The sequence below is a fragment of the Lacerta agilis genome, chromosome 8 (genome assembly GCF_009819535.1).
Source record: "Lacerta agilis isolate rLacAgi1 chromosome 8, rLacAgi1.pri, whole genome shotgun sequence".
Classification (NCBI taxonomy): Eukaryota; Metazoa; Chordata; class Lepidosauria; order Squamata; family Lacertidae; genus Lacerta; species Lacerta agilis.
Window position 1 is genome coordinate 58,691,677 of NC_046319.1, and position 71,897 is coordinate 58,763,573.

General features: G+C 44.0%; 2 protein-coding genes and 1 long non-coding RNA gene across 4 annotated transcripts in view; 1 reads left to right on the forward strand and 2 right to left on the reverse strand.

Moving 5' to 3' along the window:
• Positions 1–19,054: 19,054 nt before the first annotated feature.
• LOC117052214 lies at positions 19,055–31,933 on the reverse strand. The gene is made up of 3 exons (XR_004427231.1): positions 31,660–31,933; positions 22,503–22,612; positions 19,055–19,294 (listed from the first exon to the last, which is right to left on the reverse strand). It is a non-coding gene; the product is annotated as an uncharacterized LOC117052214 (long non-coding RNA).
• A 144-nt stretch (positions 31,934–32,077) lies between these two features.
• Positions 32,078–58,376, forward strand: PSMB2 (proteasome 20S subunit beta 2). Its single transcript, XM_033157722.1, has 6 exons — positions 32,078–32,283; positions 35,700–35,822; positions 37,290–37,360; positions 53,757–53,919; positions 56,714–56,763; positions 58,152–58,376. Exons 1-6 carry the CDS (start codon positions 32,193–32,195, stop codon positions 58,257–58,259), a joined length of 606 nt encoding a protein of 201 aa, XP_033013613.1. The 5' UTR covers positions 32,078–32,192; the 3' UTR covers positions 58,260–58,376.
• An 11,791-nt stretch (positions 58,377–70,167) lies between these two features.
• TFAP2E (transcription factor AP-2 epsilon) overlaps positions 70,168–71,897 on the reverse strand; it is a 79,413-nt gene continuing 77,683 nt past the window's right edge. For both annotated transcript variants that reach the window (XM_033157723.1, XM_033157724.1), the window contains exon 7: positions 70,168–70,782. In XM_033157723.1, the coding sequence (XP_033013614.1) occupies positions 70,494–70,782 (289 nt within the window). In that variant the 3' untranslated portion in view covers positions 70,168–70,493. The remainder of the gene's footprint in view (positions 70,783–71,897) is intronic.

Sequence of the window (71,897 nt, forward strand, 5' to 3'; positions counted from 1 at the left end):
CCTCACCATTCCTAATCACACTGACTCTCAAGACATTAAAACCCCCCACCTTTTTAGCACATCACATACTTTATCCCAGGAATCCTGTAAAGTAGGTTAGTGTCTGTTCTGAGTAGAACTTACTTAGATACAAGCCTTTAGATATATTGGATTGCACTGTAAATTAATTTATTCATTGGAATATAATGCAGCTTAAAGTTCTTTCTCCAAGTGCTGCATAGGGTGGTCACAGAGCACCAGAACAACAACAACAACAACAACAACAACAAACAACAACAACAACAACAACAATAATTTGAAAGACTGTCAGAGGACAGGCCTCAATTTGGAGGGCTACCTTGTCGGAGTCCAATTTCAGGATAGAAACCCAGAAGAAGGGATACTTGCGGGGGTCTTGAACATAGAAGCTGCCTCACTGGTCCATCTGGCTCAATATTTATTGTCTGCACCAGTGGCTCCCAAACTCTCCCCCCCCCCAGGCCATGTGAAAATTGGTGAGGGTCTTGGTGAACCAGGTTTAACCTCCAACCCATCCAGGTAAGGTTGGGAACAACTCCTGCCTGAAACCCTGGAGACCTGCTGCTGCCTGTCAGTGTGGGCAATATTGAGGCGGATGGGCCAATGGCCTAAGTGTAAGGCAGCTTCCTGTGTTCCTCTGTTCAGGCCCATGATGAAAGTGTAAAGGGTAAGCTCTCTTGGCAGCATGGGGCTCTTGAGCTCTTCTGCAGGAGGTGTGCTTGGCTCGCCTGTCACTCCAGCTGGCAGCCGGAGGTCACAAGCGATAGGGTTTAGTTCAGCCCCAAGAAAATCCTGTTTATTTGTCCTGCCGTGGAGGAACTCTTTGTCTCTTGGTAATGCCACAGCTGGTGCTCCTGGCGCATACCAGCTCCAGTTTACTCAGATCTGGGGCTCTGGAGGGGTTCCCGGCCTTTTGGCTCGATCTTCCCACATGAAGGAAGCTTACTTTGCTGACGCTTGGCGAAAACCCATCTGGGCCTGCTTGGATATCACTATGGGAATGAGGTCTACATTTGTGGGGGTTTATAGAAATATACAGGCTCTGGCAAAGGTGGTGAACGTGGCAAGAGGCAGCCTTCATAGACCGTCCAGCTTGACCCTCGATGCAGGTAAAGGTAAAGGGACCCCTGACCATTAAGTCCAGTCATGGACGACTCTGGGGTTGCGGCCCTCATCTCGCTTTACTGACCAAGGGAGCTGGCATACAGCTTCTGGGTCAAGTGGCCAGCATGACTAAGCCGCTTCTGGCGAACCAGAGCAGCGCACGGAAACCCCATTTACCTTCCTGCCGGAGCGGTACCTGTTTATCTACTTGCACTTCGTGCTTTCGAACTGCTAGGTTGGCAAGAGCAGGGACCGAGCAACGGAAGCTCACCCCGTCGCAGGGATTCGAACCGCTGACCTTCTGATCGGCAAGCCCTAGGCTCTGTGGTTTAGACCACAGCAACACCCGTGTCCCATCTTAATGCAGTTGGTAGACGTCAAATCCAAGCAAGAGTATTGCAGCATCTCAAGAGGGTGTGCACAGAGAAGGTGTTCATGTTTCACTTTGTATAATGCTCATCTCTTAACTCTTATCCCACCTAGTCCCTACCCACCCCAGAAATTAAAGCACTCCAGGTATGAGCTAGGTAAGCTGGGAGGAGAGGAGGCCAGCTGAACTGAGCACTGAGTTTTCATTCTTTCTGCCTCTAGAGAACTTTCATGTTAACCCACCTGCCAAGGAATATTGAAATCCTGCCATGGAACTCCAGCATGTTGCAGTTATTTCTGGGGGGCATATTTTTAGGGTGCACACACAGTTCATGGTGCAGTGCACAGATCAAGTCTCTTCACTACTGAACTTGAAAAGTGACTTACACAATCCTCTCCTGTAGTTGCGCATTGCAGGAGGAAATCAGTAATGCAGAGCATACTGTTGTTGTTGTTGTTGTTTAGTCATTTAGTCGTGTCCGACTCTTCGTGACCCCAGGCACTCCTGTCTTCCACTGCTTCCCACAGTTTGGTCAGGCTCATGTTGGTAGCTTCAAGAACACTGTCCAACCATCTCATCCTCTGTCGTCCCCTTCTCCTTGTGCCCTCCACCTTTCCCAACATCAGGGTCTTTTCCAGGAAGTCTTCTCTTCTCATGAGGTGGCCAAAGTACTGGAGCCTCAACTTCAGAGCATACTATCTTTCAAGAAACTTGTTACTGTTCCACCGTTACTTATCTTCCAATGAGGATTCCCCCAAAGGTTTCCAAGGAATCCCGTGAGTCATATAGTATCAATTCAATCCAAAGCATAAGCGATTTCAGGTTGTATCCACATTGTTAATCCTATGTAGAGTAGATCCATTTTAAAAAATGGATATGACTAACTTGGACCCATTCATTTCAATGGATCAACTCTTACACTCTACTATGAGTCAGTTGGATACAACTGCTAATTTGAATCTGCTGGACTAATGTGCAGATCAGAATATAATTCTGCTTCAAATTTTGCACTTCTTAGAATTTTACAATACAATTTTACAATACAAGTTGGATAAAAATGTACCAAAAGTTGTTTTTTCAATCATGTATAAAATATAATTAGAAATGCATGGATTGAGTTAAAAATACATGTTGTAATGCCTGCTTTGTGAGAAAATATGTAATGAGATATAGATTTAAATACAGATTTTTGTGATAATAATAATAATAATAATAATAATAATAATAATAATAAGCAGATAAGTGTGGAAAAGTGATGGGGCAGAATTATGAAGACATGTGAAATTGATATGGAAAAGAAATAATCTGACCCACGCTTCTCAACTTTAGGAACATCCAAGGGTCAGTTGGCTTGCTCCTAAAGATGGGGGAGAAATCAGGTCAATTCACATTTAAAGACTGTGGTGTTTGCCCATTCCTGGGGAATATATGAATGTGCAGGAGTGAGTAAAGGGTTAATTGGCTGACCCTAGGCTGACCAATGGAAAGCCGGAGGAGGAGCTTAGGGGTTTTGAAACCCAGCATAGAAGGGGGGAGTTAGGCAGTTGGTGTGAGGCAGTTGGTTAAGGGCACTGAGACGGTTGGTTGGTGATTGTGAGGGTTGTTGGTGAGGTAGAGTGGTGAGCGTAGGATCAAGACAGGGTTGAGATAAGAATAAATATATACCAATGTAACTAATACCTTACTTTTGTTGGTGTTTAAAATAAACACCGTTTTTTTGTTCAAATCAAAACCCTGACTGTGACAGGGGGGCGGATCCTGGTTGGTGGCAACGAAGCGCTGTGGTGGCACAGGGATCAATAGATTGTGAAAGGTCCAGGGACCCTGTGTGATCGCCACAAAGACAAACAAACCTAATTTACAACTCGCAAAACAACATGTGAACCAAAACACCACCATCCTTCAAGATTCGTACATTTCTGAATTTTGCAGTGCAGCTATCCAGCCAAGTAATGCATAGAAAAATGCACATACTAGGGTAAAACATGCCTTAAAATGCATATATTGGCAAGACCAACATAAAAAACCCACTACATTGGGGTGGGGGAATGTAAGATGGGTGCCATGCCTTGCTTTGACTTCTGTTGGCCCCGCTTTTAATAGCTTATCATGCAATGGGATGATGAGAGCTGTGTCAGTGAGATAAATAAGCATCCTAAGAGCCTCTACTGCAGCTGGTCCTCAGCCTGGAAGCTATTTGGCTGTAGGGAGGATGGTGGAGAATTGAGTGTCCAGAGAGCAATGAAAGCGATTGACTAGAGGCTCCAAGCTGGGCCTCTGGTTATGTGGTGTCACTAGGGATAGACCGGTTTTATCACAAAAAAGGTGGTGGTGGCTGAGAGTAGGAATGGAGGGGTAAGTCAGATTCAATGCACATTTAAAGGTGTACTTACTTGATTTGCATGAGATCCAAAACACAGCCATCCTCTGAAATTTGCACTTCTCTGAATTTTGCAATGCAATTCTTCAGCCAAGTAATGTGTAGAAAAATATTGGGGGAAATTGCTTTGCATGAATGTCTATATTAGGCAAAACTGAATACAAAAAAATGTGTCTATTGGGAGTAATTTGTATCGAAATGCTGATTCATCTTCAAGAATGGAAATGTGGAGAACTGAATTTAAGACTGGAAAAATGAGAAACTGAAATGGGCAGATTTCCCCATCCCCTGTCTGAAAGAGCCTGGTTACATGAGTCCTGCTATACCTATTTTGCTGGAGGGAGTGGTCAGAATTAGAGTGGTGTTGGACATAGGACTAAAGTGTTGTTACTATTGGGGTATTGGGGTTTTTAGGGAAATGCAGTTGGTGGGGGATTTGGAGTTGACTGTAGCAGCAGGTCAATTAGTTAAGAGCTGGAGGGAATGAAAGGAAACAGAGAAAGAACTGAGGGTTTCAGTGTTGAGTAAATATGTTTGGATGCCAGGTCTACCCACAACAGGTCTAGTCATTGAGTAATAACAGGGGCCTAGAATTCAGGTTTCCCAGAAGGCTGCAAACACACTATGCCTTTAAATCACATTCCCTTGAATAATCCTGGGCACAGAGCTACTATTCTCAGCAACCCTTAAACTCCAGTGGCAGAATTATTTGAGGGGAAGAATGTGCTTTGAATGTGATTTAAAGGCATAGTATGAACACAGCCTTAGTCACCAGATCTACGAGAAGTGGAGTCTGATATCTGATGCCTGTTACATATGTTTGTTCATTTGTAGTATATGCCTCACCAGAAAAATTCCCATGGATGCCGATGACTGTTGCCTTCAAGTCCTGCACAGGTTATTGACTGTGAGTAATCCTCACTGTTCTGTTATGGCGAATTTATTACAAAGCCTGGCCAAAAAAAACGGGGTGTGTGTGTTATTCAATGCTAGTCCTACTCAGGAGAAGACCATTGATGTTAATGAACTTGACCGAGTTAGGTTCATTCATTTTAATGGGTCTACTCTGAGTAGGACTTAATATATCATTGGGTTCTTTATTGCTGGATTGGCTATGCATTGCTTACCATGTAACATGTACTATTATGTACTGTTGATTATGATGAAATGTATTTATATACAGGTAGGTAGTGGTGGTTTTTTGTATTTTACTGATATTATTTTACATATTTACACGATGCTGTTTATTATTTACTATGTTGTGACCTTTGGATGAAGGACTACTAATTTCTTAAAATAAATGCATAAACCTTAGAAGAGATGTTCTGGATCAAAGCAAAGCTCATCTAGTGCAGCATCGTGTTCTCAGAGTGGCCAAACAGATGCCTGCTGGAAGCCTTACAAGCAAGGCACATTAGCCCTCTGCCGCTCATGTTCTTCAGCATATTGACTCTGATTCTGGAGATAGTCAATGAATGGATTGGACAATGTGGCAAAATACACACCCAACCTCTAGACCACTATCTGGAAAGCAGTTAAAACTGTAGAATCCCTCCCCCAAGAGGTGACTAACCTGAAAGGCTTTAGTTACAGGTGGGTAGCCATGTTGGTCTGTCATAGTCAAAACAAAATAGAACATTCTTTCCAGTAGCCCCTTAGAGACCAACTGAGTTTGTTCATGGTATGAGCTTTCGTGTGCATGCACACTTCTTCAGATAAACTGTAGAATCCCTCCCCCAAGAGGTGACTAACATGAAAGGCTTTAACCACGATAGCTGTGTTGTACCTCCACTTTTGGAGGACGTATGCCTCTAAATACCAGTTGCTGGACATCACACCTGGGGAAGAGGGCTGTTGCAGTCATGTCCCACTTTTCCACAGGCATTTGGTTGGCCACTGTGAGAAGAGGATGCTCAACTAGATGGGACCTTGGCTTGATCCACCAGGCTGTTGTTATGTTCTTAAGCATCCATAGCTGGTCAATGTGGAGACCAAGATTCCGGGCAAGATAGGTCATGTTGGTCTGTTCCAGTGAGGTTCTTGTGTAAAGGAAGGCAAGAGTGAGGAGAGAGGCTGTTGCATTCATGCCCTGTTTGCAGGTTTCCCATAGGGGCATCTATCTGGCTACTGTGTGAACAGGGTGCTGGACGAGATGGGCCTTTGGCCTGATCCAGCAGGCCTCTTCTTATATTCTTAAAATATAGTATAGTGGGCCCTGCAAATGAAGCACTTGGTCATCTCTAATCTATTTCTGAAAGAAGGGTGCAACATGAGAAGGGAGACCAGCCAAGGGTACACTTGAATATCGACAGCAACCAAAGGTATCACGCCCTCCTGCTCAGCGTCCAACGTAGAAAGGCGTGCATAGAAAACACCTCACTGTGCATTCTGGCAACACTGCATAGTGTGCCACGATGCAGAGCCCCCGAGGCCAGGGTGGTTCCAGGAGGTGTAAACATCTCGGTGCCCTGCAATGCTGTGAATTCCTGCCGAGTTTTGTTCGCAGGAGCAGCACACGGCCCGGTTGCCCTGCTCCGAATTAATTATCCGCTGACACGATTTCGCTTCTCTCCCTCTTTGTGTTATTTTAATTAACGGAGCCCTCCTCCGAGCAAGCCAGCTGTCATGTAAATTGTAAAACTGTCAGCATGTACAGGAACTTAACGGGGATTAAAAAAAAAAAAAATTAAACACCATTCCACAAAGGGGGTGTGCCACTTTCTCTCTCCTCTTCAGCACATTTGTAAACTTTAAATAAAGTGTGGAAAAACTGGTCAGGTGGAGGCAGGTTGAAGAGGGAAATGAAAATGGCTTTTTCATTTTAGGTCCCCTGGCCTCCATGGCTAATTCCAGAGGAAGGACATCAGGTCTGCAGCTGAGCAGATGCTTCATGTGTGCAGAAGATATCTTGATCAGCCCCTGGCATCTTCAGTTAAGAGGATTCAGTAACACAGGGACGGAGAACCTTTGGCGCTCCAGATGTTGTTGCACTACAACATCCTGGACTACTGGCCATTCTGGCTGCGGCTGATGGGAGCTGGGAGTCCCAACAACATCTAGGAGGTTACAGGTTCCCCATCCCGGAAGTCTACAGGAAGTTCCTCCTCTGAATACATGAGGCCTCTTGGGACGGTGACCCAGGTTCAAGGACATTATCACCAGAGAGCTCTGAGAGCTGGGCCTCCCAGACAATTATTACCCAGCTAAGTCCTCAAATTATCCAGAGCCTTAGCCTGGAACGAGGGGTTGTAAATAATATGGAACTTCTGCTAAAAAGAGCAGCCTTGCCTCTCCCTCTCCCAGTAGCAGCTGGCAAAGTAGCAGGGGGTGTATTTTCTTACCAATTTGGAAGTCCTTGCTGGTAACTGAAGGGGGGGGGGTAAGGCAGTGGAGAGGTTGATGCAGTGCAGGCACAGCATTGGGAGCATTGGACTGGCTGCTACTGCCCTCTCCCCTTCAACCCAGTGATAGCTAGTCCTACAAAATGCAATGAGACATCACCATGCTTCAAATGTGCTTTTCTCCCCATGTTAGGAAATGTGATGTCATGCATCCCATACTTTTCATAAGTCCAGATATTACGAGGAAGAAGCAAATGCTAGCTGTTCCTTTTAGCAACTGCTCTGCAACAACTAGTTCCAGCTTTCTTCTGTCGTGTATTTTGTATACCAGTTAATCCAGGCTTATTAAATTATGTTTAAGGGAATGGGTAGAATGGGAAAAACAAAGAGCAACTACAAAGTTTGCCCTCTTACATCTATTTCTTGTGGCTAAAGATGGACACCTCACCAGCATGCCAGTAATGTATTAACATAAGGTCCGTATCCTCATCAATCAGGATCTTTTGGAATAAAATGCTTAGGATGCTGTCAGCAGACTTTTTTTGAGGGACGGGGGACGGGACCCAAAGCATTTACAATAACCCAGGAGATGGCAGTTGATATACACTTAAGCAGGCTTCCGGCCATTTGACAATTTGCCCTGAGCCCCCTCCCACCATTTCCCTGTGCTTTTACTATTATTGTCTAGATAATAAACACTAGTTAGTTTGTTAAGGACCTAGAGCCAAAGCATGCACAATAGGGTTTCTAGCCGACATCTTAGGGCAAGAGAGGCCTCTCATAAAAAAGCCTTGCTAAGGAAGTCCCTTCATATATAAAACACAAATTAAAAACACCTTATAAACTGCTGCTCCTTTGTAAACCTTCCAAGTTTGTTTAGCTCACGCTGTGCGAGGGGCTAGTTTTGAGGTTTCCCTCTCAACTGAAAATGTGGACTAAAGATGCCTATGGGAAAAGCCTCTCGTCCTGTTTCCCTCCAGCCTTGCCATCCAGTTGCAGTTTCATCAAACAGTGAGTGCCATTTGGGGTTGCTGCTACTTTCCTGCACCCTGAAGGGTCTGGAAAGGCTGCATTCCACCACCTCGCTCCTTCAGCTGTGCAATATGCTTCTGAATACCAGTTGCTGGGGTACAAGAGTGTGAGAGTGTTGTTGTGCTTACATTCTGCTTGTGAGCTTCCCAGAGACATTTGGTTGCCCACTGTGAGAAACGATGTTGGTCTAGAGGGGCTTTCGGCCTGATCTAGCCTGGCTTTTCTTATGATCCTCCACAACTTTGTTTCCTGCAAACTTAGGGATAAGTGGATCTGTGGGACAGGCCCTCTGGCCTTCTGCTGTAATGGCACTCATTCTTTTTTCTTGCTTACTTCATTCTGCTCTGATTTTTATTTTTATTTCAAAAAATCAGTTCTGTCCAGAGTCTCCCCACCTGCAGGAAACCTGCAGCACCAATTCTGCAGAGGGGAATGGAGGAAGGCACTCAAGGAGGAGAAAAGAACGGCAAGGCACATGAGCAGAAGGGCATTAATCACCTCTTTGCAATGAGAGGCTCACTGAACACAGGTTGCCTGAGGGGCCTTTCTGCTCCTGTACTTCTGACTGCTCCAGTCTGCAGCGCTGCGAAGCAAGCAGGACCCAAATGCATGGGTGGAGAGTTAAGCTATAAAGACGCAGAGACAGGTTTCTGCTCCCGGATTTGGGTTTCCAGTAGGAATTTGGGGGGGGGGGAGAAAAATTGGGTTCATTTCTCATCGAAAGGCATACTTGTCTAATTCACACTTTCCAAAGCAATATGCAAACCAAAATGCAGCAATCCTTAGAAATTCACACTTTTCTGAATTTTGTCATGCAGTTCTCCAGCTACGTAATATGTACAAAAAAATGCACGTGCTGGGATAAAGTGTGCCTAAAAATGCATATATTAGTGAAAATAGCATATGAAATGTGTTATGTTAGGAAAATTGGTTGCAATTATCATCCATAATGGCTGAACACGTCATGTTGCACTGCACAGCAGCCCACTAGGTTTTTTTCATTTGTGGGAAGGGAATTATGGTGTCATAGTTTCCAAAAGTATCCCTGGCTGCCAGGAACAACTACCCTATATGGTGAACCACTGAACATCTTAGAGAAGAACCTTCCAGCACTGGATTGACTGGCCACTGAATCTTCCTGGATAGGAAGTAGGGATGGGAAAGAAATTGCCAGTATATTCAGTTGGCATTTAAAGGCAAAATTACCTAACTTGCATGTTCCGAAAAAAATATGCGAACCAAAACATACATCTCTTAATTTTGAAATGCAGTTCTATGCAGCACAAGCTGTTGGTGTCTGTCTGTCTTGAGAGACAATGGAGTGTGCCTCCAGAGGTGAAGAAGAAGAAGAGTTTGGATTTGATATCCCACTTTCTCACTACCCGAAGGAGTCTCAAAGCGGCTAACATTCTCTTTTCCCTTCCTCCCCCACAACAAACACTCTGTGAGGTGAGTGGGGCTGAGAGACTTCAGAGAAGTGTGACTAGCCCAAGGTCACCCAGCAGCTGCATGTGGAGGAGCGGAGACGCGAACCCAGGTACCCAGATTACGAGTCTACCACTCTTAACCACTACACCACGCTGAAGTGAAACTGCTGCAATAGCAGCACCAAAGTGACCTCCCCCGGGGCACAAGCCTTTGGTTCCGACATATTCTTTGATCCTGACTTTCATCATGCCCCTTCACCCTGCCATCTGGATTGCCCTTCGGTCCTGACTGATCCTTCGGCCTAGAATGCTGGCTTCCCCAACAAGCTCCCAGTTCCCAACTTCTTGCTTACCTCAGTCTGCTGCTAGTGACCCAACCCTGACACTCACAAAGTTGAATTTCAGAGCAAACAAACAACAGCAAAAGCAACAATCAGATGCTGAATGTACATGCGAAGTGTTATTTCAATTCTTTCAGGCTCAAGTCATTTTGCAGTTAAATATAAAGTTCAAAATACTGGGTAGACGGATAGAGGAATATACCAGTAGTGTTTGGTGCTCAAGGAATATGACGTGAAGAAAAAGGATTGTATTGAATGTTAGAAGCGGCAGCAGCGGCAGCAGCAGCAGAGCAACAAACAAATTTCTGGAAACAAACTGTCTGCCACCAAGCATCCTTGCAGGAAGTCTCATCTTGTTCTGTTCCCAGGGCTTCCCCCTTCAATTCTTGCTTTGTCCTGCATCTGCCACTCTTGCTTTAGAAGCATTTTTAAAAACAAAAAACAAAACAAAAACTAAGACATATGAGTCCCATTAACTTGGTGCTTCTACCATTTCTGAGTGCTTCCAAGGAAAACATTGTTTGACTTCTACAGATGGCAGAAATTTGTAGCCCTAGATCTCTGTTACCGGGGCTTCAAAAGCATCAGCTACCAAAGGCCCCTCTGTGCCCATTGCGCTGAGGAGAACTGAGAGCCAGTAGCATCCAGTGTGGCAGGGCAGAGATACGGAGACATCCCCTGGACACCGTTGTCACTGCAGCTTACCTGGAAGGTGTGGGGTCGCAGTGAGGTCAGGGATGCTCAAATGCAGCAGTGGGAGTGCCTGGCTGCCTCTGCCGTCACATCTGTGCAGCCCTGATGTCATCACTGCTCTTCCCGATCCATCCACATCCAGGTAGGCTGCAACAACAGCGACTTCACTGCTTTTCCACACCACACTCGCTGCTCCTGGTGAGAGCCAAACTACATGAGCATTAGAATCATGAGGCACAAAATCATGTGGGATCAAATCCACCTGACACCACAGAATCTTACAATTTTTAGTTTTGGAATGGAACTTGGTGGTCTTCTAATCTACTGCATCCCTGACAGGTCGCTGCCTAACCTCTGCTTAAGCACCTGCTGCAGATGTTGCTGTGTTGCCAGTAGGAATGGGAGCGAAATCTGATTCAGTTCACATTTAAAGCTGAATCTAGCAAACTGACATTTTCAACAGCAGCAGCAGCAGCAGCAGCAAACTGTATGAGAAATGAAACAGCCATCCTTCAAAACTCACACATATTTACAAATGTTGTGATGCAGTTCTCCAACTAAATGTTTATAAAAATGAATATATTAAGGGGAAATGTGCATAAAAGTGGATACATAACTGAAAGTACCAAAGAGAAATGCAACTGCAAAAGCGTGGGATAAAAATTAGTGCTTATTTGTTTACTTTGGATGCAGATCAATTCTGGACTCCTGATGTCCCCTAGAGCTGCAGTGGTATACTCTAGCTATCTGTCATTTGTTCACTAGTTCCCTCAGTTCTAAAGTGGTATGCTCCAGGACAGGGGTCAGCAACCTTTTTCAGCCGTGGGCCGATCCACCGTCCCTCAGACCATGTGGTGGGCCAGACTATATTTCTTTTTTTGGGGGGGTAAACTAATTCCTATGCCCCACAAATAAACCAGAGATGCATTTTAAATAAAAGGACACATTCTACTCATGTAAAAACATGCTGATTCCCGGACCGTCCGCGGGCCGGATTGAGAAGGCGATTGGGCCGCATCCGGCCGACGGGCCTTAGGTTGCCTATCCCTGCTCCAGGAGAACCCTAGTCTGTTGACAGAGCTTGACTACTGCAGGTCTTGCTGGACTGCACCACTGTAGACTGCCGGTGAGGGACACATGTTCAGTGAGTTTTCTCTGTTTTATTGAACTTGCCTTTCTTTACAAAATACTTGAGGTGGCTTGCAGAATTTGACACCAACAACCCAAATACAAAAAGGCTTCTAAAACAGACACATTTTAAAGTGCAAATCTCCCAACAGCAAAATGTCGCATGGAAGGGGTTTGAACTGGGGGTGGGGTTGCAGCTCCAGTTTAGCCACATTTGCTATGACGGCCTACCTTACAGGGGAGTTGTAAAAGAATGACTGAGGAAGGTAATCCCTTTGAGCTTTTAGGGAAACTATTGCATAGGATTCCTGTTTTCCAAGCTGCTCATGTGAGAGTCGAGATTCTGGATCCCTCTGTGCCAGGCCTATTACAGAGCGAGCAGAAATAAAGGTGTTTTGATTTGAAGGTCATAAGTTACAGAGCCAGACTATGAGATTGAGCGAGAGGCAGAGAGAGAAGCAAATTCCAAGGGATCTGTTTATTATTGTATTAATTAAACTGGAGAGGAGCAGTGGGCAAAGCGAATGCTGGACCATTTAAGTTACACCTCCTGTCTTCCCCTTCCTCATTCTGTGGTGGCAAACAGCAGAAGGTATTAATGACCCCCCCCCCCACTACCACCACACAAAAAAATGCTTCTGAAGAAATAAGGAAATGTGACCACGAAGTGATTGACAAATAAAGGGTCCTTCGCCTCTCATTTAAATATGTTCCTAGTATGTGTAGCCTATGTTAATTTATACATTGCCTAAACAGCCGGTGGCCATTGTCTGTAAAACCGCATCTGATCAGGGCAACAGGGCAGTTAATGTACTGGCTGGTCAGTGAAGCGATCTTTTAGCTTCCTTCTACTGGCTCTGCAGCCTGAAATGGAACAGCTGAACTGGAAAGGAACAGCCGGGGGCGTCAACTGAAGTTCATTCTGTCAGCCTGCAATAGGGCGAGCCTCAGTGCTCCAGAAAGCAGCCCCACATTTATACACCTTTCTGATCCAATGTGAATCTCGTGTTTTGCAGAACTGGGGCAATCCTAGCAAGACCTCAAAGAGGAAGAGAATGGATTTGCTCGGGTTTTTTTTAGGGGGAGCGATTGGAATCTTTTTGCATCCTTTGCACCCGTCTAACAATGGGGGAACAGGACCACCAATCAGTTCATGGCTTGCCTGCAGAAGGTCGCAGGTTCAGCCCCAGTAAAAATGATCGGGTAGCACAGGGGTCGGCAATGTGATGCCTGTGGGCACCAGTGTGCCTGCCAGGATCTCCTATGGCACCTATGAAAGCTCTTGGGAGCTATCGTCTAAAAAACCCCCCACAATGCATCAGAGAGTGTTTGCTGTTCTTGCTCACTTCCTGTTTGCACTGGCTTGGCTTCTCCCATACCAACAGTGGCCAATGTACATTGGGCAGAGTGGGCAGGAGACCACGTCCACACCATTTAGCAGTACTTTCTCTTTTACAGTCGAGATGTGGCAGCTATTAAACCACGCTGTATGGCGACTGATTTGCATTATGTCATGCCCCCCCGGCAGCCATTTTGTGACCAGTGCCCCCGGTACTTTCTCAACATTCCAAAAAGGCTGACTGGTCCAAAAGGGTTGGCAGCCTCTGATTGTGGGGACAGCCTCACTTTGCCTGGGTCCTGGAGAGCAGCTGCCAGTCAGAGCAGACAATACTGGGCCAGATGGACAAATGGGATGCAGCAAAGTGTGTTCCTATGGAGGTGCATTTGGATAAACCAAACTATGAAGTGCCCTTTTAGGGTGGGCGATGGCCATGGTTTTAAAAAAAGATGCATACCTAATACAGTTCACATGTTTTTGTAACTTCAGTCATTTCTCTTCTACTTGACTCCATCCCCCACAGCTGAAGATTGCAAATCCCAGCATGCTCATCCCAACTGCCTTTCCAAGCGACCTACTGGGGCATCCCTTGATTCCATGTTAATGCCCAGGAGCTAGGGTAGGGAACTTCAGGCTTAGGGCCAAAATGTGGCCCTCCAGGCTTCTCTATGTGGCCCTTGGAACTCTCCTCAGGCTTCCCCTGAACCCTTGTTCAGTCTAAACAGATGAGGTAGCTGGTCACCAAAGGAGAAAAACTTTTTCTGGTGACTTCCTATTTTTGGAATGCCTTTTCTAGTCAGGCTTACCTGGCACCCATATTAAAATCTATTCAACTGCTAAAGACCTTTTTATTTCCACAAGCCTTTTAGCATCATACCTTAGTCCCTGGTACAAATAATTTTAGCTACATTTTACCTGTTGTTTCATAAGGATTTTAAGCTGCTTAACTTTTTAACTTTTTATACTTGTGCCTGGCATTGCTAGGAAAATCTAAGAAACCAGTGTAGTTTTGAAAGGCTCAGTTGGCTGTTTTGATTCAAAATGGTGTCCAGTTATCTCCAATAGGTGTCCGAATGCACAGCAAACAGCAATGGGTTTGGGTTGGGATTGCTGTTGTTGTTAAAACATGAAGTGCTGGCTTGCATACCACAGTAAAAATACCAGGGTTGCCAGCACAAAACAGCTGCCATGGGTGGTTAAAAAAAAACATATGGGGATGGTATTCCATGCTGGTGACTACTGTTACACAAAGAGCACTGGCAAACAGACACACAAACAACTTATATACAGTAGTATATCCAAAATATACAGTGAATTTATGAGGAGAAATGCACATTAACATGCTGATGAATTTTTGTGAGGCCTTTAAAAATGGAAAGAAAAAGGGCAGAATGATGCAGAAATTTGGTGAACTTAAGACTGGAAAAATTAGAAACAGAGAGAAACCAGAACCGATAGGTTTGTCCATTCATACTATGCTCTACTACTTTCCCACAAATATATGCCCATCTCCCAGTCCCCTGAATAGACCCATGGGATGAAGATGAAAACAGTGCAATGAACAGGAACACTGCCCTGCCACAGTGACAGAAGCCTAAGATGAATGTTCTGTCTGTCAAAAGGACAAGTTGATTTGTCCAGTCTAGGCCTTCTACACACACACACACAAAATACAAAGTCTTGCTTTCCAGCACATCTGTCTTTTCCTGTTCCCTTTAAGAGGACATGTCTTGTTGTGGTGGCAATGAAACTTGTCTTGAAGGCCTTAGGCTGAAAGGCTGCGGGGGCCCTAATGTCACATGTGCTGGCAAGGGGGAGTCCCAAGTTATCCTCAGGAGACACTGAAGTCAAACTTAAAGCATCCTTTCCCTTCACAAACCCCTGGAGGTGGATTGGATCCAGCTGCTTGCCATAGCAAAGCACTTTTTCCTTCCATCAGGGTTCATTTGTAGCCGTGACCTGGTCTGGTCACTGAAGCAATGTTTTAATGTAGCGAGGCCTCTAATTAGCAGGATTTTGAAGCTAATTAAGACGATCTTTCCAATCTCATTTAGATCTCTCTGTTAGGGCAACGTACGTCGCTTTTGGTGAGCTACTGTGAAGTAGCCGTTCGCTGAAAGAAACGCAAGGCGCAAGAGTCTGTAATGACTCAAGAAGGGAGATCAAATCAAGGCACAGATTAGCAAGATGCAGGCTTCTGCTTGCTTACACATCCAATGCCATCTGCACCTTCAGTAGAACCGAAATGAAAAAATCCACACAAATCTGACGTCCCACATAATGTCCAAATCCAAATCGGACTTTTCTCATTTGGAACCCTTTCCAAATGTTCGCCTTTTGGAGATGTTTGTCTGTCAACGCTTAGAGGTTGCTGATTAATTTTAATGACACAAAGTGCCTCTTCGACAAATCCAAGATCTAGTAATTGATACAGCCGAACTTTTATGTCCCCACCTTTCCAGTTATTTACTTTTGTTATTTTATGAATACATTTTGTTTATTGTATTTATTGTTTATTTATAGCCTTTCCCACCCTGCTCTGTAGACAAAAAGGCTCCCAGAGCAGCTTACAAAAATTGTTTCTAATGTAATACCTGCCCTTAGGCTAAGGACACAAAAGGAAAAGGGAATGCAATGGGAAAGGGGGGGGAGGGGAGGGAGTTCTTAAAGTTGCACATTCAGAAGCCTAAATTAGCTAACATAAAAAAAAAAAAATTAACCTTCCACTTTAAAGCTAAATGTGGAATAGCAAAAGAAGCAGCAGATAAAACCAGTAACAAATACTGGGAACCACACATAAGGCATTCAAACACCAGACAGCTCAAAGGGCTGCTGAGACAAAAAAGGCCTTCAGCCAATGTGGAAACAACCATGAAGGAGGGAGTCAGAATCATACAGAATTATAAGGCAGGGCTGTGATGTTTGTCTGACAGATCCATTCCTGAATCCAGGCCAGCATTTCAGAATGCCCTGGGTTAATCACCAAAAGGTCCACCCCAGGACTTGCTGGCAGGGCAAGGCCAGTTGTGGAAGGAAGAACAGCAATCTGCTTGAGGCTGAATACTGTATATATAAGAATTCCTGGATACCAAGATACAAGTTTGGAGCAAGTAGTCTTTGGTGAGAGAACCCCAGCAGAGATTTAAAGTCACAAAATATGCCGGCAAAGCATGGCTATATAGGCTGTAAGACCTTTAAAATATGTCCTTCCAAGTGAGTTCCAAAATTTTCCTCTTCCCCAAGCATGGGAAAAGACCACATGTTTGGCAAGTTAAAATTTATTTATTTACAAACTCATCCAAGGTAAGGTTCATGTGCTTTTCCATACATCACTCAGAAAAATTGCACAGGCAGTACAACTTACCTTAGCACATTGTATTGTGAGTGGAACAGTGTTTGTATAAGGTATGTTTACATTGCAATGTAGCCGAAGCAAAATTCCAAGTATGTTGGAAAATATACTTGGCCAATAATTTATTCCTTCCTAAATTATTCCTTAGTTACAAAGTGGTTACAAAGTTTCTAAATTATTGATATTGGAATTCAAGAGTAGCTAGTGAGAGTCATGTGGCTGAGCAGCCAGTCCAACCTCTTCACACACAGAGCATCTCAGGTATACCACCGTACAACAATAGGCTTGATTACCTATTTTCTTCCAAGGTGAGGGGATGTGACATAGTTAAGCATAGCAGGACAGCTCACTTTATGGTATTAACACCTTCCTGTATGGATTAGACTTAAGCAAATTAAGTTATATGAGGCTGGATATCCCACAGTTTTTTCATCATGTGGTTTATAAATCATTTATTATATAAACTATATATTTTGGAAGTGTTTGTTTGCTATGCATTGGGACACCTCTTAGGATACCATAACTACATGTTGCATGGTTCTTGATTTCAAAGAGCAGAGTTTTGTCTATGTTTGGATACAATCAAATGCTATCTTGAATCAGGATGGCAGGCTCAACCTTTCAAAACCGCACTGGTTTTAACCACTGATTTCCAAACAGGGTTTCTTAAAATTCCAAAGTAATGCCAGATACAAGGCTGCTAAGCTGGTCCTTTAAACATCTTGGTCCCAAGGTCTGTGGGGCTTTTAAAAGTAAGAACAAGCAAAGCAGAATGAGAAACTGCCTTATACTGAGTCAGGCTATTGGCCCATGTAGCCCAGTATTGTCTGCACTGACTGGCAGCAGCTCTCAAGGAGTTCAGATGGGTTTCTCCCCAGCCTTGCCTGGAGATGCCAGGGATTGAACCTGGAACCTTTTGCATGCAAAGCAGGTACTCTACCACTGAGCTACAGCCCTTCCCCAGTACTTCAAACTGAGGAGTCGTGTGCTCCAGAAACAATGTCCTTTCTGGTCAAAGCACCATATTTTGTACCAGATGAAGTTTTGGGACACTTTTTGAAGGCAGTCCCATATAATTCAACCTTGCTGTAAAGGTAATCCAGCCAGTGTGGTGTAGTGGTTAAGAGCGATAGACTCGTAATCTGGGGAACCGGGTTCGCGTCTCCGCTCCTCCACATGCAGCTGCTGGGTGACCTTGGGCTAGTCACACTTCTTTGAAGCCTCTCAGCCCCACTCACCTCACAGAGTGTTTGTTGTGGGGGAGGAAGGGAAAGGAGAATGTTAGCCGCTTTGAGACTCCTTCGGGTAGTAAGAGCGGGATATCAAATCCAAACTCTTCTTCTTCTTATGTCCCATAGTATATTTAGAGGAGAGATATGAAGGAACACCTACAAATTGGACACTTGTCAGTCATGCATTTAGCCTGTGTGTCACCATCTGGCATTCAAATAATGGAAGTAAAACATTCAGCTGGACACACCCACATGTAGCTTTTTGGATACCAACCGTGGTTCGTGGGGAAATTCTACCCAATAAAAAGCTTGCTCAGTTGTTGCTGAGTATCAGTATGATAGCAATATGGAGTAACTTTTGCTACAAAAGGCTAGCCTCCCTGGGTCTTCTTAGACATCACTCCAGATTACACCGAGAGTGATATGATCAGTCGTAATAATACTGCTGCTTTGTCCCTAATTAGCTCCTCTCTAGTTACGTACCCTGGAGAAATCTTTTAAATAGTGAAGCCTCGTCTGCTGTTTAATCTGAGGGATTCATTTGTGCTTCTGAATGTTAGGTACAGAGTTTTTGTTGCCAGATTCTTTCTAGCCCCTTACTTTGGAGAAGGAAAAAGAGGGGTGGACTTTTCTCTAAGCAAACATGTCTCTTCCTTTGCAGCTAATGTAAGGCAGGAAAAACTAGGAAACTTTTCATCGAGAAGCAAAAATGATGTTCCATTTCTTTTCAGTTCCCAGATACTTAACAATGGTGTATAACGTTACTGCGGTGTTTTTGACGACATGAACAAAAAAATACGATATATATCTGTCAAAGATGCTAGAAAGCTTTTGAAAAACAATTATATGTCATTACTGTTTTAAAAACTCATTTTCCAGTCAAAACAACAGAAAACAAGCTATTTGAACTATTTTATTTATTCATTTATTTCAAGAGTTTATATACGGCTTAATTACAAAAATCTCCAATAGGTGGGAAAAGAGCCTTTTCTTGTAGGCCACAGAAAAACATACTCACTTGCTTCTTGACACGCTGCTCAAAAGTCATCCGTTTCAATGCCCTTATGAGAAAAGGCAGTGTGGTGCAGTGGTTAGAGTATTGGGCTAGGACCTGGGGGGGATGAGGTTCAAGCCCCAACTTAGCCACAAAATTCACTGGATGACCTTGGGCCAGGCATTGTGTCTCAGCCTAAACCTACCTCACAGGGTTGTTGTGAGGCTAAATTGGGGAGCAGGGGAACAATGGAGCTCCTTGGAGGAAAGGTGGGGTGTGAGTGCAATAAAATAAATAAATAAATGCTCCTAAGAAACCAGCCCTAAACCGCAAAACTAAACACTTGCAACCAGATCCAGGAGTTTTAACTTTGCGAAGAATTAGGGGAAAGAGGAGGGGTGCCTGGTGGAAAGTAAACAGGAGCTGCACAGTTTCCATATCCTCTTAGAGGATAATGTCTCATCTCCAGGTGCTGTAAGATCGTCTTCCTCCAAGTTAGGATCCCACTGGCTGCAAATGGCCAAACTTGCGAAAATGGTAAGCCTTAAAGAAAGGAGACAGAAAACAGAGGTTTTATAAGTTTTCTCACAAAACGTTCCGTAAAGTAGCATTTTAAGCAAGATTCTCTGGAGGCTGGCTAATTCCCCAATGAGTTCCCAGAGTTACTTCCTCGTCCGGAAGTCTGTTCCTTACATTCCTTACAATTAGGGATGCGGGAGAAATTCAATTCGGTTTGCATTTAAAAGCGAGGCTACTCAATTCAAACTTTCCGAAACAAGAACCGAAACATAGCCCTCCTTCAAAACTCAACACTTCTTTTAATTTTACAGTGCAGTTCTCCAGTGTTTACAAAAATGTGTGTGTGTATGCGTAACAATGAATATATTGCTGAAAACAATGTACGAAAATGTGTTATAGTAAGGGAAATTGCTTGCAAAATAGGTACATTCATTACAACTACATACAAAAATATATTTTTAGGGGAATTCACACTAAGACGCTGATTAATTTTCATGGGTTTTTTTATTGCAAATTGCTGCAGAAATGTGGAGAACTGAATTTAAGAATGACAAAGAGAGAAACGGAGAGAACAAAAATGGAAAGGTCCATCCCTCCCTCCCTTTTGTTGTTTATTTAATGTGGAGGCTTCTTCCTTTCAAGAATGGGCAACTGCAAGGCAGCTCCCACTCTACCGTTTTTTAAGGGACTTGGGCCAGGCAACCGTTCAAACAGAAGACTCCTGCAGAGAGTGAGCCATCCTCTCTACCCAGCTCTACTTCTCTTTCAAATCAGAACCAGTGAAGGCGGTGAAGGTCCTGTGTGAGTGCCTGGAGGCAGTTGGAAGATGGATGGCGGCTAACAGATTGAGGTTGAATCCTGACAAGACAGAAGTACTGTTTTGGGGGGACAGGGGGCGGGCGGGTGTGGGGGACTCCCTGGTCCTGAAAGGGGTAACTGTGCCCCTGAAGGACCAGGTGCGCAGCCTGGGAGTCAATTTGGACTCACAGCTGTTCATGGAGGTGCAGGTTAATTCTGTGTCCAGGGCGGCTGTCTACCAGGCTGAGACCCTACCTGCCCACAGACTGTCTCGCCAGAGTGGTGCATGCTCCCGGACACTGAGATCCAACGCCGAGGGCCTTCTGGCGGTTCCCTCACCACGAGAAGCAAAGCTACAGGGAACCAGGCAGAGGGCCTTCTCGGTAGTGGCACCCGTCCTGTGGAATGCCCTCCCATCAGAGGTTAAAGAGATAAGCAACTACTTGACATTCAGAAAATACCTGAAGGCAGCCCTGTTTAGGGAAGTTTTTAATCTGTGACATTTTAATGTATTTTAATATTTGTTGGAAGCGGCCCAGAGTGGCTTGGGGGACCTAGCCAGATGGGCGGGGTACAAATAATAAAATCATCAGCATCATCATCACAATCCTCTGGCAACCTCCAGCCAACCTGAGTTTTCAATCTGGATGGGTGAATCTGCACCAATTGCAGCTTCTCAGCTTCCCAATCTTAAATTCAGTTCTCTACATTTCCACATCAGTCTGCGCGTTGTCTTAATGGAAATTCATCAGCATTTTAATACAACCTTCTCTTAGTATTATTTTGTTTACGTACTCCATAAAATTTATACACAGCTTGATTGTAAAATAAAAACACCTCAAAGCAGCTTACAAAAACTATGTACATGTTTATATATATGCAATTTTGCCTAAAATGCACTTTTTTTTGCAAACCAGTTCCCCCTAATACGGCTCTTCTTTGTTGTTTTCACAAATGTTTGTGTTTTTATGCACAATTTACCCTAAAATATGCATATCTGTACACAGTTCTTGGTTGGAGAACTGCACCGAAAAATTTAAAGCAGTGCAAATTGCAAAACATGGCTGTGTCACAGTTCATGTATTGTTTCGGAGAGAGCAATTTATGTAGATCTGTCTTTAAATGAGCAGTGAATTTAATTTCTGCCTCATCCCTGCAGAGACACACAAGGTAGAAGTAAGTCCCATGGCATTAAATGGGGCATATACACTAGAGTTTAGGATTCCAACCTTAAATATGTTATTAGTGCTGAGTGCAAAAATTCACTGTGCCCCTGAAAAATGGAGTCTACAGGAAACAACATTCACCACCATTCTAATCATTGGGTGGTTGTGGTGGAATATATAACCCATTGATGGAAGAACGGCTAGTATTTGACTTCATATTTTGGATACTTTGAAGTGAGTCTGGATTTCTACCCTCCCTCCTTTGCTCATTAAGCTCATGCATTTTATTTGCGAATACAAAAAAAGGAAAACAAAACAGGTAAACCCACAATGAAACTCAATGCATCAAAAGGTTTGGAAATCCAACACAATTTTCCAACATTGCAGCAAGTTGATTAGCTGAAATAGTTAATGTGAAATTATATCAGCCTCTGCTCCCAGCCCCCTACCCGGACTGCCATCTCAGGGAGGGGTAAAAAAAAAACCCCTAGAATAATAATTAAAAGATGCCTAGAAACGCTCTTCGAAGAGCATAAATTCTGAAGATGAAAGTAAATGATTAAAATAATTAAATACTTCAAGTTGACAAGCAGAAGCAAAATCTTGCCAACGGACATTTGTCGGTAATTAGTTAATTAATCCTAACACAAATTATAAGCCATAACAAACCAGTCAGGCTGAACGCAGCCGGCTGTTCAGAATTAAACTTAGGGGGTGGAGGGGTGGGAGTAAAGGAAGTGTGGAAGAGAGGGAAAAAGAAAGGAGGGGAAAGTTTTCAACTTTCCTCTGAATGGAAATGGGAATTCCAAAAAGAAAGAAAGAAAGAAAAGGAACGTTTAAAGCAGGAGATGGAGAAAAGATCTATGATCAGCAGAAGGATTCCCAGTTAAAACTCCCCTTTGCTTCCAAGGTTACTAGTCCCTAGAGTTTTGTTTCCTTGGGTCTAAACATGTGTGATGGAAGCTCCATGGCCCATTTAAGTGAGAAGTTGCCTGTATTGCATGGGAGCCATTGCTAAAACTGAGGACATGCATCTCTCCCCACCCCACAGAAAGGACACTGCTGGGAGACACCCCTGCCTGAGAGCCGGGAGAGCTGCTGGCAGACAATGCTAGGCAACACTGGACTTGAACATAAGAGGAACCCTACTCAATCAGACCAAGGTTATCTAGTCCAGCATCTAGTCCAGCTTCAAAGCATAGTGGCCATGCTTCACTTCCACTGCGAGGGGCAGTCTGCTTCTGAGCACCAGTTGCTGGGAATCACACCTGACGGGGAGCACTGATACACCCAGCTCCTTCTTGTGGGCTTCTCATGTGGTAGACCACTGCGAAAACACGATGGCCTGATTCAGGAGACTCTTTGAACAAGCAATTTCCTGAAATACATAATATGAGATGCACACATTAAAAACCTGTTTATTGATTCCAGGAACCACCATGCAATATCTGGTAAAAAATCAGTGCAATTTTGAAAGGATCAGACTGCCCCCTCGATTGAAAATGATGTCCAGTTGTATCCAAACATAAATGAAAACCTCATCCTTGATCTAAGGAATCATCATGCAAAATTTGGAGAAGATATAGGTATCTTAAACAAAGGCTCCTGCCACTCGCCTGCCACCAAACAAAAAAACCAGGACAATTTGCAAAGTTTAAAAAATCCCCCCAGGACCCTAATTTTACTACCCCCCCCCCAAAAGAGGACATGTACGGGAAAATCCAGACATATGGCAGCCCTATCTGAAGAGGATAATGCAACATAGTGATCCAGCAACCAAAGAACTGCCTCTCCTCATATCACCTGGACACTGAAATCATCATCTAAGGCCCTTCTTTATGTGCCTCCTCTATGAGAAGTGCAGAGGGTGGCAATGTGAGAACAGGCCTTTTCTGTGGTGGCTCCCCGCTTGTGGAATACCCTCCCCAGGTAAGCTGTCTGGCACCTTCATTATATATCTTTAGGCATCAGGCAAAAATATTTCTCTTCTCCCAGGCCTTTTAAACCTGGGGGGTGGGGGGTATTGGTTTTGTTTGTTACTACATTACTGTATGTATTTTTGTGTTTTTATATTGTGAACAGCCCTGTGGTCCTCAGATGAAGGGCAGTTAAGAATTATTTTTTTTAAGCCTTTCCATAGTATAGTATATTTTTTCAGGCGCTTTTTCTATTTCAAAACAATAATACATAACAACAGAACCCAAAGTAGATGTGGTTTGGCTAGGAGAATATCCTCTGCCCCTGGGTCCCAGTGTTGGCCTGAGGGGGACTGATTCAAGTGGATGCACAAGTCACCCCGCTACATTGATTGTATTCCATGTGTGTCTGTGAAGGCAGCCCAGATCTCCAGATGCAAGTCCTCCTGCCATCTTGCCAGAATACTGCGTGTTCAAAAAGGGACAGTGTAGTTCCTTAGCCCATTGCTGGATGGAGAGTGTGGACTTCTCTTTCCAGTGCCGCAGTAATTTGCCATTTTCCCCACCATAGTAAAGCCACAGTTTGTGGCCAGGTGGGCGATTCCAAAATTTTAAATTATATATTTTTAAAGGGTAAAGGGGGAGAGGCCAATGATTCACCATACCAAGGGAGAATGAGGGATATCTGGAAATGGCTTGGGAGACAGCAGTCACGAAAAGTGCACGACTCTTTTGTCAACATCTTGAGATTGGTTCTCACGTTTCTGCATTGTGCAAAAAAATGTATTTACAGTGGTGCCTCCAATTGCGGATGGGATCTGTTCCGGAGCTCCGGTCGGATCCTGAGGTTTCTGCAACCAGAGGAACTGCTTCTGTGCGTGCAGGAGTGGCAAAAACCCGAAAATATACTTCCAGGTTTGCCGATTATGTATCCCGAAGCTTACGTAAGTGGAGGGATAGGTAAGCGGAGGTACGACTGTATTAGACAAAATTGTATATGAATATGTGTATTAGAAGAAAGACACTAAAATGCTGGTTAATTTTCGTGAGTATTTTTAAGTGTCCATGAAAATACATATATCTGTGAAAATAACATACAAGCGTGCATTATTTTAGAGGGAATCGCTTTGCAAAAAATATGTATATGAGACAAAACTGCATTCCACACCCCAAAGAGTGTATATTAAAAGAAATTCACACTAAAATGTGGATGAATTTCTGAGAACACGTTTAAAAAAACAAACAAATCTGCAACCTGATATGAAAATGTAGAGAACTGAACTTAAGGTTGGGAAAACGAGAAACTGAAACGGACAGATTTGCCCATCCCGAGTTGGAGGGGAAGTGATTGGATGGATGGATGAGTGTGGGTGAGGTACGTAGATGGATGGAGAAGCCTCAAGTAAGAAGAAAGGACATTATATATTGGGTGGTGGTGGGGAAATAGCCCCTAAAAATAAATCAGGGAATAGAATCCCATCGATAGAATGATTTGCTAAATATTAAATAAATCCTTTGCTTCTTAAAATAAATAAATAAACCTAAGCCTGTCCGCAGTGAAGATGTTTTGGCCCTGCATGTGTAAGTGCATGCATGAGTGTGCCTGTGCGTGTGTGTTTTTAAGTGTTTTGCATGATGTGAGCTCTGACCTTCAGAGAGGAACAGAAGGAATATTTTCTCGCCTGGGGCTAGCGTTGTCAGTGAAATGTCTGTCTTCCTTAATAATTTCAATCTGGGTGACAGGGGACAGGGCATTTTTGCTCCGAACGAACGTACTGTAAAAACTGTCAGATAGGATTTGCTTCAAGACGTGGCGTTTCCATCCACTCAGGGTCATCATTGCAGGCATCCCATGACCTGTGGAGCACAGTGTTTCTTTTTTCCGCATGGACTGACGTGTGCCGCCACCAGTTCTAAAAATATCCCATTAACTCCTTTTCCTCCCCAGTTTATCTCCTTCCCCTGTCTAAGGCAGGGGTGACGGACCTGATGTTTAACTCCAACTCCCATTAGCTCTAGCCAGCATGGTCAATGGTCAGGGAAGGTAGGAGTTGAGGGCCACAGGTTCCCCATTTCTGGTCTAGGGATAAGTCACTGGAAGTTGAGAGCAAAGCTGGCCCCCAATGGGTTTTTCCCCCTGTTAGGGCTGCTTCTACACAGAGCATAGCTGAACTATGGAGCTCACTCCTACAGAAGGCAGTGATAGCTGACAAATTGGATGACTCTTAAGATTCATGGAGAATAAGGCTATCAGTAGCTACTAGCCATGATGGCTATGCTCGGCCTCCGTTATCAAAGGCAGTAATGCTTCTGAATGCCAGTTGCTGGAAACTGCAGGAAGGGACAGTGCTCTTCTTTCTAGTGTCCTGCCTTCAGATTTCCCACTGGTAGTTTGACTAGGTGGGCCAATGGCCTGATCTGGCAAGCTGTGATATGCTCTTATGCTTCGTTCAGTCACTTTCATGGGGCATCTACACACAATCATATTCACCCAAGTGTTGTCATCCTATGTTTTCTCTGTGGCTCTCCTATCTTTTCTCAGACCACAGAAAATAAATCCACCTCCTTTTCTTTCTTTCTTTTTTAAATATACAGAAGCAGCAAAAACTTTGGAGATGTAGAAAGTATTTATGCTACTCTTCCACCTTTTCCAACGGGCCTGGGGCTTATCCAGACGATCTCCTTATTGGGGACTCATCCTGATTTGTTTTCACGCAAAAAAGCGTATGGAGGTTTATTGAGCATACATTCTGATTTGTTTGCGTTCACCTTTCCAGTGCATTCTTCTGTCACTTCCCCCCCCCCACAAAAAGTTGGGGAGAGCACGCTTATTGCACAAGAGCACCAAAATCCACTTTAACTACGCAACCTAAATTTGCTGGTATATGATTGATTCATCCCTGCAAAGTAGTGGCAGCCTAGAAGCCGTCATGGATTTGACATGTACAGTGAAGTCCTGGGCAGAAGACTCTGTCTGTCACTCAGCTTACTTTCCCTATTATCATTCTGATCGTGCTACTTTGTTGACATTTCCTTTTCAGTTTCCATGATCTTTTAATTAGGGCAAATACACTTTTGGGGCAGTATTTTTAAATAAATAGGAAAATGTTCATACAGTGACTGTTCTAGTGAAAAAAGTGTTAGATTGCTAATTTAATAAAGGACTGAAAGCCCCATCCAATTGCACTCCGCTGCTTTCCCAGAAGCTATCTTATCAAAATGTTTATCTCCCCACCCCCCCACCCCCGTTTGCTCTAACACTCCTACTGTTTAAAACAGTTTTTTAGTAATAAGGCAATAGGGCCTTGGTGCAAATTAAACCACAGATTATCAACAAGAAAAAAGGCCAAAGATGAAGAACATGTGGCCATCCAGATGTTGCTGGATCACAACCCCTATCATCCCTGACCACTGGGCTACAGTTGATGGGAGTCCCAACAATATCTGGAGGGTCACAGGCTCCCTACCTCTGCAGTAGCCACACCTCCCTACCTGTATTATGTAGACCACACCTACTTTCTCCCAAGGTCACCAAAGGGCTTTTTAACCACTCTCTCCCAGTGTGAACAGCAGAAGAGGCTTTGGCTGAGCCATTTCTGTTATCAGGCACTAAAGCAGGGGCAGGGGAACTTGGCTCATGAGCTAATTTTGGCCCACCAGAAGTAAAATTTGCCCCATTAGATCATTTCCCCCAAACCACGCTTGCCTGCCAGTCACCTTGCATCACTCCATGACTCTAGAGCTCCTATCTCCTGAACACAAGCCAAGACTTGGAGGAACTGTAGTGAGCAGCCGATGTGTCCAAAGCAGGAGTGGGGAATCTGTGGCTCACCGGATGTTGCTGGGACTTCAGCTCCCATCCAGCACAGCCAGCATGGCCATTGATCAGGGTTGATGGGGGTTGTAGTCTAGCACTAGGTTCTTTTGTTGATGGAACTGCATTGGCCTTTTTAGCTACACTACTGAACACACATGGCAATTGTTCCACCACTAGCATGCTGTTCTGGGACTTCTAACCCCACTGGGCCAATTTCAGGAGGTGTAGGGGGTGCATTGGGTTAGAAGAGAGAAAAAGCCCTATTGTGCTAGAGGTAGCTCTTCCATTGGCTTCCGGTAAAGGGAATCAGCTGAATCCTGCCCATTGTCTACTAAAGCCTCAAGGTTTTTTCACATGTAGTCCAGGACTCTGAAAAGTCTTAACTTCATCTATTCAGAGTTATTTCAGAGCTAATTATATATTAGCTGAAGTACTTTCTTTGGTATCTCTGAACTGAACTTACTGTGCCCAGACTTCTGACTGTCCCGAGCATCTTTGAATTCTGGCAAAGTGCCTGTCTTCTTCCAACATGTCCTCGTCCATATTGACAGCTGACAGGGACTCTCCGCCAAGTGAGGGGGCACACTGATGTGGTCCTGGCTGACCTTGCAGTGATTCTCACCTGCGCTATCAATCAGCTGGAAATGGACACAAGTGCTAATCACCTCCATTGACACTACTGGACAAGTGGGCTGCAATCCATTTTCACCTGTGCACATCAATCGATTCCCCCATCTCAGGTGGAGAGTAAACACCATTTCTGATGATTGGTGAGAGGCAAAAGGCAACCATTCCCAGGAAAGAAGCTGGCTCCATTAACCCATTGGGTGCCACTGTGGAGGGTGTTAAGACTTGGAAGCCATGGATGTGTCTGTCCCCATACTACTTTCCAAAGGAAGGAACTAAAATACCAGTCTAATCCCTGCTTTTCTAGAGGCTCACTGCAACGTTGTTGGGTAAATTTTGCCTAACATACACATTTTTGAAAGCATTTTTCCCCTTAACATTGTGTGTGTTATTTTCAGTAATATATATAATTATGCACACTTTACCCTAGTATAGAAATATTGGTACACATTACTTGGCTGGAGAACAGCATTGCAAAATATGGAGAAGTGTGGTGCTGGGTCTGAGCTTTGCACAAATACAGGCAACTCCCCATTTCCGTTCCAGGCATTCGTGAATGCCAGTGGAGCACACATAAGCCCATTCTGCCCCCATTCCATGCTCTTCCAGGTCCAAAACAACCCGTGCATTGGCAGTTGCACATCAATTGAATGACCGCAAAGCAGTTGCCGCCTGTAGTTCAAATTTCCAGGTGCACTAATATCATATCCTAAGGCACCAGGTCAAATTGGTGCCTCAGAATTTCCCAGTCCTGTTTGGTAATACATAATCAACTTTGGACTGAGCTTCCTGACATACAGGGCTTAGTACGTATAAATCTTTATTTTTCTTCCTTCCTTTTGAAAATCCAGTCTATATGTTTTCCCTACCTTCTTTCCGATTCTCCTCTCTTTTGAAAATTCAATCTGTCAAGACAATTCAATAACAACCTTAGCATTTAATTGTACCCTAGGGCACAATAAAAATCGGCATGGATGATAGCTGCTGGTTGGTGTCCCCCCCCCCCTGGTTTTGGTTAACTTCTTTTGGAAATAAAAAAATGCAAATCCCTAAGTTAGGCAGCCTGGCTTTGTGTGTAGAGAGCACTACACTTCAAAATCTACAGGGAAAACCTACTTTAAAAATCCAAATTGGATCCACACACTTAAAAAACTGGCATGGGGCTCTGCCATTGTTCAGTAAAGGAAAACATCCTGTTTTGATTTACACATGCGGTGCTCAATTTAACAAGTGTAGCTGTGGGCGATTGGAAAACAGTCAAAATGGTGAATACGCGCCTTACTCTCATTTATACAGTTTCTTAAAGACAATTTGTTGCTGTTGTGGGCCCCCCATCTCCCACCCCCATCACTCATTCTCCTGGCATGTTTTTAAAGCTACAGGCCTGCCTGCCTCTTGCCTGGTGTATTTTGCAGGCCTAGACACAACATATGTAATCCAAGTGCAATCCACTAACAAGTAGCACAGGGCAGGTAGGTTATATCCGAGGGTTACCAGTCTTTTTAGATCTGTGCGCACACTCAGATTTTTGAATGACTGTTGCGGGCGTGCCACCCCCTCTGGTCACTTCCCTCTCCTGAGTGGGCTACCCTTCTCTGAGACATGAAGAGAGTATGTGTGTATCTACTCACATACATTTTACTTTTTTCAAGGGACCTGGGTAAAAGTTGTATCCCATAGAATTAATTTGACCCTTGAGAAGCTCATTAAGCTGAAATAGGAAGTGGGGGAAAGCGCCATTCTTCCATCTTCCTCCTTCAACTCTAAACCAACTTCATGACAGCTGGAGTAGTACACAGCGACTTTGTGGACACCAGGGAAAGACCTCAAGAGGGTCCCCATGGGTGCCATGCTTGTCACCCCTGGATTATTATAATCCCAGGGGTGGGGTGGGCGGGGAAGCAGGTGAAATGAAAACACAAGAGTAGTGGGTGCTCGCAGGGGCGTAGCAAGGTAAATTGGTACCCTGGGGCAAAAAAAAATTTGACACCCCCCCCCAGGCATGGGAAGGTCAGGTGGTACCCAGTGCGGAAAATTTCTTGTCAATCCCCCCATTGATTCCCCCCCCGCAAAAATTGTTTTACGTTATTTCATATTTTCTTACAAAGGAATAATAACAAGTAATAATTAAAAAAAAACTTTTATTTATATCCCACCCTCCCCGGCCAAAGTCGGGCTCAGGGTGGCTAACATCAGATACATAACATTGGTATAAAATCAAACAATAATTAAATTACCTCCTAAAAACATCTCAAAATCAAATTAAAGTCTAATTAGATGGCTTTCCACAGTGTTAGGGTTGGGAACAGTAAGTGTTCCCTGAACTGAAATTCCAGCCTTCATGATATAGGAAAACAGCCAAGTGAACAGCTATTTTGGTGGAGGAGGGTCAAGATATTAACCGATATGCATGAAATTTCATATATAGCTATATAATCCCTTGTATAGTAAGATAAGACCTTCGTGGCAGGAATTTTCAAAAAAAAATATTCAAAAAAATATTCAGTTTTTTTTCCCAAAAAAAATTGTTCCTTGATAATTTGTCACCCCCTCCATTATGGAACCCGGGGCGATCCGCCCCCTCGCCCCCCCTTGCTACACCCCTGGGTGCTAGAGAAAGGATGAAGAGGGAACAAGAAATTAAGGGGGCTATCAGGGTAGGTCAGAGGACAGCATTTTCAGATCCTCTTTATTATATATTTTTATTTATTACATTTATATTCCACCCTTCCTCCAAGAAGCTCAGATCTCCTCCACTATTTTATTATTTATTTATATATTGCCTATATGCCAAAACGGCTTCTAAGTGGTTTGCAACTATAAAATCAGTGGTAAAATCCACATTAAATTAAAATAATAGCAATTCAACTAGGGCATTCAAAGTTGTTAATTAAAATATACAATAAAACAAGCCAGTGAAGAAGCATGACAACTAAACCAGTTCAACAACAGCTAAAACGAGAAGATCAGAAGTTCAGTTCAGCGGAATGCCTTATTTCAGGGGTAGGCAACCTAAGGCCCATGGGCCACAAGCGGCCCACAATGGTCGTTTAACTGGCCCACGAGCCACCTGCTTGGTGAGTCCCCGCGCCGTGCTGTGCTAAACTGGGGACTTGCTTCTGCAGCGCTGGAAATCGTGTCTGCGCATGCACAGATGCCGGAAATTGCATCTGCGCAGATGCAGACACTGTAAATCGCAGGCGTGCATGCTCACACGCGCGTGCAATCCAGCCCATGGAGGGATCTCTGCTGGAGTGAACCAGCCCAGGCGAGGTAAACCTTGCCGACCCCTGCCTTATTCTCACAGCAGCCCTGTGAGGTAGGTTAGGCTGAGAGATAGTAGCTGGCTTGTCATGCTACCAAAAGGGCAGAATTTCACTCACCATGGTGAGTAGTTAGTCTGTTAATTGCAGACTCCTGCCTACAGATCTGCTTAGGCTACAGGTAGAAACCACTCTCACTTCTGAGAATCCTGAAACTCTCCAGGATAGAGGTGGAGAAAGCAGGAGACTAAGTAAACACACAGGGAAGTGGGAGCCACTGGTCCCTTTTCTGATATCCTTGAGTGGATTTTCGTGTGTGTTTGCCAAAGGTGAGTCAATTACAGTTCATAAGAGAGGTGTCCAAGAGACAGCAGGTAAACCAGGATGCTTTAAAGGAGGCAGAAGTACTAGAATATGGAAGTGGAATGCCCAAAATACATACTGAGATGCTTGAAGATGCAAAAAGGGATCAAAGATGGGCATTGGTCTTTCTTTGCCCACTCTGGAACTAACTAGGTACCTGTTGGAATGGTAGCCAGTTTAAGAACCACAGGAAAGGCTTTGCTAGTGATATTCTATTTACATTATTTATAAACCACACCTTCAGCATACATTTATGTTCCCAGTGTAGCAAACAGAGTAGTAAGAAACAAAAATGAAAAGGTGTAATTTAAGAGTGTTAGTAACAAAATAATTTGAGTATTTGGACCTAGTAGTCCGGGACTCTCTTTCCCACAGAGCAAGATACCTCTAGGAAGCCCACAAAGCAGAGAAACGGAGTAACGCCTCTTCACCCACCTACCCGGTTTGTCCTCGGTGTCAGGTATACTGTTCTTGCACGTGGAGGCTCTATTCAGCCCTTCAGACTAGCTGCTTATAAGTGATCTCCCTCCCTGCTGGCTTTCTCTGACATCTACAAAAACCAGCGCGTTTTAATGATCTGGACCGTTTTGAGAGTGCCTTGCAGGACAGGTGCTCACTGAGCCGCCGCCCACTAGAACGCGAAAGCGGACAGGCGGATCAAGGGAAAGGAGCGCGGGAGACGTCACGTGGGCTCGAAGGGGACTCCGTGGGCGGGGCCGTCTGCGCGTGTCAGAGAGCGGGAGGAAGCATGAACGAGCCCAACTCGCTCGCAGGAACCATAGAGTTTTGAATGCCTAGAAGCACCCGTTTCTCGCGAGACTCTTAAAAACACCCCGTAGACGTCATTTCCCTGCGCCGCGGCGCGCCGGCTCTTTTTCCGCCGTCTCGCTGTGTCACCGTTCCGCGCTCTCTCCCTTCAGCAGCCTAAGTTCAGTTGCCCGTTCCTGCTTTAGTCGCTGCCGGCCGGGCCCGATGGAGTACCTCATTGGCATTCAAGGGCCCGACTTCGTGCTGGTGGCCGCTGACACCATCGCCGCTTCCAGCGTTGTCCAGATGAAGCGCGGTCAGTCCCTGGGCTTCGGCTAGGAGGGAGGTGGGAGTGGGGCGGGCGGTGGGGTGGGGAGGAAAAGTGAGCCTCAGAGCTGCGCGGCGGGGGGGCAATCAGCGGGCCGAGCACTTGCTTCGCACGCGTAGTGTTGGTGAGATCAGTCCCTGGCATCTCCGCTTCTTCGAAAACGAAACTAAGTTAGTCTAATCTAATCCAGGCTAAATTAGTCTCCTTCGAGTTCCCGTTGGTGGAATCGGTGGAATTTGGCCTAGTCGTAGTTAACCTTCCACGCAGGACATGCATTCCAACCTGGTAGCTATAGTTCGGTTTACTTCGCCATAACGTCCCAAGGCGGGTTACAACATTGCAAATAGTTTGAAACAGAAGATAGTTGCAATAATAGGTTGGGCACCCCGAGGTGAAGAGGTGCTGCCTCTCAAAAGCTGTGTAATGAAGATCCCAGGCGCACTTCGGTGTGGAGGTGATTCCACAACTTAGGGGAGGGAGTGCAGCTCAGTACCAGAGCACGTGCTTTCTGTGCAGGGAGTAGCAGGTTCGGTTTTTGCAATCTTCACTCTGTAAAAACATCTCTGTAGACTATAGATGGGTATGCAGGAGGGGTCTGGGAAATGCCGGAAAGTCACAACTGGTCATAGTTGTGGTTATGGGTCTAGGTATAAAGCAGCTCCCTTTTTCCTGTATTTCATGGGAATGGGCATAGCTCAGTGGAAGAGCACATGCTTTGCATCCAGAAGATCTGAGGTTCAATACTCAGTTAAAAGGTCCATGTAGCAAGTGATGGGAAAGTTCCTTTATATTGGAGAGCTCCTGACAGACAGTACTGGGCTAGAAAGGCAACTTTGCTTATCTTGCTTCCTATATTCCTAGCAGTTAGATTGGCATAGCTGTCAACTTTTCCCTGAAGAAGTGTGCATGCACACGAAAGCTCATACCAAGAACAAACTTACTTGGTCTCTAAGGTGCTACTGGAAAGAAATTTTTATTTTGTTTTGACTATGGCAGACCAACACGGCTACCCACCTGTAACTGGAACTTTTCCCTTGGGCTTGATGGAGTGGGATAACCACCACTACTACATCCACAGCCCTGGTACTCATGTTGAAAGGGGAGAGCACATAAAAAAGGCTGGTGCAACAAAGAGGCCCAGCAGCTCAGGATCCAGCTATTTCTATGCTGCCCCCAAAACACGACATTTTGGGGGTGTCCACTGACTACAGCTGTTTCACCAGGTGCACTGTGGTGCTTCTCATCAGCAGGGCAGCAGAGTGGAGGCCAGCAAGGCTGGGCAGAGGGACACTGTCGCATTCAAACCTCCTGCGCATGACAGATCAGAGGTTTAGATTGCTCTGTCCGTCCACAGTGTAATTAATGTGATGCAAGTTAAATTGAGCAACTGGAATGAATACAATGCTAGCTATAATCCAAGCTGTAATTAACTTTGTCCAGTGAATATCTCTGCAAAGCACAAATATTCATACGTGCAGCAATTCAAGTGTGCACGTATGAATAGGACTTTCACTTCCCTCCCCCCTAAAGTTTAAATAATGTAAGGGAAGTGTGTGCTATTGAGTTGTTGTATCTTAAAATACTGCTATTCCAATAGAAATTATTTCCAAGTAAAGTCTTGGATTTGTTTTAATGCACCATTTTAAACTGTACTAAGTGCACGTTATCATTTTTTCCACATTATTTCAGTACTTCCAGCTACATTTAGCTACTGGAAAAACTTTTTAGAGAGCTAGCATATAAAACTAATGTAACATACTACTTATAATCAGATCACCACACTTTTATGGCAATTGGTTCCCCCCCCCCTAATTTATTGTTTATTGGAAAACACATCATTTGTAAGTCTCAACCCAAAAGTTGATACCAGTGCTCTAGGTCAACTCCCATCAGCCCCGGCCAGCATGACCAGTGGTTAGAGATGATAAGTCCAGCAACATCTGCAGTTTTGCAGTTTCCCACTCTTCTATAGATTACGTTTATTGTTGCAGGTGGAACCTGCCACCAAATGTTGCATTGTGTAGTGCTTCTGTTCAAGATTTCAGCTTCCCATATATAGTACTACATTCCTTTCCCCCTTGTTTTCAATTATGCCCCCATTCTAAAAAACAAAAAAAAAACCTGTCAGCCAGCATTCAATGGCCACTGAGCATGTTCAGAAGTCAGGGGTTTTTTTTCCAGGAGGTCCACCCTCCTTGGACCCAGTGAATTTCAAATGCTGGAGTGATTAGTTTGTCCCTCAGTAGCCTGATGGGCAACATTCTTTGTTAGTGCATTATGCAGAGCAGCCTTCGCCAACCTGGCGCTCTTCAGATGTGTTGAACTACAACTCCCGTCAGGCCAGCTGTACTGGCTGAGGCTGTTGGGGCTTACAGCCCAACACATCTGGAGGGCACCACATTGAACCTTTGCCACCTTTTACTTTTGAGAACTGGTGACAAAGACTCTCTTGGCATTTTGTTAGCTTTCCTTCCCATCCCATTCAGATCCCAGGGAAAATCTCTGCAGTTAGTGTTCCTAAACTCCTATGTGCAGAAGTCTCTCTCTCTCTCTCTCTCTCTCTCTCTCTCTCTCTCTCTCTATTTTAACAACTGCGAAATACTCTGCTAATCCTGTTAAAGGGTGGAACATATCAGAAACTCTTAAACATGTCCTGCAGGGAAGATTATTCAGCAGTAAACAGCAAATGATGGAGAGGTTCTGATACGGAGATTTAGACTGTTCTGTGGAGGGGATCCTAAATACATAGAATGTTGCTTTCCCCAAAAACACAAGGGGCTTCTGGGAAATGAATTTAATACATTTATCTATCATCTAGTTAATGCAGGCTGAGGGTAAGATGAGATTGCAGAACCATTAGTGGCATATGAAAGCATTCTTCCTCTGATTGGTTACAGTAACAGTAAAGTCTTTTTCTTTTTTAAAAAAACCACTTATTTTTTCAAAATGTTATTTCCAGAGGAAAACGATTTTCATGACTTTCTACCCCTCTCCCTCCCCATGACTTTTAGCATTTCCTAAACTCTACCTGGTGCTTTCAGACTTCTATTCCTTATCATTTTTTTACTACTGCCAACGAATTAATCATCTGTCTGTCACTGATTGATCTAGTAATTGTAAACATTTATATAATGAAAATGTTGGTATGGATGGCTGTTTAAAGATAAAAAAAACTTATTTAAGTTCTTCAGATCTGATTCTGTAATTAATCCACAAGTGTGCAAGTCTTGTTTATTCAATAAGTTACTAATGTTTAACTTTTCCCATGAAGAGGAAAATAACCCTTGTATTAATCAGAAGACTCTGCTCATTTTTCTCTCACTCTGTCTCTCAGAATGAAACACGTCACTGTAGCTTGCTCTTATTTCTGACTGGTGTGTTTTTTCTCCATCCTCTTGATTTAGATCATGACAAGATGTTCAAGATGAGTGAGAAAATCTTGCTTTTATGTGTTGGGGAGGCTGGGGACACTGTCCAGTTTGCAGAGTATATCCAGAAAAATGTCCAGCTCTACAAGATGAGGAATGGTGAGTACTGTGTGGTGCTGTGCCACTGCATGTATAGAGTAGAATAAAGAAGTTTAGGATTCTGCATTGGTGAGCTGTATGCTTTCTAAACACTGCAGACAAAACCACAAGACATATGATTATGTTAGATCCAGGCTGATAACTCTCTCTCCCCCCAGATTTGGCATGCACCTTGATTTGGCTCAGTTGCAAAGAATGGATCTGTGCCCCTTCTCCTCCATGTCTCAAATCTGTCATTCTAACAGTCTTCTTTCCCCACTTATCATGAATGACACTGCTGAGAGTCTACAGAGCACTTCTGCCAACTTTGGGGGGGAAATTACATGCTTGCAGTTCTTTTCGACTCTTAAGAGTCAGTCTGCACATCCAGAACAATAGCATAACTGGGGTGTATTACTTCAAGGTCAAGGTTTGGGGTGGGATCCCATAGTTAATTTCCCCCATCTGTATTCAAAGAGCAAGCAAACTCTGTCATTAGGAGACTAGTACTTCAATAATAGAAAAGTAGGATAAATACACACCATAGCTGTCAACCTTTCCCTTTTTTTGCTGGAAATTCCCTTATTATAGCATTGAGAAACAGCAGGGAGGGTTGACAGCTATGATACACACATTTTCTAAGGGGAGGGAGTTTTTTTTACTTGAGGATTCATTCAAAATATTCATTTCCTATTCACCCACCCACAGTTTGGGGTGGGAGAGTCCTAACAGAGTGGTACTAGATAATTCTGCATCCTTGGATTAACTCATAAGTCTTCCATACACCCTTGGTGCCCATGCTCCCTCACTTCTATCTATGTGATCACAGACCTCCTAATCAACTAAAATTGCACAAAAGCGGAATTTGCCATTATATAATCCAACTTCATCTGAAACCAGCAACTGTCTAGAAGTTACCGCATGCAAGCTGTGATTCCTGCACTGCAGGGGGTTGGACTAGATGGCCCTTTGGGTCCCTTCTATCTACAATTCTAGCTGTTCTTTCCCTCCATAGACCTGGAAAGGAAGTAACTTTAGGTGCCCAGGTGACAAGGCTGGTGACATTCTCTGCCCCAACTCATCTGTTGAGGAAGGCTTCTGGCCCTGACTGCAAGAGGTTGGAGCATCATTGCTCCACTTGTTCAATGATTTTTTTTATAACAAATATAACAAATATTCTTTTCTTTGCAAACCAGCTGAAGATGTTGCTGTACAAATGTTAGGTATTCTCCTAGAATGAATTTCCATTCACCTTCTGTTTACTAGCAGCCTTGTACCTGGCGCTCAGGAATTCCAAGAAATCAAAACATCAGTGGAGCTTTGAAATCAGCGTAGTTTTGAAAAGTTCAGTTTGCCATCTTGATTCAAAATGTCTTCCACTTGTATCCAAACAGCTGAAAGCCTCTGTGATATCTCAAGAGGTGTCCAAATGAACAACAAACAAATTGCCAAAATATATAGTAGATGGTTATTTCTTTTTCTTAACAGGGTATGAATTGTCTCCGACTGCAGCTGCCAATTTCACACGCCGAAATCTGGCTGACTATCTGCGGAGTAGGGTAAGTAAGGCAAATTTCAGAAGTTGTGCTTTCTTTCTGTTCAGGAGGTCCCCTTCAGCTTTCAAGTGTGTGATGGGTCATGGGGGCTTCTGGAAAAGGGGAGGATCATGCACAACAAGGTTGGGTAGCACTCCTCTCCACCAGCAGCCCCTGCCCCATGTTCAGAGTGGTGAAGGGGGGAGCAGGAGATTGGAGATTTTCCTTCTGCAGACTTAAGCTCTAGTCCATTGATTTCATTAAATAATTTTTTCAAAGTAGCAAGCATAGTTGCCTCAGTTCTATTGGCAGTGCCAGATTTTGTTGAATGCTGCCCATGTATTGTAGGGCAGTGATATGTCAGCTATCGGGGTGGATAAAAATCAATGATTTAATTAAAAAAAATCAGTTTTTTAAATTGGATTTTTTTAAAAAAATTAAAACAGATTTTTAAAATAAGATGCTTTTGGAGGAAAAATCTTTCTAAAGATAGTTTTCTATTTAAGTTACATTATAGTCCAAATGCTATTCATCAGGAAATAAGGATTTGTTTTAAGTTTTTCATGTGTGCTAAAACTCAGTCTAAGGTGTGTGTGTTTTTTAATCGTTTAACCACATCAGTTAACAAACATGGCTACATATGCTATAATGTTATTGTTAAGGAAATGATTATTTTTCTACTTCCAATAAAGTACAGCTGAAAAGTTGTACAAATATAAACAGTTAACTTATTAAACCTCACAATAATTTCAAAATTATCTGTCAATGTATTTCTAATAGTATAACCAAATCAGTAATTTTTGATATAACTGTAAAAACTACTCTGGAAATTTATTATTCCAAAAATGAAACCTTCATCTGGTTGTAAATATTAAGATTATACCAGCAAGAATGAGTGTTTCTGTAAAAAATGATTTAAATCAAGTCTTACTGGCTAGTGATTTAAATTGATTCAAAGAGCAATGGATTCAAATTACAAGAAAGAAGATTCCACCTAAACATTAGGAAGAACTTCCTGACAGTAAGAGCTGTTCGACAGTGGAATTTGCTGCCAAGGAGTGTGGTGGAGTCTCCTTCTTTGGAGGTCTTTAAGCGGAGGCTTGACAGCCATCTGTCAGGAATGCTTTGATGGTGTTTCCTGCTTGGCATGGGGTTGGACTGGATGGCCCTTGTGGTCTCTTCCCTTGTGGCCCTTGTGGTCTCTTCCAACTCTATGATTCTATGAAATCAAATCCACCCTGTCAGCTGTGCAGTGGGACCACACTTCCATACATGGGCAGGAGCTTGCATGTTGACTTTCTGTTACAGACAATGGCATGTAGTACATACAGTTGCTCTGGGAAAAGTAGGTGCAAGGTTGGGAGCCAGTCTAATAGCACGGCCCTGAACATGCCACTGCCATACAGGCAATGAACCAGGGAATAAGGCGAATATAATCAGGACATTTGAATGTATATGTTTTTAAGAATCAACTAGCTTCTCTTGATGTTTTTGTAATGACTTTTAATAGGGATTCCTAAGAGGAATTTTTGAGTGCTGCATTTACCTTTTAGTGAAGGTGGTGGTTGGGAACGGATAGCAGGCATTTCTGAGTCTGTGTTGCTTCATAGGGATGGGAAAACATGTGCCATTTCACATTGTTCTTAAATGGTTACAGTACTGAGTGATATATTTTAATTGAAAATAGCCTTTCTCCTCATTTATGTGCTATGACCCACTTGTTAACCAAATTTGCATTTGGGGATCCCTATCTTAATCCTTTGCCTTTTATATGCATGGTGGTAGTGGTCCTGTTGTGACCCACCTTGGATCAGGCCTCAACCCACTAGTAGGTCCCAGCCTGCCAGCTGAAGACCAGTGTGCTACATATTTGCAAACACAAGTGCCAAAATGTTTATTTGGTATCATATGTGAAAGCTTCCTAAAGGGAGGCTGCTTGGACCCCATCACTCAACTAAATTTGAAACCCTGTGCCAAGGGTAATAGAGGAAGGGCTGTACACCAGAGACAGCTCACATGAAACTGCATTATACTTAATATTTATACAATGCTTTTAATTTTCAAAGCTCTCAACATGCAGTGGGCTACATCCAAATGTCTTAGCAAGCCATGCTCCAAACAAGGGAAACTGATTTGTCCCTAACTATGAACAGAAACTTGTACTTTCCTTCCCTTGTGCTCAGTTTGTTGTGACATCTGAACACAGCTGCTTGGTATCTATACTACATTTGAATCGATTTTATATGTGTGCTGCTGTTGTTTTAAACTGTTTTATATATGCAGTGTTTAAAACTGTTTATATATGCAATTCTTACACTGTTGTAATAGTATAGGACACAATTCATAAATGAAATTAATCACCATGACCATCACCTTGTACATTTTTAAAACAGCCCTGTAAGGTAGGACAGTAGTATACTCATAATGCAGATGATTATTTTACACCTGCCTGGTGAGATGATAGCAGAGGTATAATTCAGATCGGTAGATCCTGACTTGTAGCTCCTACTCTACACCTGCTGTGAGCCAATGAGCATTAAGGTTACTCAGGTCTCCACAGAATAGCAAAGAAATAATTTCTGTTTTTCCTTTTCCTTCTGTGTAGCTCTTTATCATTGCAGTATTTATTCTCCAGGTCTTTCTGATATGACATTTGTTTCTTCTTTGCTTTAAAAAAAGTAAAATTGCAGGCATGTGCCTACTCATGACTGAGTGCTGCAGGGCAGAACGCACCACATAAAAATGGAGATTGCATGTGATCAGCCTCTCCTTTAGGAACAGACAGCTGCTTTTTTCAGCATGGTTGTTGTTGGGGTAGCAGCAAGCAGTTAATAACTGAGAGTTCTGCAAACTGGCTTTGGTATCTTTTTGCTATGGAGCAAAGGCATTTCACAAAAAGGTGCCTTGCAAGAGCTGGAACCATATCTGTGACCGTAGAAACATGCAGGTAACAGAATTACATATACCACGAATATTATTTATTCAACAAAATTTATATATCACTTGGAAAAAACTATATATATATATATATATATATATATATATATATATATATATATATATATATATATATAATATTAGAATTCTTGATAAAATATAGTTAAAAACAGGTATTTTAAAACATCTGAAAGAGTTTTATAATCAACGGTAGCTAAAAACCCAGTCAGATAGGCAGGGTACAAATAAAATGGTTGTTGTTAAAAAATATGGTAGGTGTACAGTACTACAACTTGTCAGTATAGACTTGCCTAAGCAAATACGTTTTTAAACAGGTGCCAAAAAGAATACAGCGTAGGCAGAGAGTTCGAAAGTGTAGGTGCTGCCATGATAAAATATTTATTTTTTACTGCGGTGTGAGCATTTTCTGGAACTAACAGCGCCAGTTTCACAGATCACAGTGGTCTAGTGGGCACAAATGGGGTAAGGCAATCTGCAAGTAAACTGGTTCTAAGCTGTTAAGGGCTTTATATATTAATTGTAACTGGTTGAACGTCAACTAGTAAATAGGAATGCTGTTGCTGGATCTGACTGTGTTCTGTTATTCCAGTAACCATCTAACTGCAACCATCCAGATACCACTTGATATCTGGATACTCACAAGTGAGGCAGCAACCTTTACCTGTGCTTATTCCATATATTGCACCAAATCTGAAAGTACATTTTCACGGAAGTCTGAGCTCAGACTTGAGAGAGAGGGAGGGAGAGCACCTTTTAGTGACAAAATATATTAATAGGAAGATTGTTGAGACTTCCTGAATTGGATTTTGGGGAAATGTGTGACTTAGTGCAGTAGACATCTTCAGAAGTAAAATTGGCTTACTGTACTAGACGTCATGCAGCTTCAGTGGGTTGTGCATTTCCCACTCAGAGTAGACCCATTTCAATTAATGGGCCTGAGTTACCTATGTCCATTAATTTCAATGGATCTATTCCAAGTAGGACTAACACTTGGTACATACAGCCCAATGGGCCTGAGATCCCTTGATTTCATTCCTCAGCTAGAGGCTTTATAGCACCCGGATGCTTTTGATTTAGCTGGGGTGTTCTCAGTGTTAACTATGGAATGGCATGAATGTTCAGAACCTTTCCTTTCAGAACTTGGGACTCAGATGCTGGATCGGACCAAGTATTATACCATGAGGCTTATAGGCAAACTCCTGGGGGCTGTATACCAGTGGTGGGCAGAGGCAAAAGTGGGTGGAGCAATAATTGTTGCTTTTATCTTTGTTCATTCAGTAGGTGATGTTCAGGCATGTCAAAATCAGTTTCTACATGTACAAACACCCCATGCAAGGCTCCACCTTCCCTCCTGACAAGCGAGAGGCTTGGCCCAGATTGAGTTGAAGAGATTGACAGACTATAACAAAATACTGGTTAATAGGCCAGGTCCGCACAGTTTGTAATCTAGTGAGCCAAATGTAGCACACACACATAAATTTTGAATTGTCTCCTGCCAAGTGCCTTCCCATCCTCCAGTCCTACTTAAGAAGCAAACTCCAGGAGACTTACTGCATTTGGCTTTGTGAATTGCAAGTTGGACAGACTTGTGATAGGCAGTTCTTTGCAACGTTCATGGTGTTAACTTTTTCAGCTTCCAGAGTGAAGAATTGTTTTTCTCTCAAGCAGCCACAGACAGCAGAAAGGAATTAAGCCCTTTTAAAAAACATCCTACTGATAAGGACTTCACTTCTCATGCAAATGCTCAGATTCTGTTTAAATTGTTTTGAGAGAAAGATTAATGGAGCAAAGCTGTTTGATGTGCTAAGCCAAACAAGTGCTTTTTGTCAAAACTGAACATGAAGCTTTGAGTAAATATCATATGAAGCTGAACTGTGCGCACATGTGCACATTCTCTCCCTCTCCCTCTCCCTCTCCCCCTAATTCCATTACTGAGCTTTTCATGGTCCTTTTGCAAGAAACTGAATAAAGTTCTCCTTCCTCAGCTGTCTTTTCCATCACAGGAACATGAACGCAGTTCCCTCCTCCTATCGCTTCTGCTTGTTATCTCCTTTATCTGTTTCCTGGCCATCAAATGGCACCAGATGCATCTCTAAAAGAAAAGAAAACATGTTGCTATCCTAATGCCATTATACCAATCTATGGTGCAGATGCAATTGGAATACTGTGTACAATTCTGGTCTGACCTGGAAAAGGATATTGTAGAGTTGGAAAGGGTTCAGAAAAAGGACAACCAGAATGATGATGGGGATGGAGGAAAGGTTGCAGCACTGGGGGCTTTTTAGTTTAGAGAAAGGGCTACGAAGAGGGGACATGATGGAAAAGACTATGCATGGTATGGAGAAAGTAGGCAGAGAATTTTTTCATACCACTAGAACTCATGGACTCCCAATGAAGGTTCATGAAAGACAGAAGACACGGTTCATAGTTAAACTATGGAATTCACTCCCACAAGAGGTAATGATGGCCACCAACTTGGATGGCTTTAAAAGATGACTAGAAAATTCATGGAGGAAATGGCTATCAATAGCTACTAGCCCTGACGGCTATGTTATTCCTCAGTGTACACCTCTAAATACCATTTGCTGGAAACGGCAGGAGGAGAGTGTGTTCTTGATTTCAGGTTCTGCTCATGGGCTTCGCAGAGGCATCTGGCTGGCCACTGTGAGAACAAGATGCTGGGCTAGATGGACCACTGAAATGATCCAGTGGGCTTTTCTTAATGTTCTTAGGTCCCTGGTGGGACACCTTGTCAATTGGTTGTATAATATTGTGACTATGGTGAGTTATTTTTAGGAAGGTAAGAATGACATTCTTATGTGGGAGGTAGCCTTTTCTTGTGTCTCTACTCACAAAGGAAACTGTGGGGCCGTCTTGCTTCCCAGCACTCCAGGCTCCTGGGCACTGCCCTGAACCCTCGCCTGACTCATACCATATGGGGGAAACCATGGTCTGGCTGTCTGCACTGTGTCAGGGTCATGCACTTTCTCGAGTTTAGGCCAACCAGGTTAGAACTCCATTTCTGATTTTGAGACAGCTTGCTCAAACCGGGGGGGGGGGGGAGAGTGGAGTGCATGTGGTGAGAAGGGAGCATGTGAATGCAAATACCATTTGTGACTGCCATTCCATGGCTTTACTAGTATGTCAGAACAGGGCCTTGGGATGGGTGCAACTTTCACTGCTGTCTCCCTTCAATTAGATGTGTTGTTTTGGGGGTTCTTAATGAAAGCCCCCAAAGCCACTCAGTCTCTTGAATATTGTTGATGTGTATTTAAATGTACATAGCATTGCTGGGTGTATATGATGGTTTATAATAGTGTTTCATTTCATCGTTTCATTGCTATTTTTGTCCATTGTATAAATCTCCCTGTGTTACACTTCTACGTAGATCTTACTGTCTGTGTTACAGTTTTACAAAGTTAATACTTAAATTAATGCATGACCTTTATTTTGACAGTATTTGGCTAGTCAACTGACTAGTTTTTCTCCCATCTTTCCCCACTATCCTGGGCAACCTCCTGGCTCTTGAATGAGCAGCTAATCCTGGTTGATGTGGTATGATATTGTCTGCACGAGAATGTAGAAAACCATTTTGCAAAATAATAGCATGTTTGGATACAGTGGTACCTTGGGTTAAGAACATAATTCGTTCTGGAGGTCCGTTCTTATCCTGAAACTGTTCTTAACCTGAGGTACCACTTTAGCTAATGGGGCCTCCTGCTGCCGCCGCGCCGCCACCACGTGATTTCTGTTCTCATCCTGAAGCAAAGTTCTTAACCCAAGGTACTATTTCTGGGTTAGCGGAGTCTGTAACCTGAAGCGTCTGTAACCTGAGGTAACACTGTATTGAGTATAGCGGGGTGAAATAGGGAATGCTTTGTGGGCCAGTTCCTGTGTGTGTGTGTGTGTGTGTGTACACGTGTACACACACACACACACACACATATATACAGTGGCACTTCGGGTTACAAACACTTCGAGTTACAAACTCCACTACCCTGGAAGTAGTACCTCAGGTTGAGAACTTTGCCCCAGGATGAGAATGGAAATCACTCGGCAGTGGCGTGGTGGCAGCGGGAGGCCCCATTAGCAAAATCATGCCTCAGGTTAACAACGGTTTCGGGTTAAGAACGGACCTCCGGAATGAATTAAGTTCTTAACCCGAGGTACCACTGTATTTGGATTTCTAGTTTTCCCTTACCAGCCTGTAGGGGACTCCTTTAGAGAAAGAAACATACACCGCAATTAATGGGTTTTCTTTCCCAAACTGCCCTGGTTACTGAGTGTTCCCTTCTTGCATTGCTCTGCAAGGTCATGTGACCTTTGGAACAGATGGCCCAGGTGACACTGGCTTGGAGCATCCTCACTAACGAGGGCAATTTAACATGCCACTTGGCGAAGAGGGGGTAGCAGGATGCGACAGGGCGGGACTCAGCCTCCTTCCATTGCGTGCCAGGTCCCTTGAGGCCTGATCCTGCCTGTTCCTCTCCCTCCGTGCCCACGCTTGCCTCCCAGCTTACCTGCTCCAGATGGGCCACACAGCAGGGAGGACACTGGCAGAAGCAGATGTGTTTATTTACCGGAGATGAAATGTTGCGCTCTTGCAGATGGCAGTGCCTTCCAGCAAACAGTGCACTTTGACACCGCGGTTGTGCCACTTTGGGCAGGGGGGGTAAGGGGGGGTGACTCCTTGCTTTCTGAATTATTTCCCTACCCTTCTTTTGCATGGAAGGCAAACAGTCTTTCAATGGGACTCTGCAGCTCTTGGCATCAGAGTGAGAATCTCCTGGTCACTTTGAGGAACATGCTTTCATTTCTGGGCTGCTTTTCTTATTCTGTTCTTTTCTTATTCAGTTTTTGTAGTCATTTCCTCTTGTACTTTAGGAAGTGCCAGCTTGCTTGCTTCAAAATACGTACATCCCACCATTCGGTAGTGGCACCCACCCAGTGGAACGCCCTCCCATCAGATGTCAAGGAAATAAACAACTATCTGACTTTTAGAAGACATCTGAAGGCAATCATGTTTAGGGAAGTTTTTAATGTTTGGTGGTTTATTGTGCTTTTAATTCTGTTGGGAGCCACCCAGAGTGGCTGGGGAAACCCAGCCAGATTGGCAGAGTATTATTATTATTAACAACAACAACATACAGCAGTTGCAAATGCATAAAACAAAGTTTTAATGAAACAAGTAAAACAGAAAATTGCTGCAAGAAAGGATATTCCGACTAAACATTCCAAAAGTTAGAGCTGTTTGACAATGGAACAGACTCCCACAAGAGGTGGTGGACTCTCCTTCCTTGGAGGTTTTAAGCAGAGGTTGGATGGCTACCTGTCATGTATGATCTAGTTGTGATTCCTGCATTGCAGGGGATTGGACTAGATGACCCTCGGGGTCCCTTCCCTCTCTACAATTCTTGAGCCAGATAATCATATAGTGACGGTGTGTGCCAAAAGCTCTCTGAAACAACAGTGCTTGGGAAAGGTTTGTATAAATGTTGTTATAGTGTGTGCACATACAAGCAGAGTATGCACACATCTGACACTCTAGGATGAAAGAGCAGAGGCTAGTGTTCTGGGTGGGCAGGCCTATTCCATCCAGTGGCATTGCTGGCTCTGCTAGCTGCCATGGATCAATGGCACCCTGTTCTCCCCTTCCCCCCTTTTTCCTGCTGCTGATCAGACCCCTCTCTAATCGTGTGATTCTGATCAGAAGACATTTTAAAATGGGCTCACAAACATTTGCCCTCAGGGCTCAGCAGTCAGAAGGGCAATGTCCTATTTTCTCCCTTTGTGCACAAGTCAAAAGAGATGGGCCCCACAAGATATGGGGTCTCTGATGACGTGGGGCTGTATAAACCCTAGCAGTGTTTGCCTCTTGGGGAGGGGGAGGCACATGTTACGCTTCAATTCCTGCAGGCATAAAATCACCAAATTTGGGAGCTGGGTTAGAATTTGTCTCCTAGGTTGGGCTCAGTTGATTGCTCCTTTAAAAAACAAGCACTAATATTTAAAAATATGAACACAGCTGCTTTTGTTCTGTGAAACCTGAAGCCATTTTGGCCCTGCAGGGTTGAGTTTGCCAAGAAGCAAAGCTGCACGCAGAGTTTGGGAAATGGGGAGGGGCCGCAGCTCAGTGGTAAAACGGCTGCTTTGCCGGCAGGCGTCCCAAGATCAGGTACGACTGGAAAGACTCCTGTCTGAAACCCTGAAGAACTGCTGTCTTTCAGTGTAGCTGGAGAAGGGTGGGGAAACATGGAGCCCTCCCGATGTTGGAGTCCAATGCGTCGGCCCCAGAGAGCATGATGGGAGTTGTAGTCCAGCAACATCTGGAGGACCACAGATTTCGCACCCTTGATTGTAGACCAGTGGTTCTCAAACCTTTTTCTTTGGAGAGCCAGTGCGGTGTAGTGGTTAAGAGCAGTGGACTCGTAATCTGGTGAACAGGGTTCGCTTCCCTGCTCCTCCACATCCAGCTTCTGGGTGACCTTGGGCTAGTCACACTTCTTTGAAGTCTCTCAGCCCCACTCACCTCAGAGTGTTTGTTGTGGGAGAGAAAAGGAAAGGAGAATGTTAGCTGCTTTGAGACTCCTTCGGGTAGTGATAAAGCGGGATATCAAATCCAAACTCTTCTTCTTCTTCTTCTCGGCCACACTTTTGTGTGCCACACCATTTTTTTTAATCGGTAAGAAATATCTTGGGAAACAAACAAACAACAACTAGCAGTGCTTGATTTATAACATAGAGCACATCTACTATGAGGAGGTTTGTCTGATACCTTCATTATAAACCTTTGGGTGCCAGGCAAAAACATTCCTCTTCAACCAGACCTTTGGCTGATTACCGGTACCATTCTACAGCTTTTTAAATGTGTTTGTGAGGGGGATTATTATTTTTTTGTTTCCGTTTTAACCATTCATTTGTGCTTTTACCTTGTTTATTTGTGCTTTTTACCTTGTATTTTTATCTTATGAACTTCCCTGAGATCTTGTGATGAAAGCTGATATATAAATCAAATACTTTATAATATGCTCACTGGACATCCAGAAAGTATAAAGCAATGCAGTTACATGCAAACATGAATTGTTCCCAAAATATCCATATTCTGCAAATAAAAATATATATATTTTGATACAATAATATACTACACTGAAATGTTTAAATGTTTCTTTGACTGTCCTTGAATCTTCCTGCCACACTTGCCATCCTCTCCTACCACACCATTGTAGTGTGCCACACCCTTTGAGAACCATGGATGTAGACAATACTGAGCTAGGATTAATGATATGACTGTGTATGTGGCAGCTTCCCATGTTCCTGCTGCTGAATAATATGAAGCTGTTGGATAGAATAGTAAGATTTGGGAGTAGGAGCCTATTTAAAAAACCCACCACCACCTGACCAAGGCTGCACTGCGATGAGCCTGCCATTATAACACAACCCACGGTGCTGCTGGGTCCTGTGGTTGTGTTACTGCACTGTGAACATGACATTGGCTGCCCATGGTTTGGATGGGGCAAACAGGTGTTTGGGATAACCCATTTGGGAAAAGTTTGAGGTACCCTTAAACCTGGACTTAATGGTCTTGTGCCCCCCCCTTTACACTGTAATGTGTATTACTTCAAAATGTGGTAAGCCAGCCCTGCTGCATTTGGGGAACACTCCTGCTCATTCTACCACGTGGGGGTCGGGCCTGGACATCTGCCCCAAAGTCCTGCCCTGACGGCACCACTGTGTGCCCCCTTGCAGCACCTTGATTATAAGGTAGTGGCAATGTTTTAGATTAGCAAGTGAAATTGGCTGGGAAAATGAATACTGTGTTAACTATCTGGTATAATAAGGCATCTGTGTCATGTTGCCGCTTAAGTCATTAAATTTGGAAGTGGTTTTAATTACAGCGGGCAACTGCTGCTCTAATGAGAAGAACAGAGAGCAATCTGGAGCTGATGCCAGGGAGTGGGAACGTTCGGCAGATTGGAGCGCATTCCCAACAAGGAAAATCCAAAGTGTTTGTGGCTTTTTTTTTTTTTTAAGCTTGAAAGAAAAAAATGAGAGAAATGATTAAAAGGAAGGGCATGAGAGAGGCTTACCAGGCAATGTGTGCTATGGACAGAGAATGGTTTCACCCTCTCTCATCCTACAATTTAGGGTCATCCAGTGAAATTGGTCAGATGTAGCAAGGGAATGGGACTTCCGGCCTCGGGGCCAAATGCAGCCCTCCTGGCTTCTTTGTCTGCTGCCTGCACTTTCCCTGGCCCTGCATTGCACCCTGTCTTTCTTCTTGCCTGGCTGGAATGTGTCCTTGAACCCTGATAACACCTATTGCTATCTGAAGAAGTGTGCATGCACACGAAAGCTCATACCAGGAACAAACTCAGTTGGTCTCTAAGGTGCTACTTGAAAGAATTTTCGATTTTGTTTTGACTATGGCAGACCAACACGGCTACCCACCTGTACCTGATAACACCTGTTGCTTGTCTAAATGGAGGATAGAGAGGGGTGTGTTGGCTGCAATACAAAGATAGCATTTACTCTTGTTACTCTGCTGACTTTTGCCTATGGTCCCACCCACCACTTGGTGGCCCTCATAAGGTTGCCCAGGAGGAAATGTGGCCCTCGGGCTGTGAAAGGTTCCCCACCCTGGGCTTACAGTTCTGGGTTTAGGTTCTGGCATGACAAAAGGAGGTAGTTTTCCATAGCTGTTCTTTACAGTCCAGAATTCACTGCCACAGGATGTGGTTGCACATTTAAAAAGGGGTTACACAAATTTGTGGAGGGTAGGTCTGTCAATGATGAGATACAAAGAGGTCTAAATCATCTTATACCAGTCACTGGGGCAGATGATGTAAGATTTGACTTACGAGCTTCCAGGGATATTTCTTTCTGCTCTCATCCAGCAAGGCATTTCTAAAGCTGAAATGTCAGAGCAAGTGGGTTCGTCTCTTTCAGAAGTTGTGTAAAAGATTAAGAGGGTGAAACCTACATCAGCCTTCCCCAACCTGATGCCCTCCAGATGTTTTGGGCAACTGCTTCATTCCGTACAGCCGGTCTAAACATCTGGGTTGGGGAAGGCTGATCTACACAACATTATGGCTTCCCTCAAAGTGAAACGAAGGCTCACATTTGTGCACATAGCTTGCTTCATAATCCACAGATTTAGCATGACAAATTCCCCCCCCCCAAAAAAAATAGTAATTCCTGGGACAAGGAATGAAACTCTATACTTGACATGACAAGGTAAAGGCAAATAGCTTTCTAAGAAAGAGAGAGAGATGTGAAGAAATGTAGCTCTCTTTTATAAGTGAAGAAAAATGTGACATTCAAATTAAAGGACTGACACTTAGTATTTTCTGTTGAGCTATCCACCATGACCTCCAAATCAGTTTTCAGATTAGTTGCTAGTTTAAACCCTGTCAATGTTTATATATGTGAAATTAGGAATTTTTGCAGCAGTGTGCATCAATGTTACACTTCATTACCCTACCGTGGCCCAACTAGCATCTCATGACAAACCATAATCAGTAAGCCAAGAATAAGCTTTGGCTACAAATCAGTTTGTTGGGAGTGAAACAAACCACAGTTGTTTCTTCCCACTACAAGCTCAGAGGAGTGAAGTGTGCAAAATATGCTTGGGCATAGTAAGCAATGGTTTATGGCAGGGATAAGAAACTGTTTTCAGCCTGGTGTTTACCTTACCATTGGCAAGGGGGGGGGCAGAGGCAGAAGTGAGTGGAGCAACAAACATAAATTTTATGCAGTAGGCTAGTTTCTATACAAGCTCACACAGCCCTCCCTGGACTCCATCCAGGCAAGCAAGAGGCATCAAAATTTCAAGGACCCATTTCCATTCAAGCAGAGACTAATGGAGGATGCAAAGCAGAATGGTTGAGGGGTATGAACCTGAGAGGGTCTCAAGAACCAGACAGAGAAACTAAGCTCTACTGAATTTGATCAGTCTCCCGCAGCAGAGGAGACCCATTGATATCAACAGACCTAACTTGGTAATGTCCATTAGCTTCAGCACGTCTACACTGAGTAAAGCTAGCATAAGATGCAACTCCATGAATCCTGAGGGATGCATTTGACCCTGTGCTTGTCCCTTGACAGCTTATCTACACCTCCAGATCAGAAGCTGTGTAGCTTCGAATGCCAGTTGCTGGAGGGGAAGTCGAACGGAAAGGCTCTTGCCTCTGGAGGCTCCCTGAACATAGAGGTGCCTGGCTGGCCGCTGTTGGTCACAGGACACGGTTGCCTTCTTCAGCGTGTGCAGTCACTTGATGCCTTTGCATGTACCAGTGTGCCACCACAAAGCGAACACTTCATCTCACCTCACCTCAAAATGCAGGGTTCTTCAACTCAGCCCAGTTCCCTCTTTGAGCATAGGGAAACCAAGTCCACGGCTTTGTGCACCAGGCTGCTGTGGGGCTTCTGGCCTCAAACCAGAAGGGTGCTTCCAAGGGCCAAAGGAGCTCTAGGACATAATGCTGCAATTTTACATGATACAGAACAAGGTTTCTTGATCCTCTTGTTGTTGCCGCCCCCCCCCCTCCCCTTCACCTTCTGGGAATGCAAAGACTGCTATGTTTGTGCACAGAATGAAAGCCTCTCTCCCTCCACCCGCAGGCAGGCATTTATACACTTCCCCGTTAAAGTGCTGCTCCGTACGATGATACATTTAATTATAGGTGGCACTGCCTGGCCTGGGTCCAAAGAGAGGCTGTCAGTTCCTCTCTTGCTGTCCACGCTTAGTAGGATGCCTTCCTCGCGCCCACTGCGTCTCCCTCCCCTCCATGGCGACTTTGACTTCCTCCAGATGTCACACCGCCACTCCCGCCCCAACCTCTCATTGCTGATTTTGTGTTGTGTGTGCGCGCGTGCGTTTTGGTGTGGTTGTCACCACTGTTCCCTTCAGCTGTAAATTCTGAAGGATTTCACGCTCTTCCTAATCACTGCTGTTATTTTAAATCGAGCAGTAGAGAGGCAAGAATCCCACTCCTCCAAGTTGGCATTGTTGTTGCTTTTTATGCACTCTTGTTTGACTCTTCTCAACCAGCCTTCCCTTAAGCTGAACTTTCTGAAGTGTACTTTTAGAAAAGAAGCAAAAAAGGCAACGTTTTATTGGGGGGGGGGAGTCTGCAAGGGGAGTAGCTGATGTGGTGATGGGAGTTGTCATCCACAACAGGTTGGCTACCTTGAGTCTAAAATCCACGTGAGCCTTGGAATGTTTTGTGCGAGGTGCCCATAGATAGGTGACGACTGTGTTTAATGTACGTTCAAATTCATGCTCCCTCCCACCCTGGAACAGCTGTGGTCTTGGCTGGGCCCACCTCACAGGGTCATTGAGTGTACCAAATAAGTCAAAGTTCCTGCTCCACACCCAGGAAAGGGAGGCCTGGCTGTGGTGTCAAATCATACAGAGATGTCGCAGGTTGCCCCGTCTCAATGTCTCAGTACTTTGTGCTTGTTGGATCCTTGATGAAGCTGCTTCTATTTATCTGTCCTTCATTTCTGGGTAAATGCAATGGTGTGTTTCCTTCCCATTTTATAAAGACAGCATGCTGATTTTACTCTTTGAAAGACTTTGGGCACCATTGGTGCAGAAGAGAGCTTTATGTGTGACAAACCTTTGAGGAGAAAGGTTGGAACTACAATTAAGTGTATAACACATTATGACCTGGAGATGCCCCCCCCCCCGCCCTCCTGTTCTTGGATGGTTTTAAAAGAGGATGAGGCACATTCATGGAGGATAAGGCTATCAGCGTCTACTAGCCATAATTGCTATGCATTGCACTCTATCTACTGTTTGAGGCAGTCTACCTCTGAACACCAGTTGCTGGGGGACAATGTTGTGCTCAGGTCCTGCTTGCAGGCTTCCCATAGGCATCCGGTTAGCCCCCGTGAGAACAGGATGCTGGACTAGATGGGCCATGTGCCTCACCCATCAGGGCTGCTCTTGTGTCCATAGCAACTAACTTTACCTAGCAGCAGGCCTTGCAAGTGTGTTAGTGTGCCCCAGCACATCATTCAGGAGTGACTTGTGCATTTGTGCCTTAACAGTGGGTGCATGGAAAGGCAGACAGCATAATAGCAGGAACTTGGGTAAATTGAGCTTCTATTTGGAGTGTGATGCCACTACATTCAGTGACTGATCTCTCTCTTGCAGTGTGTAGTTCCCCTGCATACACTTACAGCTCACCCCTCCAAAAAAAGTAAGGGAAGGGGGAAATTGACTTTTTAAGGCAAGGGGCTTGAAATGTCTTCTGCAGTTGCCTGTGTCAAAAAAGCATTCCCAAGAAAAGTGCTGCACAGCTGTCCGGGTCTAATTAGTTTGCACATCATTTATGTATGTATGCTTTGACATCTGACACAGACTCGGTTAGAAGTCGGTGTTTAGAAGCCACATTTGTGGCCCGGAACCCGACTCTCCAATTACGAGGTAACTTTGATTTGCCAGCTTCTGCATGTGCAACATGCTTAGGCGTAAATAAGGGGTGTTAACATTGGCTAATTAAATCAATGTTGCTGGAGCAACTTGCAATCTCGGAAACCCTTCTGACATTCTTCCGTGTTCTTCTTTTTAAAAATTCCTTTGCTTGTACAGTATGGAGGTTTCTTGCCTGATACTTTTATAAGCGTCCATCTGGTAGTGTGCAGACTGGGAATGGGAACTAGAACAGAACAATCAAAAGCTGTGATTTGCCATCTTGGAAGGGAATCCCAGGCATTCTTTCCCTCAACTTTATTTATTTATTTATTTATTTGAATATTTATAAACCATGCTTTCATATATATCACAAGGTGGAACACAGAATGAAAACACAGCTTCAATAGGAAAAACCTGAATCATTATTACTTGCCTGCTCTGTTCCTGAATTCTAAAGCAATTATATTGATCCCTTTTATTTTATAGATCTCTGTCTACTGTTCCAATTTTGTCTTAAGATGGTACTTAAGAACTGACGCGGACAATTTGTGGTGGGTGGGTTCCACGAACTTTCTCTGTGACAACTCAACAGCAGTTTGTGGTTGTCGGTGGAGGTCTTGTCCTTGATTTTATTTGTTTGATTTAAAAGTTTTGTATTACTTGATGCCCTAAATCACGTACAACAGAAAATATTATGGTTGCATTTTGTGGGGGGGAACAAGTGAATAAGACGCTGTGGTGTTTGCAGCTCTTTTGCCTGTGATGTTACTCTTGACACAGCCTACTTAGCTAATGTTTTCTTCCTTATACTCTGTTGTTTTTGTAGTTTTTAAAAACTAAAACCAATGACTAGTGCACATTCATAAATGTTTGGTCTGATGACTGCAGAGAGTTGAATAACATCATAAACACAGTTTGGTCACAATATAGTTAGCCCTTTGTGGTACTCTCTTTTGTGCTTTGAAAAAATGCAGAATATTGAGAAGTCATTCTATGATAACCAGATCTGTGTTCTAACAGCTTCTTTTGCTTCTTTTACAGACTCCTTATCATGTCAACCTCCTGCTGGCAGGCTTTGATGAGCAAGATGGGCCTGCCCTTTACTACATGGATTACCTTGCCTCTTTGGCTAAAGCTCCGTTTGCAGCCCACGGTTATGGGGCCTTCCTGACGCTCAGCATCCTTGATCGCTACTATAAACCAGGTAAGCACATCAAAATCGTAAATTATTGGGGTTGGTTGTATTTCTAGGCCATAGCTTTCACAAAACTGTGTACTCCAATATAAGATGCAGCAAGCTACGTACCATATAATCAAACACCGTTTGATCACATCACGAAATACCATTGGAGACAACAGCTTTATAATCAATACAGTCAATATGAAAAATTAGTTATGACAACCCTAAGTCCCTTCAGATATCAATGGGAGTAAGGAACAACTAAGTTAGTCTGGATTCAACCCATTCCCCCCACCCCACCCCAGAACACTATAATATAATCACTCGCAGCATGGCCATCCTTGGTGGTACAGGCAAATGAGGCAGCCTGCCTTAGCTAGGGAAGCACCCTGAGGAGAGAGAGATTTATTTGCTTTTTCAGCTCATAGCTCAAATGCAGATTGTAACCTGAGTTTAGATTTCTGGTGTCCCAGAATCTGAGGAATGATTATTTGTTGTTGTTGAAATATTACCCTTCATATGGGTGTCACAGAGCAGCTTGCAGTATTAAAATTAAAAAAAATTGGGCCACAATATGATACCGGTAGGAGCAGCTGGTGTAGTAGAGTGGTAGTGCAGAGCTGTCCTCCTAGCGCTGGCATTGCTCCCACTAATGGTGAAGATGCAGGGCAGTAGCAAGGCCAGCCCAGTGCTGGAGCTTTAGAGGAGCCAATCTAGTGCTCCTGCCAGTGTGCCCACACAGTCCTGACCTTGCCACCACCCCAGTGTCATCCCAGTAGGTTGGGGCAGCACTGGTGTCGCAAGGGCACCTTTGCAGCATCACCCCAGCAACAACGTATGATAGTTAAGTTACAGAAGTTTTACAAATCTTGTGTTGACTCTTGATTATCAGGCATGCAATGAGATTTGTTTGGGTAGGTAGTGGCAAAATTTGAATTTGCCTGGTACACCAAAAGTCTCTGGATCAGTCTTGATAAGGAGGCAAGAAGAGATGCAATGGTCGGATCTTCCTAACAGCCAAAACCCTTTTCCTAGCCCCCTCCCTGGCTTTTCAGTCTTCTGCGAACGCTACCAGTGTTCATTTCCAACCTGCATGAGGGCTAGAAGCTCAGATTTTCTAATATCCAGATATCAGGTACTTCTGTGATGAGTGTGCAGATGCATAGAATCTTTTGATGAGGGTTTCAGTATTTCCTCCTTGGCAGTTAATAGAATTTGAGTAGTTCTGATATTAATTTGCTTCCCCAACTTAACACCACTTTACTACGACTTTTGATGTTGAATATTTGTTATTTCCACTTTATATCTTAAGACATTTTAGTATTTGATAGTGTTTGATTGTTGACATGCAGTGGTATTTAGTATCTGACTTTATTCATTTAAAGCATTTGTACGCTTGAGCTTTTCCTCAAGCTGGAGGAAACAACATCAAGCTCTCATTTAAAACGAACAAACGAACAAAAAAACCCAATTGCACAGCACTGAAGACCAACAGATTGCCCTGGAGATCATTGTCATTGATGTCTGCAACATCTGAAGTGGGAAAGAGAATGGCCATTTAGCTAGTGGTTAACCTGCAGTGGCGCGGAATGTGTTTGAGAATGGACAGTTGTTACATAGCCAATGCCTGTAAAGGCAGCGAGTTTAGTGTACTCTAATTCCAAAACTTTTGAGTTAGAATTTTGCGTTCATGCTGTAGATCTGAATTTGAAGATAAGAAGAGCCCTGCGGGATCAAGCCCAAAGGCCTATCTGCTCCAGCATCCGGTCCTTACAATGGCCAGCCAGATGCCTTTATGGGAAGCCTGCAAGCGGGACATGATTGCAACAGCAACTCTCCTCTCTGCAGTTCCCAGCAGCTGACAATTACTTACTTCCTCTGACAGCGGAGGCAGCTTTGTATTCAAACTTTAGAGGGAAAAATAGAAATTCTGACAAACTTTTAAAATGTTTGCTAATTTTTTTATGTTTTTAGATGCACTACGTTTTAGATTTTTTAATATGTTTTTTTTTTAATTGCCTTGTCTTAATATGTTGGTGTTTGCCACCTTGGGCTCCTTTGGGAAGAAGGGTGGGATACAGGTTTAATAAATAATATTTGTGACCAGCTGTTGATTGGAAACCAACCTTGAAGAAGCAGGTAGTGTGCAAATTCTGCCTTTTGATTCTCTGCTTCCTTAAAATTTCATTTTAAACGGGTCTCCTCCCACTTACCCCCCATGATTGGCGGCAGCAGAATTATGTCCCCCAGCCTAACATTTTGACAGTTTGCTGTCTCTTTCCCTCCCACCCCAACCAAAAGCATGGGTAAACCTTTTCTTCCAATGTGTGAGAAGAGCTGGGGCACTTCTCACACGTGCCATTTCCATTGTTAAAAATCAGTACCCAACAGGGAACGTAGCACTTAAAGCCCAGCCCTCCCGACCACCCCCCCTCTACACATGCACACACACTCCTTTGAGTGATTTGCAACCGGCTGTGGACAGATGGAGCTGATTTAATGTGGTAATAAGCTCAAGAAGGCTGAGGTGGCCCGGCTCTTCCAGCGCCTGAGCCCCTGGCCGTGGGAGGCAGGATTCTGCCTGGCTTCCCGTTAGGGTGGAACAAATCGATTTTTGACGGCTCGTTGGGCAAGGGAGCTGGGCCACAGGTGATCCTTCATACATGTGGAACGAGTTTTCTCAGAGCTGGGAAAGAGCCTTTCGTTCCTTTGTGCACAACTGAAAAGCTGTTCGGACTTCATCAGAGAGATTTTTAGGAGGCCAGGAGACTTGGCGGCTAATTAAAGCTGTCTGTGGTGCTCTCTTTTCCTCCTGCAGGTATCACCCGTGAAGAAGCATTGGAGGTTCTCAAGAAATGTCTCGAGGAGGTGAGTGACCTGCCTTGCCCAGGAGACTAATGTTTGGTTGCCTTTGTTTGGCCACTGATTTAACTCTCCCCCTTCCTTCTCCTGCTACATCTCCCCCGCTAAAAAAATTATTCTTCCTACAAGGGGAAATAAATACAGAGCAGCCAGATGTGGAATTGGTTACTGGAGAATAAGCATTCCTTGCTCTCCCCACCCCAACCATCTTAGTTTACTTCATGTTTAGGTAGTAAAGTTTAGAACTGTTGACATTTTAAATTTCTGGTTCTTCCACAATTAATATTGATAACCCATCCTTCTGCCCCTTGGGGGGGGGGGTTAGCTCTTTGTCCAATTCATACCTATAAGAGTATCATCATTACTTTAAATTAGAGGAAGAAAACTTTTATCAGCCTGAGGGCCACATTTCCTTCTGAACAACCTTCCAGGGGCGACAGATCTGCATTAGAGTTACCATATAGATAATTGATTCTAACATGCAACTCTTGGCGTAAGAGATGCACAAAGGCAGGCAACTAGTACCCATATTTTACAGGTGAAGAGCACCGAAGCTAAGATATAAGTGATTAGTGTAAGGTTAGCAATGGCACAGATCACTCCCCCCCCCCCCCGGGCAAAAAAAAATCTGTTTGGATGACATTCATGTAAGGGTTGGGAATGGACAATTTTGATACCTGTTGTTTGCCTGAGTGGCTGAGGGAGAGGAGAGAAAATGGGGACAGGAGCCAATATTCTGAAGTCTGTTCAAAATAAAAAATTAAAAAAAAATCCTTCCAGTAGCACCTTAGAGACCAACTAAGTTTGTTCTTGGTATGAGCTTTCGTGTGCATGCACACTTCTTCAGATACATGCATGCACACAAAAGCTCATACCAAGAACAAACTTAGTTGGTTTCTAAGGTGCTACTGGAAGGATTTTTTTTTTTTTTGACTATGGCAGACCAACACGGCTACCTACCTGTAACTGAAGTCTGTTGTTTGCCCCTTCTCCTTGAGAGTGGGCACGCTTCGTGTGATGTTGCCCTCCCTCTGGGTTAATGGCCCCAAATACAAATTTGTGGTAATAAAATTTCTTATTTATTTACTTGTTAATGCTTTAACTATTGGAAGTCAGAAACCCTTGCAGTCTACTGCAGATCACATGGTGATCTAACAGTAGGACTCTGCCTGCCTTCTGCCTCTCCCAGCAATAGATGATAACTCCCTGAGAATAGGGGTAAACTTTCACAGGGAACATTTTGCTCAAACCTCTTGGATTTCTTAGTTGGGTGCTTGTTATTGCCAGCTGCTCACAGAGGAAATGAGACAGTGCTGTGCTGCTGAGAGTTCTTGCAAACATTTAGGTGACTTTCTAAAAACATTTAATGTAAACACGGCTCTTGTTTCCCACAGCTTCAGAAACGCTTCATCCTGAACTTGCCTTCATTCAATGCTCGATTCATCGATAAAGATGGCATCCACGATGTGACTAATATACCACTCTTGACAGCAGAGGCATAAATGCTCAAACTTTCCTCTTCCTGCCTCCATTTGGCTTTTTTTTTTTTTTTACTTGTTTGAAATCCAGAGTTCATTTACTGCACTTTTGCAAATACAAATAAAGATCTTCTGTTATAATTCTCTCTTCATTCTCTCCGAAACCAACAAATTGAGGGGCAAGATGCCTTCAGTCAATACCACCTTTTTATCTCCTCCTCCCATCACTGGTCTTGGCTGTGCTGTCTGCCCACAGCTTGAGCCACAGGTTGGGGATTTTACCTGGCAGCAGATGAGTTTCATTCAGACATGCCATTCAAATGGCTCTTTTGCAAGGTTTCATGGTAGTTTCCCTTCTCCACCCACTATAGAAGGTTGTATTGGCTCACTGGGGTGTGTGGGTGGGTGGGTGCTGCTTTGTTGTTGTTGTTGTTGTTGTTGTTGTTGTTGTTGTTGTTGTTGTTGTGTGGGTGGGTGTGAGAGAGAGAGTTCACAGGCTTGGCTTGCTTACTTGCTTTTTGAAAAACTTTCCCCCAAAACTTTATTTTATCCAGTGCAAACCAAAGTGTTGGTTGTGCTCCATGTTACACAAAAGGCAGATACATATTCATACACACAAAATGTGCAGCATCAGGTGGAAAATACAAATGGGGGGGACCAATCTCAAGATGCCCAAGAAAGGAATATTGGGACTTTTTATTAATGCTCAACTTTTTTTGGCCAGAACGGGCATTCCTTTTAGGTTCCCTAAAACATCATTTTTGAAAACTAGGCAAAAATGCTCCTTAGTTGCTCCCTTACAGCAGCCTTCCCCAACCTAGTGCCCTCCATAGGTTTTTGACTACAACTCCCATCAGCTGCAGCCAGCATGCTGAGGTCCAAAACCTCTGGAGGATGCCAGGTTGGGGAAGGCTGGCTTGCAGTGTTTTCAAAATGGATATTTTTGAGAGCTTGGTTCTCCCTTTTTATCTTGTTTTCCTGTCTTCTAGATACATATTCAGAGAATAGGAACAAGAAGAATCTGCCTTGCGCCACATCAGACCATTGATCCATCTAAGTCAGTATTAGACTCAAGTGGTCATGAACTGTCAGGACAAAGGAGAGGGGGAAGAGGATTGTGTTGAGGGGTGTAGCCAGGACTGGGACACACTGGGGCAAGCTGGGGATGGGGAAGGAGAGGTTGGTGTAGAACGTATTCGGGGGGTGGGGTGGAGGATGACAAGAAGATGGAGGTCAGTGTGCAGGACCCAGAGCCAGAGGCCCCTGTCTCCATGAACAGGGTGGACTTTGAGGTATAGAGAGCAGTGCTCCAGGAGGCTGAGGGAGGCAAGGGCCCACAGCCCAACTCCCTAGCTGGCCAGGTGGGGCTCGCTAGCTCTGGGAGAAGGGCTGTGATTTCTCAGCTGGAGTAGGAACAGGTGAGGTCAGCTGCCTCATCGAGCCCAGATGCTACAATCAGCAGGCAAAGTACAAAAGGGAAACGGAGCTGAGGTTCTGTTTCTGCTCAACTGCCCGTGTTGATTGATCTTGACTTGGGTGTTCCTGGACCTCCGTGGGACAGTGCTTCAGGTTTGACTCTGGACTGTATCCTGACTGCGGGACTTTGGCCTACTTGGATTGACCCTAAACCTCGTTTCCAGACCTTTGGGCTTGGTGTACAGTACTGACTTGCTGCCAGGTAGGCCAGAGGTTCAGGAAACAAACTCTTCTTATCCCGGATGAACTGGCCTGGCTGGGGCTGATGGGAGTTGCAGTCCAGAAGTACTTGTAGGGCCACAAGTTTCCCACCCCTCCTATATGTAGTATGCACCAGCAGCTTCAGGGAAAAGGCTTTGTTCTGGATTTTCTGCATGCAGGGATGACTTCATTAGTTTTCTAAGAGGGAGCATTCAAACATACAGCTCCCCAACCTGAGGTGGTGCTTCTGGAAGACTTTATCACAATGAAGTGTAAAATCTAGGAAGGTGGGTGGCAAAGGGTCCCATTCAGTGTTGTATAACCCTTACCATGCTGGATAACAGCCCGAAAATAATAGAAGCCGCTACACTGGGCTGATGGTGTGTGGTAAGATTTCAGTGGTTATTGGTTTGTTTTTCAGATCCACCCCAGTGCTGGTTCAAATTAACGTTGGGAAACTAGGGAAATGTGAAATCTTGAGGTTGGGCTGCATCCAGTTGCTGGAAGAAATACTGGAGTAGGTTGGCTGAGTTGTCTTAACTCACTAAAAGGCAGCTTCCTGTGATCCTGCTTGGGCTCAAGTTCAATTGTACAAAACTACTCATTTTTAAAAATTATTTTATTGCAGTTTAAAATTAGTTTATTGCAGTTTTTATTGCAGTTTGTTGGGTTTTTTATTTGTTTGCTTAAATCAGTACAACAGATACAACCTTAGCAACACATAAAATCAGGATGGAGAGGGGAAGGAGAGTGGACTGGGTTAGTTGGGTGTCTTGGCAATTTTATGGAGTGCTGCCCCCTGGAGGCTGGCCAAAGCATGTTATCAGATCAGCTGCTGGGAGTATTTTAAGTGTTTATTGGGACAAGCAGGTAGGTAGAAAAGGCGTTGGTCTGAAAGTGTGGGAAGCTGCTTCCAATCTGGGCAAATACAGGGATGAATGGGCCAGTGGCCTAGTTCCTTATGAATCTGGGGCATATGTTCAATTAGTTTCTTAGGACTAGTTGCGATGGGTTTTTATGTGGTGCTTGGGTTGCATTGAGTCCAGCCAAAGTCATCCCACCTCTTAATTGAGAGATGTGGCTTCAGTGTTGAGGAGAACTCTCTGCCCATACAGCAGGGGACTATCATGGCTGATAGAAAGTGACAGGAGCCTTATTAGACACTTGGCCAAAGATATGGTGGAGCCAACCTGAGACCTAAGAGCCACATGGGAATTTGGGATGTGTAAACAGAACCCTTTCATTGGAGAAGGGCAAGCAGAAAGTCACAGGCATCTCCAGGTAAGGGCTAGTGATGTCTGATATCCTGGAGAGCTGCTGTCAGTCACTACTGACAATCCTGGGCTAGATGGATCAAAGATCTGACTTGGTATAAGGCCTGATGTGCTTATGAGTAGACAGCAGACTGCCTGTCTGATCAGAACTGCATTTCCTTTGTGAAATCCCCTGTAGGATATCTACAGACGGAGACCCTGGACTGTGAAAACGCTGGCTGATGTTGGAACCCTAAGGTATCTTTAACTTTCCTTGGCCAGCTACTCACCTGTATATCTCCCCCATGTCGGGTACCAAGTGAGGGAGATTCTTTAGTACTGCATATGCATTTTGTCTTTCTAGTGTCTTGCATAAGAAGGAGCAAACCTGAACAAACCAAAGTCCAACCTGGTCCAATTTCTCAGAACTTGAGTCTGTCTCCATGACTTTGTCTAGTTCTGTTTTAAAGACATCTGAGCTAGTGGTAGCCATCTCTACATCCATAGGTTAACTATGAACTGTGTGAAGAGAGATGTCTTTTGTCTGTCTTGAATTTACTGCTTGTCTATCATTGTAAAGTGCTGTGTCCTGCCTGAAGGCAAGGAAACAGGCAGTCCAAACAGGACAGGGCAGAAAGTGGACACTGGTGGTCCATAACACATGGGACAGGCCTGGCCCTGATCTGCCAACTGCCCATCACTGCCCTAAAGCACAACGCACACGGTAAAGTCTCAGTTGGTTTCTGGTCAGGACTCGATTCCCAGAGGAGCCCATGTGCTCAAATGGAGCCCTTGTCTTAGGGGAGGACCCACAGTGTGCTGAAGGTCCCTGGCTCTGTTCCTGCCACCTGCAGCTTGGGGGAGCAGGGCCTTGACCCCCAAATTTGACTCCGTTTGCATTTAGAGGTGAACCTCCCTAATTCGCACTTTCTGAGACAACACGTGCATCGAAGCACAGCCACCCTTTGAAATTCACACTTCTCTGAATGTTGCGATGCAGTTCTCTAGCCTAGAAATGTGAACAAAATTGTAAATACCAGGGTTAAGTGTGCATAAAAATGCGTGTTATGTGAAAACAGAATTCAAAAATGTATTATGTAAGGGGAAACTGCATTGCAAAAATGTGCATAGGCAAAATTGCATACTAAGAAATCTGCACTAAAATGCTGCTTGATTATTACGAAGACTTGCTTTTTAAAAAATTGCAAACGTGGAGAACTTGAGAGTTGAAAAAGGAGAAACTGAAATTGACAGATTCAGTCATCCCTACCACATAAATATAAATGAAAGCCCTAGGATGGTTTTTACACTGCAAACGATCACCAGCAGAATGGATGTGCGTGGAATACATATATATGTTTTTTGATGCTTAGCCCTCCTCCACAGGCAGGTGATAGTTGTATGTTTATTAATGATTCCGCCCCCAAACAGGCTGGTTGGAGTTGGGTTAGAAGGGAGCATATGTTGTGCCTCGGGGCACAGGAACAAGCACTGAATCCCCCACTGACAGGGGAGATAGGAGAGGCTGTGTTGGAAGAGGGCAGAGTGGCAGCCTCTAGGAATAAAATGAAAAGGGGTCCCACTTTAAGCCACAGAACAAAAGAGTTTGCTGAGGGTGCGGGGTGGGGCTTTCAAAACAGAGTAATCAGTGGGACACTTCATTTTTTTCTAGGAACTTATTCATTTGTTATATTTTTTAGGAAGAATTCTAATGAAGTACCTGATGTTTCTCATCCATCCCCCACCTCCACCCCCGGACTGGTTAGCTTTCAGTGGTGGTGGTGTTTTTATAAACAAGAAGTTTATAAACCTAAGGGGGAAGAAAATGAAAAACGAAAAGACCATGCATGGGTTGATTTTAATGATAAAATAAATGACATGTAAAATAGTCCTGGGGGACCTGTGCTCCCCTCCACCGATATTGTTGGACTCCCAACTCCCATCAGCCCCAGCAGCAGGGCCAATTAGCAACCCCAGCCAGCAGGGCCTTGAGGTCTTTTCTAGTGGCCCCCGGCACCATTTTACAGGTTCCATGTCCAAGTACTCTAGCAACCCACTTTGGATGAAAAGTTGGGCTACCCTAATCTAGAGGACCACAGCCTCCCCACTCCTGGTGTATAATTTCAATATGTAGCTTGGCAGCAATGGATTGAAGGGTGGGTGCAGCCCTATAAGCCCCAAAACTGTAGCTCAACTCCCTCCTGTCCCCCATGCCCAGATCCTTCTACTTCCACTTGTTGACTTAGTGTTGGGTTCAGCATTCAGCATCTGAAAATCAGCTGTTTTTGTTTTCTAAAAATAGTTCTAGTCCTTATGGCCATAGGCAGGAGCTTGAAAGTGTGTGATGAAAGCTCAGAAGTCAGAGGGGCTGTATATCCCCTCCACTGGCAAGGGGGCTGGGCTTTGTGCCCCAAACATAATTCAAGCAACCACAATATATGGGGCTAGATGATGGGGGCTGCATACCTTAGTGCAAATGGTGGCTCCGTTGCCTACAGCTGTGCTGGCTGAAGCTTATGGGAGTTGTAGTTCAAACCATCTGGAGGTCACCGGACCAGTGGAGGCTGCAGTAGAACATTTGCATGCTTTCCCTTAAGTTTCCACAAGTAAAAGGTTTAGAAGGATCTTCATTAATGAAACCAGATCTTTCCAGGAGGGGGTATGATTTCCCCTGGGGGCTTCAAGCCCCCATTAGCCCCCTGTGGCTGCAGCCTTCCTGCCTGGATTTGCATGGGTCAAAAAGGTTTTTGATTTGCATCCTGAACAACGGTCCTGTCTTGTCCAGAGCTCCGTTAAGCAAAGCGGTTGCTTGGAAAGTAGCAAATACCCGTAATTTCAGTATAGGTTTCTGCATTGTTTTTGTGTTGTTTTTACTTTTTTAAAAATGAGCAAGGGAAAAAATAAATAAATAAAGCTAGCGCATTCAAGAGTTTCCTCTGCTCCACAGACAGCTGGCTCGAGTTAAGCGACATGAATGCACTTATTGGATAACTACCTAATGGCACATTAGCACCGAACCAAATGCCTTAAAATGTCAGTTCCCATTTTGGAAGACAGCTACATTTGTTTTAATGGTTAACAGTGGTCCAATTGTGTGGGCAGCACTCAGAACCAGGAGCTAGATCTCAATAAATTAAAATAATGGACTGCTCCACTTCATGTTTCAAGCAGAGCATAGGGATGTGAATGAAGTTTGTGTCTTTCAAAGTTGCTTACGAAATATCACGTAATTTGCTATTTCGTGCCCTCGTTGAGGTGGGTGCACATGGATTGAGATTCCATGAGTGGTCTCGGGATTATGATGCTCTGGGCCATATTAATTATGAAATAATTATTTGGGAGGGGGAAATTGTAATAAATCCTATGTTAGCTTCAGATATGCAAGTAATCCGCTTTACACATGCACAAATATTTTTCCAGTAAAATTCTGTAAACCAAAATGTGTTATCACTTACATGGCCAGAACTCATGTTGCAAATTTTGGCATTGCATGGTGTGCTGCCAAATTTGAGACCCTAAAGTCCGCCACTGAGAAGGCTTAGGTCCCAGGTCCAATCCTTGGCATCTCCAGGCGGAGCTGGGAGAGTCATCCTGCCTGAAATCCTGGAGAGCCACTTGTGGTCAGTGCAGACAAGACTGAGCTAGATGGACCAAAGTTATGACTCCGTATATGGCAGCTTCTGATGTCTCTGTGTCCTGCCCATTGATTTCAGTAGGTATACTCTTAGTAAGTTGCAAGAGTCTTGGATGGATGCACCCATCCTTCCCAGAGCTATTGAAATGGAACCAGGATTAACTTTGCTCTCATTATTCAGAGGGTGCAGCAATGATCTCTCTTGTAATAATCTGATAAATCAGATTCTTGTGGCAGCTGCGAAAGACCCAGGCAGATACACTATCTGCAAATGGAATGATAAGGTGTAGTACTTGGCTTTGACTAACAAGACTTACAAAACAAAATAAAATAAAAAATTCCTTCCAGTAGCACCTTAGAGACCAACTAAGTAAGTAAGTAAGTAAGGTGCTACTGGAAGGAATTTTTTATTTTATTTTGTTTTGACTATGGCAGACCAACACGGCTACCTACCTGTTACAAGACTTACAAAAATATACTTTCAGCGCTGATGCTTTTGTATTTCCTTTATTAACACTTGCTTGAAGAAACTTGGACCTCCTGTAACTCAGACATAATTTTGGCTTGGTTGTTTAATTTAAGATGCTGCTATGGAGATGGGGAAGAGTTTGAGGGCCAGATACTGAGGACTTGGGAGCTGCTATCTTTTATGCTGCAGAGGAGGGAATCTCAGCCCTGTGACATCTCCCATTGTGGCTGGGAAAACAAACCCCTCTTCTGCATCAGTAATAAAAACTTTGTAGCAGGGGTGAGAAGTTGGGGCCTGGCCCTGTCTGAGGCTGCCTGGATTCTTCTCCCTCCTGTTGTGTAAAAGATCCCTTAATAAGGCTCAGTCTGTTTTCCAGACAGGTGCCTCGTACCAGGGGAGAAGCAGGTAAATAAGCCAAGCTAATTGCTAAATAGCTACTTGCCGGCTCTTGACAGGAGAGCAACAGCAGGAGCAGCTGAGGTTAGGAACTTACAGGAAGGGGAGGGAAGCCCTCCGATTCTGGCAAACTTAATATAGGCAGACATCTGTAGGTCTTCCCTCCCCATCCATTCACTCGCACACATTTAAATAGGCTCTTCTCCCACACTGTGGCAATGCTCAGGGTGCCCAATTGTGAACGTAAACACACAAAAGCAAACGTGATGGTGCTGAACACATGGCTTCCAACAGCGCAAGACTGCTGCTTTTAGGCCCCATTTGCTCTACACATTTAAAGCAGTATCACTTTAAACAATCATGGCTTCTCATCCTGGAACTGCAGATTGACAGAATTCAACAACATCTGCAGGACCACAGGCCAGACACCACTGCTTTAAAGGGTATAACCTGCATTGCAAAGCAATGGTAGTCAAAGCAAATTGGTAGTCGACGCAAATGTTTCAAAGCAGGTGTTGCATGGGAAAATCTACTTGAGCTGCTGAGATAATGTCTAGCTCAGCCCTTAATCATTTTTATATGCCTCTGAAATAATCTCCCCCCCCCCAAATTATTATTTTTTTGAAATTTCTGTTTTGACTAAAATATCTATACCCTTTTCTTACATGATTTTAGACCATAGCTGTCAACTTTTCCCTTTTCTTGTGAGGAATCCTATTCGGAATAAGAGAATTTCCCTTAAAAAAAGGGAAAAGTTGACAGCTGTTTTAGACATACTTTTGCCACCACGACTATTTGAGAGGAGGTGGTACAACACTCTGAAAGGAAAATGGGCAAACCAATTTAGGTTTGGGGTAGCTATTACCAAGTTAAAGAGGGGAAAATACATGGTGGAAACAAAAATATTCCTAGTTTATATAGCCATGCATTTGAAATTTTTTGTGGTTACAAATGCCACAAATTTCTAACAAGGTGTTTAATGTTGCTTTCCAATTAATGAGAGGATTCTAGGGTATTATGGGGGGGGGGACAGGATTCGGCTCCCTTAAAGGCCAATTAGACCTGTTTTCTTCAAAACCTGTTTTTACAGGTGAAAGAAAAATGTATGCCCCTACCTACCCCAGCTTAGTGGGTGTTTTTTTGGTATTTGAGTATATCTGATATTCCTGCATTTGAGCATTCATATTTACCTCAGTGTTTCTTTTCTAAGCTCTGAGGGAACAGCAGGCAAATTGGCTGTGAAAATGTGACTGGGATGAATCACTGAATGGATAAATACCCCAAATATTTGCTTCAGCTGGCTAAAGATTTGAGGTTAACCACTGCCAATGGTTTTAGTAAGGCAGCTGCCCCCCTAGTCCCCTTCCATATCTCACTTGCTTCCAAAAAATATTAAGGCAATTAAACCAAGAGTTCTTTTATGTGTGTGTGTGTTTTTTAATAACAAAACAAAACAAAAGGCTGCCAACTTCATGCTCATGGTGACCTGGGAAGACAATGATAAGTTGTTCTTTCAGTTGTGTTCAACTGATGTCTTCAAGTTCACTCTTGTGGACACCATAATGAACGAGTCTTGCAAGGTGTGATTACCTGAACACAGGAGCTGTGGTGGTTGTATACATAGATGTCATGCATGAGAAGATAGCACTCAATGACAGCTTCTGATAGTCCCCCTTCCCTTAAGTGGTTTCCTCCAGACATATCTGAACAATTGTGAGATCACTTGAGAGCCCACAATAATGGCAGACATAAGGCCTCTCTGGGCGAGAGCCTGCTGTACCCCTGGTGGAGTTCTTGGATGTTAACAATTGAGTCTCAGAAGCAAACCACTGGTTTGTCTTTTGGAGCAGGGTGATGTTCTGTACTTGATTATTCCATTTTTGAAGTGGTATCTTACCTCCTGTTTAGTTTCAGTTACCTAATTATGTTGGCTTATTTGAATTGCTTTATACATTGTTTAGTTTGAGCTGTTAAATTAGGTTAGCTTATTTGTATTGGGAGGGATTCCACGCTGCTTTCTTCCAATTGTTTCATCAGTGCAAGCATTTCCGTTTGCCTGGTGGAACAATTTTCCCACCGTGCATGCTCTGTTGTGGGGGAATTATCCAACCCTCACAAGGAACTGGGGGACAGGGGGCACAGGGAAAAGAGAAAGGAGAACGTCTCATTGCACTAGCAGGACTGGTTGCACTGGTTCCTGCTGCTATGGCAACTTTGTTGAATCTGGCCCATAGTTTTCAACAATGTTGTGTAGATTGATTTTTTTAAAAGGACTTACTGATATTAGAAACAGTTATAAATAATCATGTTTTGAATTGTTATGCTTACTGTTCATTTCGTATGTTGTGAGCCACTTTGGGAATAATTTTCCAGGGAAATGACATACAATTAGAAAGATGATGAAGATGGTATCTGTGAAAATGAAAATAGATTATTTCACAATAAAGGGCTGAAGTTGTTAACATACCCTTCCATGTTGCTTCTCTATGGTTTTGTAACCATAGCAGTATTGATGTAGGTCTATTGGCTGTATTGTTAGTGGGAGATCCACTAAATGGTAGAAATTTTGAATTCAGAAGCAAGATATAGCTCAGTTTTACACCATGCAAACCAGGCAAGGACAGAGTGAGAATGGATTCCTGATGTCAATTGTGGCTTCTCTGTATCCTATTATTCCAGTCTTAGTCACTTCTTCACATTTCCACAGCAATTTGTAACTACTGTATATTCTGGCGTATAAGACTACTTTTTAATGCAGGAAAATCTTCTCAAAAGTCGGGGGTCGTCTTATACGCCGGGTGGAGAATCTGCAGTCGAGTATATCTCAAACTCTATATTTTAACTGGAAAAGTTGGGGGTCGTCTTATACGCCCAGTCATCTTATATGCCGGAAAATATGGTATATATATATATTATAAAATCCTCATGAAAATTTGCCAGCATTTTAGTGCAAATTTCTCCTAATAAAAACATTTGTTTGCAGTTCTAATTCACACAATTCCCCCTAAAATAATGCATTTTTGTTTTGCCCAAAATTTTATGCAGAATTTCCTTATTATATGCATGTTTGTACATGCAAGTTGATTAGAGAACTGCTTCACAAAATTTGGAGAAATGTGAATTTTGAAGGATAGCTATCTTTTTGGTTTGCGAAGCGTGAATTAGGTAGTTTCTCATTTAATTGCAGACAAAATCACATTTCTTCCCCATTGCTGCTGATGTGACAACAGCCCCTTAACACTGCATTAAGAAAGCCTTTTCTTTACTGCTGTTTGTAACAGGATTGGGCTATCCCTCTTTTCCTCCCTTTCCTGTCGGCTCCAATGGAACTGTTCAGCAGAAGGATGAGGTGGATGGATAACTCGGGTATCACCATAGAGATTTGGGCCCAGAGAATATAGATATCACCTTTTACAATAATGATGAAATCAATACAGTAAACATTTTCCCCAAATATGTCATCTCATCCCAGAGTGCTTGCTTTCGGGCTTTTCATTTTTGTTCTCGCAGATCCAACTCTGACTATTCCATCGTCAACGTTACAAACACAGGGATGGAGGGGCTTGTTTCCAAATAAAAAGGTTTTATTAAGATAATGACTGACATTTTGTTTGTTTGTTGTGGTGGTGGCATTGTACATCTATTGCAGCTTTTAAAGAGAAACAACAGCAAGTACAAAAGGAAAAAGAAAAAACCAAACAGGGATAAATGTCTCTAATCATTAGCGTCACAGGCTATTGTCCATGCTACCAGGTTCTGTATCCAAAACTTCATTCCAGAAAATTCCAAAGACTGACTTAGTTTTCAAAAAGTTTTTTTTTTTTAAAGAAGTCCCAACTTAATTGGATATAAATAACGCGCACTGGACATTTTAAAACTTTGATTTAATTACACATAAATAAATATATACAGATTTCAAAACAGTTCGGTTTGGCCTCCTTCAAGTTCTTTCTTGTGCTTTAATCGTTTATTAATTTATTATTATAAGTATAATCATTTATTCATTATTTAATATTACTAAAAAAAAATGAAAACTCGAGGAGTGGAGGCTGGTGGTGTAATCTCACTCATCCTGGGTCCAGGTCAGCTGAATGACACCTCGACAGAACAGAGCGTTTTGCAGGGGACTCTCTTCCTTTTAGGGGGAAAACTTCTGAAATGTATGTATTGATGCGTCTGGTCTAAATCAGACATAGCCCACTGTGATTTCCAATTGGTCAAAATGTGTAAACGAAGTTGCAGAGCTGCTCAGTGGCAGTGGAACAGGTGAGGTTCCTCCTTCCTTGACCCATAAGTCTGCAACGGAGGTGAACATCAGCAGACACCTTGCTTGCTCTTTCTGCCTCATCTCTCTGGGCCTGTCCCATGAGGCAAATTATAAACATCCCTCTGGCCTTCTTGACCCCGCTAAGACCTCTTCATTTTTACATTGCTCACTTCTCTCTTGGAACAGCTCAACATTGCATGATTATGGGCTTTTCAAAGAAAATGTATTTTTTTTTCAAGAAAAAGTAATTGCACATGTAACCTGGCTTTTGGTATCCACTACTGAATACCCAAAGTGTCAACAGCAACCACCAACTGCTCTTGATTTTACTTCCATCTCTGTGAGGCCCATGTGGATGTTCCTCCTCCTCCAGTCTCTTTTTGTTGAGTTGGTTTCAGAGATGCATCTGTCACAGTTCAGAAAACATGGCAAGAGGAAAGGGGGGGGGGTCTTCGCTGTTGCTGCTTTTCTTTTCCCAGCGTTGATAAGACCCAAGCCTCCTATCTCATGAACTGGGAAAGGGGAAAAACCCTCTTACTGGGCAGGCTGGGGAACTGTGGCGTCATTTCCGATGTTTCACTTCCTTTTCTGATGTTTTGGAGTCGCCGACCGGGTGGCCGTTGCCTGTGCTGTTCATGAACATTTTATCGAGCCCTTTGAGCGACTCCACCAAGTAGTTTTGGAACGCTGTAAGTGCCGCACAGATTGCCGGCCCCCCAAAACCATGAGTTATTAAGCTGAAGTGGGTCAAGCAACTCTGAACTCCGGGTTCCAGAATGAGGGATGGGCGGCTGTTTCCAAGTGGAGAGCGATCTTGGGCCATCAAATCGGCAAACTCTTTGCAGATTTGCCTAGAATGAGAGAAGGGGAGACATAACCTTAAACAAGACAAGACAAAAAGTGACACAAGCAGGCGTAGCTTGGCAGCTCCACAGCCAGGTGCTGGGGATTGCTTCCCCTCTGTGGCTGGAGGAGGAGGAGCCGCCATGTCCCAGGCTCACACGGCAGCATCGCATCTACACATTGCAGCATGTTTACATTTTAGCTAAATTGTGCCTTAGAACAGAGGTGAGTAGAAGGCTCTACAGATAGAAACTACAGGAGCGGAGATTGCTCTTGTGCTCGGGTCCTGCTTACCAGTTTCCCACAGGCAGGGCATAGCAAGGGGGCGGGGGTGGTCCGCCCCGGGTTCCAGGGGAGGGGGGTGACACTTTGGTGGCCTACCTACCCCGCCCTGCCGAGTGGCGGGCCCTGAATGGGGGCATGTTGCCTTTTCCCCCTTCCAGTGGCTATTTTTTGGCACAAGGGGCGGGCTAGCGAGGAGGGGGCATCATGCTTGTCCCTGGCATGATGCCCCCTTCTTGCTGGCCTACCCCCCCACCCAAAAAAACCGCTGGGGGGGGGGAAAGGCGCCTGCTCTGCTTCCCTTTTTTCCCGTTTCTGCCACTTTTTCGGCGCGGGGTGGGCCAGCGAGGAGGGGGTGTCATGCCAGGGACAAGCGTGACACCCCCTCCTCGCTAGCCCACCCCTCACGCCGAAAAAAAGCCGCAGAAAAGGGGAAGCTTCCCCTTTCCCCCCTTTCAGCGGCATCCCGGGCAGTGCAGAGGCTTGCTATGCCCCTGCCCACAGGTATCTGGTCGGCCAATGTGAAAACGGGAAACTGGACCAGATGGGCCATTGGCCTGACCCAGCAAGACTCTTCCTATGTTCTTAGGGATTGCAGTAAATTAACTAGTGTTTCTGATTCCCAGTGGTTCATTGATAGCAAATCCAAAAAGCCCCACTGAAGTGAGGCTGCTGAAATCAAGAAACCTTAGGGCAAAACTCTCCAGGGTGCACCGTTCCCTGGTCCTGCTTCACAGCCAGGAACTTTTGCCTAGCTGGAATATGTCCAGCTCTGATAACTCCTCTGCCTTCAGTTGGTGGATGTTGGGGTACCAGTGAAAAACAAATTAGATCCCCACAA

What these genes read in the sequence shown, in the direction of transcription:
- PSMB2 (XM_033157722.1), top strand. Translation starts at nt 32,193, where the DNA reads ATGGAGTACCTCATTGGCATTCAAGGGCCCGACTTCGTGCTGGTGGCC. An exon ending in CGTTGTCCAGATGAAGCGCG is followed by an intron (nt 32,284 to 35,699) that starts GTCAGTCCCTGG and finishes CTCTTGATTTAG; the next exon opens with ATCATGACAAGATGTTCAAG. An exon ending in TCAAGAAATGTCTCGAGGAG is followed by an intron (nt 56,764 to 58,151) that starts GTGAGTGACCTG and finishes TGTTTCCCACAG; the next exon opens with CTTCAGAAACGCTTCATCCT.